At 38.3% G+C, this 72,089-nt stretch overlaps 2 protein-coding genes and 1 pseudogene across 5 annotated transcripts in view; 2 read left to right on the top strand and 1 right to left on the bottom strand.

Moving 5' to 3' along the window:
* The window catches only part of LOC110803714 (AUGMIN subunit 6), a 23,328-nt gene extending 10,311 nt beyond the window's left edge, over positions 1-13,017 (top strand). The window contains exons 4-14 of one of the 3 annotated variants that reach the window (XR_008932574.1): positions 3,269-3,419; positions 3,540-3,665; positions 3,791-3,947; positions 5,165-5,225; positions 5,309-5,609; positions 5,742-5,864; positions 9,143-9,304; positions 9,398-9,641; positions 9,732-10,208; positions 12,234-12,356; positions 12,683-13,017. Coding sequence is in view for 2 of the 3 variants with exons in the window: in XM_022009253.2 (XP_021864945.1) it covers positions 3,269-3,419; positions 3,540-3,665; positions 3,791-3,947; positions 5,165-5,225; positions 5,309-5,609; positions 5,742-5,864; positions 9,143-9,304; positions 9,398-9,641; positions 9,732-10,208; positions 12,234-12,274 (1,843 nt within the window). In the remaining variant the exon portion in view is untranslated. Of the gene's footprint in view, positions 1-3,268; positions 3,420-3,539; positions 3,666-3,790; positions 3,948-5,164; positions 5,226-5,308; positions 5,610-5,741; positions 5,865-9,142; positions 9,305-9,397; positions 9,642-9,731; positions 10,209-12,233 lie in introns of all 3 variants that reach the window. The other 2 variants (XM_022009253.2, XM_056843208.1) reach the window with 2 other exon arrangements.
* A 3,277-nt stretch (positions 13,018-16,294) lies between these two features.
* On the bottom strand, positions 16,295-25,383 carry LOC130460092 (uncharacterized). 2 transcript variants are annotated; one of them, XM_056827750.1, is made up of 2 exons: positions 25,041-25,383; positions 16,295-16,897 (listed from the first exon to the last, which is right to left on the bottom strand). In XM_056827750.1, exons 1-2 carry the CDS (start codon positions 25,092-25,094, stop codon positions 16,484-16,486), a joined length of 468 nt encoding a protein of 155 aa, XP_056683728.1. In that variant the 5' UTR covers positions 25,095-25,383; the 3' UTR covers positions 16,295-16,483. The 2 variants fall into 2 exon arrangements, with proteins under 2 accessions (XP_056683728.1, XP_056683729.1); XM_056827751.1 differs by lacking the exon at positions 16,295-16,897 and adding an exon at positions 20,957-21,734.
* A 15,152-nt stretch (positions 25,384-40,535) lies between these two features.
* Positions 40,536-40,635, top strand: LOC130460374 (uncharacterized; annotated as a pseudogene).
* Positions 40,636-72,089: the final 31,454 nt, after the last annotated feature.

Here is a 72,089-nt window from a genome sequence, read left to right as displayed (position 1 = left end):
TTTCACATAATGCGACTGAATCCCCGTCACTCCACTTAAAGGTGGTTCCCTTTTTAGCCATCTAACACAGTTACGAGCATAAATTTTAGGTTAGGTCGGTACTACATTGACCAATAATATTGTACATACTATATATTTTTTAAATAGAACAAAAATAATGATATTATAACAAATGGGGTTAACAAAAGCAAACATGACACTCACGTGGAATCTACTTATAAATTAACACAAGTATTAAACTAAAATCAACACAAATATTTTAATTAGAATAGCATGCTTTACTTTGATATCATGTTTTATGAGATGAAAGGAGATACAATAGCAGAGCTAGACTAATGCAACAAATATCTGAATTCATATATATATGGAAAAAAGAAAAGATCAGGTTGTTGCTTCCTATAAACCATGCAGCTGGACAAGCAGAGCAAACCAACCACACGAGATAAACATAATTAAGAGTACCTTTGAGTAAACACAAGATGTGATGCAACTCTCAGCTTCCTGTAAAACAGAAAAGATATTGTTTCTTAGCATTCTTACAAACATCACGAATGAATAATCTTTCTTTAAGATTGTAGCCGGAAATCAACAATTAAGTTATTGCTTGCTGAGTATTCAGTCGTATATATAAACAGGTAGTACAACTAGTAAAACTATTAGTATTCACAAAATCAAAACATTGATGACTACTAACATGTTGTAGATCTGAACATCATAAAACGCAATAATATTAGGGTAAAAGGTGCTAAATGATTGCTCACCCTAAAAACAATATTGAAGTAAGGATCTTTACATCATTTACTAGTCCATTAATTCTTTGAAATCATATCAATCTTTAAAAACTCCAGAAATTTCATACGGAGTTAAGATCATACGGAATTGCTGATTGCTGATTTCATACGCAATTGCTGATTTATCGTGGGTTAAGATCATAAACATAAAAAAATAAAAAATAAATTAATTAAATAGAGGATATACATACCTGAATGATGATGTTAGCCTGCTTGGAGAATCAGATGATCAGAGACTGGAGATGATGATGGAGTGAAGGAGATGAAGGACGACAAAAGGAGAAGCATGGACGGCGACGTGGGAGAATAATATATTTTTTTGACTGATTAAACGTGGAAGAATGGGTAATACCTACACCGCTACTTTTAAGGATAGATCGCTACTTTTTTTAACGTTTGTGAAAATCTATCCAACCACTACCTCCCCCGCTACCCGCTACTTAAACCGCTAATTTGCCAAACACCACTTTTTTTTCCCACTAGCGTTTTAAAAAACGCTACCCGCTACCCGCTACCTAAATCGCTACCGCCGAACAGGGCCATAGCTTATTAGTAAATAATACAATAAGTTTTTGCTTTTGTAATAGACATCAAATTACAAGTAAGAGCAGGAAGAAACAATACATTATCTAGGATCAAGTTATCACTCAGTTTTATACGACCTTCTTTAGTTGTATTTGTATCTTTTCCATTTGGCAAACCAACCGGAGAGGATGGTATTTCACGCAACTTAGTGAACAAATCAATATTTCCAGACATGTGATTTGAGGCACCAGTGTCAATGATCCATTGATCATCATAGAATTTCTTACCATGCAACTTTGGAGTAGTAGAGGATGAGGGCTTTTGTTGATTGAGAGCGGACATCAAAGCATTAAATTGGGCATCACTCATAGTAGGAACAAAACTCCTATCACCTTCAACAATATCCTGTGACACACCACCACTACTGCTACTCACATTTGCCGCAAAATACCAGTACGACCTCCACGTGATCCTCGAGCGCCAGACCTACCTCCACGGCCTCCTCGACCACTTGAGGTGTACCAATCTGGCCAACCTATAAGCTCAAAGCAATTTTCTTTCTCGTGGACTTTATTTCCACAATGAGTACAAACACGGTGGTGCGAATCACCCATAGCTTCTCTGCCAGCAACCCCTCCATAAGCTAAAGCATTAGTTGAAAAACCAACAACATTGGATTGTGTTTCTGTATAATTAGGTGCCTTTCGGTAGAAAGCACCTTGCCATGAGCATAATTTATGGAAGGCATAGGATCCATCAATAACAAACCATCAACAACCGTTTTATATTTTTTTGAATCAAAGACCAATTAGAAATTGGTGCAGTTTCTCATTCTCAAGAGTAGTTTGGTACTCATTCGCAGCGGAACATGTACACGTTAGAAGCTTCATTGCATTTGCTAATTCATCCCATGACCTGCACAATTCTCCATAATACACATCTACAGTTCTACCAAGTTGCTTGCACTCAACAATTTTGTGTTTTAATTCATGGATGCGAGGTCCATTACGGATGGAGTATCTATCACGTAGGTCATCCCACAGCACCTTGACGTGAAGTGGAAATGAAACAGTAGAACGGATGGACTCATCAAGAGTATTAAAGATTCAAGCAACTAACATCGAATTAACTATTCCCCATTGATCGAAATCAAGGGACTTAGCATCTGGTATGACAATTGTACCATCAATAAAGCCTAATTTGTTTTTAGCACGGAGATTGTTACGAAGAGATCGAACCCATTCATTGTAATTGTCTCTCTTCAACAAAATGGGAGTAATAACAGTACCTGTACCTTCTGAAGGGTGTAGGTAATATGGAGTGAAGGGCTCATATCTTCCAGGGGAAGGAGCAGCCTTCTCATCTCCATCTTTGGACATAGCAGCAACCAACAATTAAGATTACATACCAGAAGTAACTTTTGGTACAGTACGAAGAACCAAGCAAAATGACAAGAATTTGCCGATTGAAGAATCAAGATCACGCCTCAATTGTGTTCCAGGAACCAAAAAAACAAATCCAAATTTTGGAATGCTCTCAGATACCATGTTAAGCAATATGAAGTGAAGCCAAAGAAGTGAATAGGAGAAAAAACGATTTTCTGCTTTCATTCACCTTCAGCCATATAAATAGGGAAACTTTACATAACCTAAGTCAAACCGTGTAAAGACTAAAAACTCCTAAACTCAAAGCTAACATACAATTTCCATGAGCTAATGTGAACACAATATCAATAAGCTAATATACAATTTCCATAAGCTAATGTGAACACAATATCAATAAGCTACCAAAACTAACATTCTTAGAAACTTTATTTGCCAACAAGTTCAATGCAGTTATCTCAGTTTATGCTGCTTCAGGACTGTTTTCCAACTGGTACTCTCTTCTGGGGTTAACTCAGTCATGTGCTTCAGTTTGAAGTTTACTGATTTTATGTTTTTGTGTAACATCAGATTCGTTGAACTATTATGGCAACTTTCTTTGCATGCTTTACGTGAGGTTCATCGGCGAACTTTTCCAGCTGATGTTGCTTCTAATGCATTGCCCAGTTCCCTAACTGATGTGGCATTTTCACATGCAGCTGCACTACTCCCTGTAACAAAGGTATCTTTGTATTATATTTTCCTTCTTGTGATACTACACTTTAGTGCCTATGATGTCTGGCGGTGTTTGCAAATATATGATTTACTTCGGTGGTGGATATGCCGCCCCTCATTTTAATAGGCCAGGATTGCTCTTGAACGGCAGCGGTTCTTGAAAAATGCAGAAACTGCTGTCCAGAGGCAGGTGATGTGGTCAGGTTTGGCTCATGAGATGACAGCAGAGTATCGTGGTCTCTGTGCAGAAGAGGTATCGACTTTTACTATATTATATACTTGGAACTTGGAAGACCTTGTATTACTGTAAACTGTCGCTATCCAACTATCTGTTACTCTAAATTTGGGTTCTCATTTCTTTTCAATTATCTGGTTTAGGCATATTTGCAGCAAGAGCTTGAAAAGCTTCAGGATCTGAGAAACAAAGCCAAGATGGAAGCAGAAATATGGGATGAACGTGCAGCTGGATCAAGTCAAAGTTCTCATTTGGTCTCTAAGGCAACTCGTTTATGGGAATCTTTATTGTCTCGTAAGAGTAAGTGGAGCTACTGTAAATATAATTCGTTCGAAAATCTGAATCTGTTGCTTTAGTGCTCTTTTCCTTTGCTTAAATTGTATTGTTCTACTGCTTCTAGGTGAAAATATATTTTCTTTGAAAAAGAAATCTTTTGTTGCAATATCTGCATTTTTGAAAGTGAAGATTGTCTTTGCAGAAGGGAAGCAGTTTAATATGTTGTCGTGTCCAAGATTTTAAGCTATCTTTTAAACAATATAATGTGGTTGTTAGAGCTAAGCTCTCCAAACCTTTAGTGGGATATAGATAATAAATTTATTATTTCTACATGAACTTCTAAAACGGTGTTTGCGTACAGATATTTATAAGTAAATAAGAATTATGAAGTATGTTTTGTTTCTAAATTAAATTTCGTTCTTGAATTAATTGTTATCTTCCAAGCTCCATGTCCGTGCCATACCTTCGAAGTGGCTGGGATAAAAAGTAAGATGCAATACTTTTTGGAATGGGACCATGTTTTAGGGGATGCGTGGCTCTATGCAATTATATTTTTGTACGCCACTAACCACATGTTCGTGATGCATACATAGTACAGCTCACACAGTCACCGGGGATTCCATTTTGTCAGATATCTATGTATTACTGTAATTTTCTTTTCTTGGGATGTAAAGAAATAATAATATTCTATACTGATTTGTTAAACTTATTCACTTCACCAGGAAAGTTCAATTTAAGTTTATAAAATCTCCACACCCACCCGGAGCACAAACAAGGGTGGAGGAGGGAGGACGGACTAATAGACAACAGCTTTCTCTTTATCACCCGAAGCTTCCAATATCAGTTCTTGGTTTTAAGATCTGTAATATAATCTGAAATGACTATAACTTATTTGCATAGACAATCTCTGGAGGAAATCACTGATGGCTAATTTTTCGCTTTCCTAGTCATTGACATGCTATGTTTACAGCTATGGTTGAGTTGATTTTGCGTTCCAACTCGATATGCATTTTGGAATTGCTGACAACCATGAAATAATACTGGAACTAATACATTTCAACTTGATATGCAATTTTACCATGAATTGCATTCCAACTCGATATGCATTTGAATTTCACGACTTTGATGGTGGTGATTTTGTGCCAAATTATGATCTGTGTGTACTATTGCAATATTTTATGCTAAACTATGATCTGCTGTATCATGAACAGCTGACATTTATTCCATTGTAATGTGGTTAGGTCAGCATGAAGTTCTTGCATCAGGTCCTATAGAGGATCTTATTGCCCATCGAGAGCACAGGTATATGTGGTTCCTTGCAACCGTTATTGATAAAGATTTCTAATGTCTTTGTTAAAATTGCGCTGATTTTATTATTTATTTAGGTACCGCATCTCTGGTTCAGCTTTGCTTGCTGGTGTGGATCAAAGCTCACAGGTTTTGTTAGGGAAGCTTGGTGACCAAGCTTCAGCTCATCCAGATGAGATAGAGCAAATTGATGGGTCATCTACTAATCTGAACAGAGATATGCCAGGAACAAATGTTGATTCTTCTCATTCACAGACGATTGAAGAAAGCCGAGTTGACGACAGAATTAGTAGAGGTCAACCCACTGTTGATGTTGCTGAGATTCTTAGACGCTGGACGCATGCTTTACAACGAATCCATAAGCAATCACTTCATTTGGTATACTTTTCTACTTTAGTATTTCGTTACGTTATTCTTGTGATCTAAACATCATTTTTGGTTAATTTTTTCTTTGAACATTGGTTAGAACTATAATTGGGGATTTTTTTAAAACTATACCATATGTTGCAGGCAAAAGCCAATGATGGAGAGGGTCCAGAAATTCTACGAAGCACACAAGTCGGTGGAACTGGTCATGCTGAATGTTTGGCAGCGACTCTTGTTGAACATCGGCAGCACTTGGCCAGCATACAGGTAGTAAAATGGTTGCATACATGCATGGGCCTGTTAGTAACTTGGTACACCCTCCATCCCAAATGAGCTCCCCCCCTTTTATCTCTTCATTTTAAAAAAATATTTTTTATTTCCTTTCATGTTGAAGTCTCCATGACATCCACTATTTTCACTCTCAATTCCAATACCGTTTCTTAGTAATTTTTCTCCATCTCTTTGTTCTTTCTACTTTTGACATTTTCTTAATAATCCCTGGCACTTAGAAGTGGGAAGTTAAATATGGGACTTAGTAATTTTATCATGCTTAATTGATCTCTAGCATCATTTCACTTAATAGCACTTTGGCTGGTGAAGTAGCTGTAACCATCAAGTATTTTTGCAGTGTATATTATTATCACTTGACAGTGTTCTGATGGAGAATCTTCATTGGTTATAATAGAAGTTTCTATAACGCTGCTATTGTCAATCTTGTCACAGTTTAGAAGAAAAATTGCTGTTAGAAAAGACTAATTGACGTAACTGTATAATCTATGAACACCCCTTCATTCATTAAACATACAAACTTTCTAATGAACTGGTTGGTGGAGAAAAGCTACATATTGCTCTTAACTATACTTTTCCCTTGGGATTTTCTTAGAGTATTTGTTTAAACTTTCCTATGAGAATTACATTCATGATCCGTAATTCCGCATAACCTATAGTTATGATTTTAATTGGTTTGGAGATCGGGAATGACTTATTTAATGGCCATTGAGGAGAGTGTGCATGTCGCCTTGCTTTTAACGAGTGCACTCTACACAGAACAGAACCAAGGAGAAGCCCTTGCTTGAGCACTGGGTGTAGTGCAGTCTGTTTGGCTACCTCAACCAAGGCACAAAGGTGTACCACTTTTGACACATGCTGGATGCCAGTTCAAAAGAAAAACAGAACCTCTTTTTAGGTGTAACACACTTAATATCCTATTGGGGAGAGATGATCTTCAGAGTTGTTTTGAATCTCTCATATTGTAAAGACTAAGCCTGCCAGTTCAAAAATGAAGATCAAAGGCCTTGTTACCCTACAGAGCTCGTAGGGAGCTGAAAGGGTTTGTAAATTGGCTCTGAATATAAATCGGTTCTGATATTTCTTTTTTAAGCCAAGATCAAGAATAATAACTCCCCCCACCTCTTTCTAGTGTTGTGTTCAATTCCCTATATCTGGGGAAATCTATGGTTCTACCGATGTGGGTAACTGGGTATTAGATGTGAGAGGAACCAATATTTTTCTTTTGAAATACATTCTACTCCTGCACAGTAGCTTAAGGGTCAGGTGTTCATGTGGGAGTTGATTGAGAAGATGAGGTGACACCATGACAGAGATGATAATTTTATGATACTCTTTTCCATAGCTCTCTTTTCACGAGACTTACTTAGGAATTCCGGAATATCATGCTTTACAATAAGCTGTAACTCATCTCTTCTCAAGAGCTCGTCTAAGACAATAATCAGTATCGTCCACTAGGACAATAGTCACATAGTTTGGTAGTTGCATTTTGTCATTTGGTACTACTATGTTGTTTGTTCATTTCCGATGGAGCCAAAGATTCATTTGTTCTTTTGGTTGTGGGATGTAATGGTCTAAATCAAAATGGCTCTTAAAACCTCTTCGCTTCCTTTCCATGAAGTAGAAGATGGTCGTCCCGTTGTCGTCCCATTATCGCTTTTGGGTCAATTGGAAACAACCTCTCTGCGATTGCAGGGGTAAGGTTGCGTACGTCGGACCCCTCCTTATCCCGCTTTTTGCGGGAGCCTCTTTGAGGCAATGGGGTAATGATAATGATGATAATGATGTATTACTATGTTGTTTGGTACCAAATGAAAATGCAACCATGTTGACTTGTTAGTACCAAACTATGTTGTTGGGTACCAAATGATAAAGTGAAAATGCGACCATGTTTACTTGTGAGTACTAAACTATGTGATTATTGTCCTAGTGGACGCTACTGATTATTGTCTAAGACTTTCTCCTCTTCTCAAGCCGTTTAGAGCACTCTAACGTCTCGATTTTGAGAAAGCTCTTTTCAACTGTAATCATCTTCAGCACCAATTGAAGTGGAGGAGAGACCAGCGCTCAATAGTCTTGTGCCCATTTTCATTTTAAAGCCTTGAGAAACACCAACTATCAGTCCTAGAAATCCAATGTTGCATTGAACTTTCTTCAATTATTCACAGATTGATGGATAACTTTGTATTCTGAGAGCCATACATACCTTAATTTTTGCCTGCAAAGATCATCAATTAATTTCCTTACTGCATAAATCCCTTCTCCTCCATGCTTGGGTCAACTATTATTTCTAGAAGACTGCTCATCTCTACCAAAATATTCAGCTTTGTGTACAGTTTCCAAAATGCTTCTGTTTTTCCTATTTAAACTTCTACTTATGAAAAGACTTGTGTCATATTACTAAAAAGTTGCTGAACAACTAGCCTTGATAAACTTCATCTAGGAGAATTCAGAAAATAAACAATCATTGTTTACTAAAGATAAAGCTCTGCGGCTGACATTTCAGTTCAGGGGAATATCCAATTTGGCAAAAAAAATTAGAAAATAAAAGGTAGACTAGATTTGTTTGCATGTATGGAAGAGATGTCTTCATGCTTGCTCTCCTGCTTGCTCTCAGTTTCCATCTGCATAGGGTAAAAAACTAATATCCACGATAAGAAACTTTTTGGTCTGGGTTCAATACTTATTTTTACTTCAGTATTTTTGCAGTTATTTTTCTGGTGTCATCGCTGTTAAGTGCTTTTATAAAGCATGCCATCCCATTTTCTTAGCTGAAAACTTCACCTTCTTAATTTTGCATTTAAAAGAAGTGAACCAAATATTTTTCAATCTAAAATCATGATTCAAACCCATTTTCTCTTGTATTTGGTAGGGCCACTGCCTTGTATTCATAGTCATAAGAAACGCTTGACCAATTTGTTTCTGTTCACTTTGTTGGATATCTAGTTATAATACTTACTTCCTCCGTTCCACAAATATCGCACCACTTTGACTTTTACGCTATTCATGTTGTACCGTTGACCATCTTTTTTAATATATACGTGATGAAATATGTAATCATGTGTGATGTTATTAGATTCGTATCAATATATACTTTATAAATATCAATTTTCTACAACTTTTTCTTATGCATAATTCGAGAGATTAAGAATCACGGTTATGTGTTGTAAAGCGTAAAATCAACATGGTGTAATATTTAAGGAACGAGGGAAGTATAATAAAGTACGATATTTAAATGAATATACCATGATTGGCAGGTTCTAATAAATCAACTGAAGGAAGTAGCCCCTGCTATCCAAAATTCAATAGCAGAACTCACGGAAGAAGTGAACACCGTGTCCTCCAGCCTTCCTTCAATAAATAAACGTCCTGGCCAGTCTAATTTGCCTGTGCAAGCTCAAAGCAATGGAAAAGTAATGGTAACTTTTCGCATTATATATTGATGAAATCGAATCGAACATTCAGGCTTAGATGATTTGATGTTTGATATTTTGTACCTTTCCTTTTTCAAGATTGGTAGAAACGATGATACCACTGAAGTTACGTCCAAAATGTCCAATGTTAATCTTGGCAAGGTGGTTGCAAGCCCAACCTTAAAGCTTCCTCCATTGTTTAGTCTGACACCAAATTCAACAGGGAAAGGGGGAAATATACAAAAAAGTTATACTTCTCCTGTCAATCATGGAGATAATTTATCTGAAAGGAAGAGTATTGACAGTACGTTATTGAACAATGCAATGGATATTCTGCCACAAGGTTTGCAGTGAAGTTTTTGCACTGTCGCTTTTGTTGTTGATTTCTGCTATCTTATTATATGGTCTATTTCTGAATCATTCATTTCTGCAGACACGGAATCTTTATACGTCCAGAAGCTTAAGCGGTCAGTCCGAGAAGCAGCTTTGGCTACAAAATCATGTGATTATGAGTCATCACGTGATAGCCACTCAGAAGACGGTTCAGAACACTTCTTTGTTCCTCTTTCAACTTCAGGAGTTCCTTCTTTGGGTGTCGAACAGAGAGGATCTTCAGTTAGAAGTAACCGTTTGTTTTCGTGTGAATCTGAGTCCTTGTTTCTTGGAAATTCTATTCTTGAAAGTTGTGGAGGCAAAGCATTCGATGAAGTATCAGATGCTTTTCATGAATTCGACTCGCTATCTGAGTATGACCGAGTAAATGGGTTTCTGTCTGCTGCCTGTTCAAATTATGCAGCTTCCGAATCGCAAACATCTTTCTATGACCTTGATGAGGCCCCTGATCAAGTCTTCTCTCCACCTTTATTGATGGACACATCATTGCTAGCAGATGCATATGAAGATTTACTTGGTATGTAGTTTTGGTTTGAAGAAAGTTTGATTTGGACCTACATATCTCTGCCAATTATTTTTCTCATGTTCAAACATATTTCTTTGTTTTGATGTTTTATATCAGCATGCAAGCTTCTTAGTCCAGTGATCCGTATCAAATGTTCATATATCTCTGTAATTTCTGTAGTTAGTTTTGGTTGTGCATATCTCAAAAGAAAGGTGTATGTCTTCTGATGATTATGCCAGATGTACACTGTACATAAGCAGTAATCAATTCCTAGCTAAGTATGCTAAAATTTCACATTATTATGGCTAAGTTTAGTGTTGGGATTTTGACACTTAAGGAAGCAGTGTCTTTGTGTTATTAATAGAGTAATTTTGAGGCTCTAAAATTTCCGTCACCCACATTCTCGTTATGTATTCCCTGTTGGACCCCCTCTGTATTCTTTGCTCTCTATGGTCCTTTCCTCAAAGCTCAACTCCAGGTGGAGCAGATTGAATGGGAGAATATTTTTCTTCAGTATTGTCGTCCTCTATGGCTCATCTTCCAACTAAAGGGCCTTTTATTTCGGGAAGAACTTTTCCTGTATCGGTCTCTTCCTTTTGTTGATTAACATTGAAGTTAAAGCTGTTGATGCATGACTTTAATATTTCTTTAAAATTCAAAGAAGCGATGAGCCGGCGACTGATATGGGCTCATCTTGTGTTTATATAATAAATTATTACATGAGATATTACTGGTGTCCAGAAGTAATGAGCCTCTGATCTTAGGTAGATCAAGCCATTTATGTCAATTAGAAACTTAGGATGAAATCAAGAACAGTCCAAGGTTCTTATCTTCACTGTGGTACAAGGATGAAATAGTGTGATAATTCATGTTGCAATGATGTATACGGGATCATAGTTCGTTACCTAGTTTTGTGTAGTCCAATAGTGTACCACTTACATGTACCAATTTGCAAGTTTCTGATCCAGTTTGCTGGGGGTTCAGCAAATTACATATTTAAATGACACTGATGTTGCTGTGATTTTGGTCTATTTCTTGGCCCTTATACTAGGGTCGATTTTGGAGAACCATTCTCAAATTCTACCCATCCTTGGTTTCGGCTCTACATGGAGATGTAAATATTGAGTCAAAAGCTTTTAAAAAAATGATCACTTCTTTGAAGTTTACAAGTGTAGGAGAGACTTATGTGAATTTCTTACACTGGGGGTTCAGCAAATTACGTAATTAAATGACACTGATGTTGCTGTGATTTTGGTCTATGTCTTGGCCCTTATACTAGGGTTGATTTTGGAGAACCATTCTCAACTTCTACCCATCCTTGATTTCGAATCTCTTGGAGATGTAAATATTAAGTCAAAAGCTTTTTAAAAAGTGGTCACTTCTTTAAAGTTTACAAGTGTGGAGAGACTTATGTGAATTTCTTACTGACCTGTCTGGCAGCAGCACATGTGATTGGGCTGCTTGAGTTTACATGTTCATGTAAAGGTATGCTAGGTAGTAAAGTAGTCTGATAATCTCCAAAGAACACATGCATTTAGGTGTTGTGTGCACAAGCTAGAATTGTCCTCTTGCCGCATCGTCTGTTACGTAATGGTGACTCATAGTGTTATTATGTTTTTTCCCCCCATTTGAGAGAATGCCTTTTAAACTAAAAGTATGTTAACTCAAAAATGGGTTTAATCCATTAATGTATTTTTTAAAAAGAAATTCACACCGTTTAAGGCTCGTTTTGTTCTATTCATTGGTTACAAGCAGTTTTTGCGACAATGTGACAGTGACCGCGGTATCTGTGATTTTTTTTTAATGGGTGATGATATCTGGAGGCGGAATAAGTTCATCTCTCAACCTTTTTGACTGCTGACTGTCTGGAGACCTGGTTCTGAATGCTATATAATGCAGTCTTACAATTTTCTTTTAATCGTATCTCAGCAGTACCTTGCATTACCTTTTCTTTTCATCTTTTTGGTGGCATAAAAAGTTTCTTTTGTTTGTATTAGAAATGTTCTGACAAAATTGATATTATATTATTTACTGCAGCACCACTTTCAGAAACAGATGCTGCTTTGATGGATCATTGATTTGGTGTTTGGCTTTCTTTCTGTTTCTGCAATATGCTGTTGTTTCACCCCTACTTCTGAATGGTGCTGGGTTGAAGTACCGGTAATGATTATTTCTGCACATTATGCAAAATTATGGAAGAAATTAATACAGACGTGAGAATGTGAATTTTATTAGAGTACTAAATTCTTCCTGGAGTGCTAATGAGTTTGACCAGTCCGGATAATTAAATCGAAAGGGACAGCAGGGTCTGCCCATTAATTTTGTGACATAGAACGCTACATTGCCTCATGAGCCTGATGGTTATAACTGATGCAGCATAGTCAGATTCTTCTTGTAATTGTTGGTTAACACTGAGGATTGGTTAGAGATGACTTTCCCATCCTGCAGAAGGGTTACTCAGCTGTTGTCTGGTTGAAATTTTGCAGATGGATTAAAAAAGTGGGAGCTATAAAGGTATGTTTGTTTTGTGGTGTATTAGCATTTAGATTCAGATTTCAGAGGGTCTCCCGTCGCTTGGCAATTGTGGTAGAAACCTTCTGATGGTGTAGACACGTTCAAGTTTGATGATATAAGCGGGTATAGTTTCAGAACATTCTTCACTGTGGTTAGTTCTGTGGGTGTGGGTCACTAATTGTATCTATTTGATGCTTCTATCTCATTCTGTAACATAATGATATACTCGAATGGTTTTCATGTTTGGACATATTGTACAACTCATTTAATTATTCATCTAATTCTAGTGGAGTTCTACGTCCTGATAGACTTAGACTTATGCCAACCTTAATCCTCTTCATTTTGAACTAATTTGAACATACTTTTTTTTTTTTTTTGATGTGCCTTGAAATTTATTTCTCTGGTATGGTATTAGCGTATCTGGATATTTTAGAATTGAAAATAACATAAAAAGTTAGGGTTTTATTACTCCTATACTATGTTTAATATCACAAATACTATTAAAACAATGATTATTCAAACTTATCCATTGTTATTGTAAAGTACAAATAAATAAAATCAAAATGCCTTTGTGCATATGAAGGAATATGTCCTTAGACATTTCTGGCAATTATTAAATATAAATAGTAATTAATTAAAAAAATAAGAAGTTAATTATTTTAGTAATCATATTTGCTTGTTAGATAATAAATGTGATTAGTAAGACAATATTGATTGGCCCACAACTAAAATTAATCCTATAAGGTCACACATTGCGCAAATTTTTGGCTGTACCCCCATCCAAAATGAACATTTACTATTTCGGAAACGAACATTTATTTATTTATTTTGAAATGAAAATTTTACTATTTCGGTAATGAACATTTACTATTTTGGAAATTGACATTTATTTATTTATTTGGAAATGGACCTTTATCTACTCATTCGAATATGAACGTTTATCTAATTATTTTATGACAATCCTCATTTATTCAACCAATTTAGAAATGAACATTTATCTACTGATTGTGAAATGAGTATTTACTAATTTTAAAATGAACTTAGTTATTGCATTACTATGTTATTACTTTGGACATGTATTTACCTATATTGAGTAATTAAAACATGCCAAATAACACATTTTACCAAAAAAATTGAACATTTTAGGCATTGCCTATGTAAAATTGTACTTGAATTACAATATATTGGTAGAAATCATCCACTTATTTTTCTATATCTTCAATCTTCAATCTTGAATCTTGCTTTTGATGTAGTTTCGAGTTCTTATACTTTTGAATGTGTGCATGAAGTGTGATTTGAACACAATATTTGACTTTTGCGGTTTCTAACCAAACTGTTAATCCGTACTTCATATATAATTTTGGTTCGAACATTCTATGGTCACAAGTAGCATAACCTGGATTGTCTCCTTCACTTTCTTTACCGGAATAATAATTTGAGAAGGGGATTAATAAAGTTATTACAAGCAACAAAAAATAGTGCAATATAGTTTATATTATCCACAAGTGCTAGTGTTACCTGTTAAGTCGTGAGACTTGATGGGATGCCCTATGTAATTATTTAGTTTATAATAAATCTGTTCCACTAAGAAAAACCTTGTAATCCCTTATAATAACTAACCCATTATATTTGACTTTCACGGTTTCAATTTCCTCATTGTTATTGGTTGAAAATGAAAATAGTAAGTAATTTGATATGATGATCACAAGTAATTTAAAAGTGCACATTTACTGATTTGAAAATGATGAGCATGCAAAGAAAACAAAATGTTAAAAAGAAAGAACAAGGGTTTAAAAGATGCTCAGTAATAGAACAAGAAAGAACAAAGAATACAAATGGTATGAACAAATAAAACAAAAAGTATGAACAATTTCATTATGAACATTAACCAGATGATTATTATGAACAAACAAATAAACAAAAAAGAAAAAATAATTCAACAAAAAAGAACAAACAATATAAAAATGAACATAAAGTTCCAGAAGAAAGAACAAACAATACAACAATTATGAACAATTTTATGATGAATTTAAAAAAACAACATGAAAGAACAAACAGTACAACAAGAAAGAACAAACAATACAAAAAGAAAGAACCAACAATACATGCGCTTATAAAAACATAAAAGATCAATGAAAGACTTAATTTCATTATGAACATTAACCAGATGATTATTGTGAACAAACAAATAAACAAGAAAGAACAAATAATTCAACAAAAAAGAACAAACAATATACTTCCTCCGTATTTTTTTAAGAGATACACTTGGCCTGGCACGGGTCTTAAGAAGAATAATTGAATGAAATAAAATAATAAAGCAAGTGGGGTTGGATAGATATTTTAATAATTAAACATGCATGTGGGGACCATGTCATTTTGGTGGGTGGAGGGTGGGGTGGGTTTATGAAATTATTTGTTTAATAGGATGGTGGGTGATAGGGTAAATTAGATGTATTATTTAATTAGATGGTGGGGTTGATAAGTTACTAAAAATGGCAAGTGTATCTCTTAAATAAATACGGCCGGAAAAGGCAAGTGTATCCCTTAAATAAATACGGAGGGAGTAGAAAAGAACATAAAATTCAAAAAGAAATTAAAGAACAAACAATACAACAATTATGAACAATTTTTTGTTGAATTTAAAAAACAACAAGAAAGAACAAACAACATAACAAGAAATTAAGAACAAACAACACATGCGCGTCTTTTTTTGGGGGTATAGCCAGAGCTAGCTGTACCCGGGTACAACAGTTAGGAGTTACACACATTGAAACACTAGTTGAACAAAAGCAAACAAGCCCATTAATGGGCCTTGTACCGGTCGGCCCTAAAGGGAAAGGGATTGAGAATTAGTTCTCCTAAATAACCTAGTATTCTAATTTTATATATTGACATAATGTTAAGTGTTACGTACCACAAGTTAATAATTAACTTTGAACAAAAGAAAGCCCAAACCTTTCCTTGGAAATGCCGCTTAGACTACCACTAAAAGCAAGAGAAGTTTTTCTCTTCCGTTCTAGCAGACGTTGGTGTTCAACTAGTGTTCGAGGACTAATTAATTAGATGAGAAAAACTTGGGGCTCTCAGATCTTCGAAGCTTGCATACAAACGAGAGAACACGCTACAAAGGTTATTACACTTCCATCATAAATCCGGTTTTTGTTATGCATGTGACCCTATGATAGATGTTAGGAATTTTTTTCCTGAAATTCCGCTTTATCCATCTATATTATCTAACAGTCGTACCTCGAAAATTAGTGAAAAAATTACCAAAAATTTTCTGATTTTTTAAAACGAAATTCGTTAGATTTTAAATTATTTATTGGTTAATTAGATTAATAAAGATAATAATTTGTTAACAATTAAATATTTGATTTTTAATTTTTTAAATAAATCTACTGATCATATCCTAATTTTTATACAATAGCCAAAAGTTTTCGGTAATTTATTCACTTATTTTCGAGATTTTTTATATTAATTAATGAATTTAGTTAATTTTCATGTTTAATTAGATTAATAAGAAAATTTAAGGATAACAATTAAATTATCTGGTTTTATTTCAACCTGATAATTAAATTCAAAATTTTTGGAAACTAATTGTTATATTTCTGAATTTTTTAAGAAAAAGATAATTATTCCCTAAAATTCGTTAGATTTAATTTTAATAAATTATTATGAATTGAAATCTAACTTTTAACAAACCTAAAAGTCAGTTTAAGTTTGGTTGATTTTTTAAAATTTTATGTCATAATTTTCTGTTTATAAGAACATAATTAAATTCCTTTATCTTTAAACAAAAGTTGGATAAAGATTAGTTTAAATTTAGGTAGTTGTTGCACAAAATTAAAAGAATTACCCACCATGGCGGGGTGGCCAACTGATGGTGGAGCAATGGTGGAGGGTCGAGTTAGGGCGCAGAGGATGACTGTTAGGGGCGGCGGACGATTGAATTTCTGGCACGGTGCAACCTGTCTTCGTGCGGTGGCCAGCTGAAATTCTTTAGTTGTGGCTGCTATCAGCCTGGCTGCGTTGGTAGGTCCTTGTTGCCGGCTTCTACTAGTGGCTGCATGTCTGGGTTGACCACTGTGGCTGGGATTCTCAGCCGCAACTTCTGGTCGGCTGTAATGGTTACTACTGGCTGGTGTGAGGTTATTTTTTCCAAGTAGCCTTGAGCTTTTGTTTACTTGCTGCGTAACATTAAAACAAACAAAAAAAGGGGAAAAATTGGAAATTATTTCTCCGGCATAAATCAGTTTGAAGGAGTTGGAAATTATCTTAATTCAGTTCTTCTAAATTTAAAAATAATTTTGATAATTTGAAAATATATTTTTTTGGTAAATCATATTTTCTGTGTTGAACATAAATCCATAAATTTTCTTTAAATGCGAATTCTTGATTAGTGAGATTATTCTAGCCATATTTAAATAGTAATTGAATTAAAATAATAAAGTTTTAACGTCGAACTTAAATTGTTTAAGTTTTTATAATTATTTTGGAAAGTTGTTTGCTTATTATAGTTAATAAGTAAATAATTTTCGTTTATTTTATTATGATATTATAAATGCGTGGATGTTTAATGTAATATGAATTATATTATATTTTGCATGTTTATGAATAGTATGGCCTAATTAGGATAGAAAGTACGATATGCGAATCGTTGAATTTGAATGTAAATTAAATACGATCTACGTATCATTTGTATTTTTTGTAATATTAAATTCAATTATTCCTTACTTCAAATCATGTAATCAAGCATAAGGATCCAAGGAGTTTCAAGGATGGTGATCCATGGAGATTTAAGAAAAGATTCATGAAGATTAGTTTTCCTAAGTTTAGGGGCCATACTAGATCATTTTAATTATTGCTTTTATTAGCTTTAGCATTCATTATGTTTTAAATGCTTGCTTATAAGTTTACAGGTGGTTAATTATTTATGCGTGCACTTTAAATTAACCAACTTAGTAAACTTAGGTAACAAAATAATATTGTGTTTAATAGCTTTTCCATACAACACCTATAAAGCCTTAGATAATAAGTAATAGGTTCTGCCATAACAGGGTTTTGCTCATAATTCTGGGGATAGTAGGGTAGGTTATTGAAACTTACATGTTAATGTTTGGTTTAACTCAACAAAACTATCGAAAGACTAAGTTTTGGGTTTTGAATCTAAGAGATAGGAAAATACAAAGACTTCTAAACCTGTCTACCAAGAGTTATAATTAGTTATAGTTAGTAAAATGTTTACTTACCTCAACTACCATAAATTAAAGTACAAGGGCCAAAGTCTGTTTGATTATAGTGGGAGGGGATCTTGGTTATTTCTTTATTCAATGGGGACTTTTGATTTTGAATAAAGGGTAGTAGTTAATTAAATTTGTTTAATTGGTGCTTTTGATAAATATTTATTGAAACTAGCTTTACTATTGGTGTAGTTACCATGTCTGGTGCAAACAAGAACTCTACTTTTAACTTGTGCCCTCTAATTGAAAAACACAAACTAAATGCACACAACTTCCTACAATGGGAAATGGATGTTAGAATTGTTGTCAGAGCGGAAGGAAAAGAAAGTGTTCTTGATAATCCACTCCCTCCAGAACCCCTGCCAGAAAATGCTACTGCAGCTCAACGACGAGCTAGATAAACTATACATGATGACTCCCTGCAAGTAACATTCTTAACGCTTGCTTACATGGAACCAGAGTATCAAAAACGTTTTTGATGGTCTGGATGCCTACACGATAATCCATCAACCGATAACGTTGTTTCAGAAGAATACTAAATTAGAGAGGTTGCATGGTATGATGGTTCAGGCGGAGAGAACCTTACCTAGTGAACCTGAACATATGGATGTTTTAATGATTAAGAATGGTAAGCAAATCAAGAGTATCTATGTCATAGAAGTTAATTTAGCTACAACTACTTCTTGGGTATTTGATACCGCTTGTGGATCTCAAATTATTGGTAATGTGCAAGGACTAAAAAGAAGTAGAAGCTTGAGAAAAGATGAAGTGGATCTCCGAGTAGGCAATGGAGCAAGCGTTATTTTTTTAGATGTAGGAGATTATAGTTTACGCTTGCCTTCTGGTTTAGTATTAGAACTATATAATTGTTATTACATTCCAGTTATTAGCAAGAACATAATTTCGATTCGAATTTTGGATTCGGAAGGATTTTCATTTCAAATTATGAACAATTGTTATTCTGCATATTTGAATGGTATGTTCTATGTCTGTGCTAAATTAGCAAATGGTTTATATGTGCTAGACTTAGAAAACCATATCTATCACATAGACAACAAGAAACACAAACCAAATGACTTGAACCCTACTTACCTATGGCATTGTCGATTAGGCCACATAAGCTCAAAGCGCATAGATAAACTTCATAAGGATGAAATTCTCAAATCATTGATTTCGAATCATTTGTAGTATGAGTTTTGCTTAATGGGAAAAATGACAAAGTCTCCTTTCACAAGCTCAAGTGAAACGGCCAATGATCTTTTAGCCATCATACATACTGATGTGTGCAGACCTATGAGTACTTGGGTTAGGGGAGGGTACGAGTATTTCATTACTTTTACCGATGATGTGAGTAGATTTGGATATGTTTACCTCATGCAACATAAGTCGGAATCCTTTGAAACGTTTAAGGAATTTCAAAATGAAGTAAAAAAACAACTTGGGAAGAAAATTTAAGCATTGTGATCCGATCGCAGTGGTGAATATTTATCTTAAGAGTTTGATGATCATTTGAAATATTGTGGCATACTTTCGCAATTGACTCCACCAGAGACACCACGGTTGAATGGGGTTTCCGAAAGAAGGAATTGAACTATATTTGATATGGTTTGATCCATGATGAGTCTTGCTGACCTTCCTATCTTATTCTGGGGATTTGCGGTTGAAATAGCGGTATTCACACTCAACAAAGCACCGTCTAAAGCGGTAGAGAAGACACCATATGAGATGTGGACTGGAAAAGTTCCAAAATTGTCTTTTCTAAGGATATGGGGTTGTGAAGTTTATGTAAAACGTTTACTTTCTGATAAGCTTTCACCCAAGTCTGATAAATGTCTTTTTTTTGGGTTACCCAAAACAGACTAATGGATACTACTTCTACAACCAAAGTGAAAATAAAGTATTTGTTGCTCGTGATGGTGTCTTTTTGGAAAAAAGATTTCATTTCCAGAAAAACAAGTGGGAGTAATGTATATCTCGAACAAATTCAAGATGATCAACAAATGGATGAGGTTCACACCTCGTCAAAGGCGGCCTAACATGAAAATACTCAGGAGGCGGTGCATTCCATTCACGCGCTTCCTACCGTCCCACTTGGAGATAATCCATGTGAAGTCCCTCGACCTAATGAGGTAGAAACTTCTCATATTGTTCCCCAACGTAGGTGTAGTATGAACGTCATTCCGTCAAAGAGATATATTGATTTCCTTTTGACTGAAAGTTCTGAAATAGAGATTTTACAACATGAGGAACCTACTAGCTACACAAATTCTTTGACGAGGAAAGACTCCGAGAAATGGCTCGAAGCCATGAGATCCGAAATGGATTCGATGTTTGAAAATCAAGTATGGGACTTGGTTGTTTTGCCTGATGGCCGGGGTTAAACCCATTGGATGCAAATGGATTTTCAAAATGAAAAAGGACAAATATGGAAACATTGATGTATTTAAGGCAAGTCTAGTGGCAAAAGGTTTTAAAACAATTCATGGTATTGACTACTATGAAACCTTCTCACCAGTAGCCATGCTGAAATCCATTAGGATAATCCTTGCGATTGCTGCCTTTCATGACTATGAGATTTGGTAGATGGACGTCAAAACCGCTTTCTTGAATGGGTTCTTGAAAGAGGACGTGTACATGACACAACCATAAGGTTTTGAAGATTTAAACAGTCCAAGGAAGGTTTGCAAGCTCAAGAAGTCCATTTATGGGTTAAAGCAAGCATCCCGGATTTGGAACCTCAGATTTGATGAGGCAGTAAATTTTTTTGGATTTCTCAGAAAGGAAGAGGAATCTTGTGGATTTCTCAGAAGTTGAGTTGGAGTAGTATTTCTTTCTTGGTCTTGTATATGGATGAAATACTTTTTCATAGGAAATGATAAAACCATGCTCGAGTCAGTCAAAGAATGGCTTAAAGGTGTTTCTACATGAAATACCTAGGAGAAGCTGAGTAAATATTGGGAATAAGGATCCATAGAGATGGATCCAAAAGGTTGATTGGACTTAGCCAAGAGACTTATATTGATAGGTTCTTGAAAGGTTCAAGCTGGAAAATTCCAAAAGAGGTGTCATTCCCATGCAACTTGGCATATCACTTGGCAAGACTCAGTGTCCTTCGACTCTTGATAAGGTCAAGCGTATGAGTAATTTTCCTTATGACTCTGCAGTAGGATCCATTATGTATGCCATGTTATGCACTCGACCGGATGTTGCATATGATTTGAGTATGTACGTGCAACAGATACCAGTCAAACCCAGGAGAGGGGCATTGGATGCCAGCAAAGAATATTATTAAGTACTTGCGAAGGACTAAGTATAATTTCTTATAAAGAGTTCCTAAGAAATTGTCACATACATTCTTCTCAATGTGCATAACATCTAAATTATGTCTAAGAGGATTATGTTCCCAATAGTCTAATTCAAAAAGTTTACTTTTCTTTTTCCACAGAACCTAGCTTATCGACATCATCCAGATCATCATCATCATCATCATCATCATCATCAATTTCATCATCTTCTTGTCTCCCTCTTATTTTAGGAACACTTTTTGACTTTCCATAAACATACTTAACTTTTTCTTGTTGCTTCAAAACTTCTGTCCCGCTTACAGGAACCGGAGCAAGACCATATTCCTCTTCCCGATCAAATAAGTTTGCTTGAGAACGACAAGGATGATAAATTGGTAACCATTTTTGAGCTCCAGGGTATGCAATTTTACCACCAAAACTATACGCACAACCAGAATCAGCACAAGAAGGGCAAGCCTTATAACCTCTCATATTCCAACCTGACAACATAGCATATGCCGGAAAGTCATTTATAGTGGAGTGTAAGGTTGCTCGCGTTTTTAAAAAATTTCCGTTATGAGCATCAAAGGCATCTACACCTTCCCACAACAATTTCAACTCAAGGATTAGTGGTTGCAAATACACATCAATATCCATACAGGGACCAAACTTACCAGGGATGATCAAAGATAAGATGAATGACGTTGACTTCATACAAAGCCATGGTGGCAAATTATAAGGAATCAGGATCACTGGCCATGTACTGTAACTAGTATTCATCAAACGATATGGATTAAAAGCATCACTTGCTAGACCCAATCTAACACTACGAGGGTCTTTGGCGAATTCCTCATATCTTTGATCAATTTTTTTCCAAGCTTCGCCATCTATCGGGTGACTTATGATTTTTTCATCCTTGCTGTCGAAATGCCATCTCATGTCCTCTGCTGTTTTAGAAGACATGTAAATCCTTTTTAGTCTAGGGATGAGAGGAGAATTTCGCATTACTTTAACTGGAACGCCCTCTTACGTGTTTCTTTAAAATTCGCACTTATATCGCCCTCATTTTCTTTCACATTTTTCCACCTTGATGTCTGACAAATATGACACTCGCTTTTTTCTACAAATTCGCCCCAATATAGCATGCAATCATTTGGACATGCATGGATTTTCTCATAACCCAATCCCAAATCCATCATTATCTTCATGCCTTCATAATACGACGACGGAATCTCCTTAATATTAGGAAACGCGTCTAGTGAAGCTCAAGAAACTTATTAAATGACACAGCAGACCAATGAAACATACACTTGAGGTGAAACAAGTGCAATAGAAATGACAAATTTGAGAAAGTAGTACACCCCTCGTATAGACCCTCATCAGAAGCTTCCCTGAGTCGTTATACCTCACCTCTTCATCATTGGTTTTGGTTGATGGAAACTCATCATCTACCTCACAATCATTTAACTCTTCATTCATGTCACATGGATCTTCATCTTTAAAAATTGGCGCACTTAATGATGGGTCTAGGGATTGTTAGTGGGTTGCGGACTGTCAACCCTGAAGGTTGCTCTTAGTAACCCATTCATGTCATCTCGACCTACCACCTTTGCTTGATCATTAGGGATCTCTAAGGTATTACTCTCTTCACCTCTACGATGGAAAATCCATTGTCTATAGTTCTTATAAAAACCGCTAAATAAAATGTGCCCTCCTACCTCTTCTAAGGGATGCCATTTATTTAACTTGCATTTATTACATGGGCATCAAGTTTCTCCCTCTACAAGAGTCTCATTAGCAAGATCTAAAAACTTCATGTAACCATTATAATATCCGGTATTCCCTTTTCGTAAGTCAATCCAACTAGTATCCATGTCTATAAAACAAAACAAAACAAAAATGACCCTTATCGATTACAAATAATCTTTAAACTGGATCATATTGTTGGAAGTTAGTAAGCTCGCAATAAAAGGAAAGAATTCACAAGTTTTTTTTATTTTTGAAACGACACAATAAACTAGGGAAAGATTTTTGAACTTTGGGTTTGATCGATAACTGTAAAACTCGATAACTTAGTCAAATTTACAAAAATAACATGTCCGGGATTTTTTTTTCAATAAGGGGAAAACTATGAATGTATATTTAGTAGCAGAGAAATCATTGTAGTGACATATTGAACTATCCTTGTGTTATTACAGAGTAACAGTTAATCTCACAAACAGGGATTGACTACTATTTACAGTTTGAAGTAAAGAACATAAAGTAACTGCCATTGAAAATCTTCCCAACTGAGTGCAATACATAATGTTCGTGCAGTGTTACTAATTTTGTCTTCTGCAATAACGTAACTGAAAAATAAAAAGAAATAGCTCTGAACCTAGAAACGACACTGCAATACAAGAAACTGGCTAGAGTTGTGGGTTGAATGCTGATGTATTCAGGAAGTTGCATGCTAGAATACTTTTACATGAATATTTAGTTAAAAATCATACTTCGTATATGGGTAAGGGAAATCATCAATATAGATAATTGAATCAGCTAATATTGTCTTGAAATCAAAAACAAAAATTTGCACCAGATGCAATTGTTTTACTACCAAACTCGTAATCTATCTCTACTTCATGGCTTCACCCAGAAGCTCACAGTAACCAGAAAATTTTATTTACACAATACTTTAGTATAGCTATATAGAGAGTTTATCCCCAAGAACACAGGTTAACATAAGAAAAACAGAAGCAGCTATTCTCTCAAGAGTTCCTTTAGTTTTTTTCTTACAGTTCCAACACGAGTAGCCACTTGTTTTGCTAATACTGAAGTGGGATCTGTAAAGTGTATTTCAGTCCCAGTTGAAGCAGTTTCACTCTAATAATAGCTAATGGAAACTAGGTACCGCATATCAACCAATGCAATAATGAATGATGCAAAATTTGGTTGTACTATTAAGATACTTCACTTAAAGGCTTAAAGCAAACCTAATGTAACTGTTTCAAAATTGTACTGAAACTATTACAGAAATACTATACTTCGGTATATATCATCTAAAGTTTCAAATGAAGTCAAACCAAGTAAAAGAGAAAACAATGTAGTCTTTATACAACTCTTGTTGATAAAGTGAGAAATTACTCCCCCTGGTTTATATTTTTTAAAAGAAAAAAGGTGGTTTCATTTTGATTTTCACAATTTCTAATACACACTTTTGACTAATACTAGAATATCCTTTACTCCGTATCATCGACTAGTGAAATATTACACTTCTATATAAAAAAAGTTCAAAGTCTTTCTTTAAAAAAGAAAAAAAGAAACTATAAAGAATTTAAGATATTAGGAAATGACAATTAAAAACAAAAATATGTCTGTATGATTTGAACTCAACTTCTCCCATGTGAACATCAGAGCATAGAGCATCACGCATTCAATACAACCACTGAACTGCAGTTACATTATGTTGTTATAAGTGTGAGTTAATTACCTATAATTTAATTGTTTAACCATAATTAGTTTTCTAAATATCATTTTATCAGTTTTGATCTGCCCCTGCTCCCCCACTATTATTGCCTAATCACTTCATCTCATCTCTTTCCATCATATTACAACTTACATAACTAATGTTTGCAATTCAGACTGAAAACCCAAATTGCCAAAAAAAATCCATAAAAAAGCAAAAATTAATAATGTTTGCAATATAATTCTCACGTTTTACATCATTTAAAGGATTCTACATTTTCACATAACATCAAACTGAAAATATCAATGAGAATTGCAAGGATTGGATTCGATGGAGAAAAGAGAACATGTGCAATGAATACCTCGGAAAATTCAGCACCAAATTGAGTCGTATACACTTTGGGAAATTTCAGCATAAGAAGCAAAATTGAGTCGGTTTTTTTCCCACCGTGACTCGTTAGGATGATGAAAGGAAGAAGAAGAAACGAAATTCAGATCAATAAGAAAAAGAATAAGAAGAAAATAATTTGCAGATAAATAGAAAAATGTAGACAAACCTGATCGAATATCAATGGCGAAGACAGAAAGAGAGATTCGGATTTGCAGGGAGAAGTTGTTCTTTAATTTGGGAGTTTTAGATAATTAGGATTTTGGCTAGATAATGGAACGTTAGCTTAGTACATGGTTTTAGGTTTTAGCGCTCAAAATTTTATTTTTTTAATTAATGGGAAGCGCTTAATTCTCATTATCACCAAATATCAAGGGCGCAAATCTGTCATTCCACATAAAGGTAACATGTGCAAGGCACATGTATTAGCGACGCAAAACGGTGTCTTCAGAAGCTTCAACACCATAAGGCGTCCATAAAACACTGACGTTACGTTCTTCGACGCGTTTTGGCATCGACAAAATGCCGTCGTCAAGTTCTTAGACACGTTTTGGCGTCGACAAATCATAATTTTTTTTCCCGGCCCAACGCCACCCTCTCAGCGTCGAAGCCATGACGTCTACAAACATGTTGTTTTGTAGTAGTGTATCATCGAGCTTATCACTCCAGTCTTTCCTAGACTTTTCTACTACCTTCTCGAGAATAGCTTTGATCTCCCGGTTGGAGACCTCAATTTGCCCACTCGTTTGAGGGTGATAGGCTAGCCTAGTGCGGTGATAGACTTCATATTTGCGCAGAAGCGCATCCAAATGTCGCTCATGAAAGTGTGAACCTCCATCACCAATCAACGCTCTAGGAACTCCAAATCTAGGGAAGATGATTTTCTTGAACATGGAGATGACTATCTTAGCATCGTTAGTAGGCGAGGCAACGACTTTCACCCACTTAGACACATAATATACATCAACAAGGATATACAAATTACCCTTAGAGGATGGGAATGGTCCCATGTAGTCAATCCCCCAGACACCGAAGACCTCTACCTCAAGTATTCCATTTTGTGGCATCTCATGCCTCCTCGAGATTGTGCCGGTCCTCTAGCATGCATCACAAGCAATAATGAAAGCTTGCTCATCTTGGAACAAGGTAGGCCAGTAAAACCCACACTGTGACAATTTAGCATGAGTCTTGGAAGGTCCATGGTGGCCTCTATAAGGTGAAGAATGACACATATTGATTATACCATGAACTTCCCATTCGGGAACACACCGCTGTACAATCCTTCAGCAGTCTCACGGAACAAATGCGCATCATCCCAAAAGTAGAAACGAACATCATGTAGGAACTTCTTCTTTTGTTGATATGTCTTATCGGCCAGAAGAGTGTCCCCCCATGATGTAGTTCGCAAAGTCGGCGAACCATGGGGACTAACTTGTAACTGCAAGTAGGTGATCATCGGGAAATGAATCATCGATCGGTGTAGCAATTTTACCATCATCATATCTCAATCTAGACAGGTGGTCTGCGACCACATTCTCGGCCCCTTTCTTATCTCGGATCTCCAGATCAAACTCCTGTAGCAGTAGTATCCAACGAATTAGCCTAGGCGAGGCTTCCTTTTTAGAGAGTAGATACTTAAGGGTCGCATGGTCAATGTAGACTATCACCTTGGACCCAATCATATAGGTATGGAACTTGTCCAAGGCGTAGACGATGGCAAGAAGCTCTTTCTCAGTAGTAGCATAGTTAACTTGAGCTTCATCCAAGGTATTACTAGCATAGTAGATAGCATGCAAGACCTTGTCCTTTCTTTGACTCAAAACTGCCCCAACTGCGTAGTCACTTGCACCACACATAATCTCGAATGGAAGGTCCCACTCAGTAGATCGGATGATGGGAGCAGAGATCAATGCATGTTTAATCCTATCAAAAGCCTCAAGACAAGCATCAGTAAACACAAATGGGAATCCTTGAGGAGGAGCTGGGTCAGTGGTTTAACAATTTTAGAAAACTTCTTGATAAAATGGCTTATAAAACCCCGCATGACAAAGAAAAATTCTAATCCCTTTGACATTAACTGGAGGGGGAATTGTTTAATCACTTGGAATTGTTCCTTTATCCACCAAGAAACTTTCAGTTATTCTAACTCGATCCACCTGAATTCCCTTATCAGATATTAAAAGTCCCAAGACCACCCCTTCAGTAACCATGAAATGACACTTTTCCCAATTTAAGAGCAAGTTACATTCTTCACATCTTTTTAACACTTTAGTCAGGTTAGCAAAACAAGAATAAAAATAAGTACCATAGACACTAAAATCATCCATAAACACTTCCATGATAGACTCTATAAACTCTGAAAAGATGCTCATCATGCAACATTGAAATTTAACAGGTGCATTATACAGACCAAAGGGCATCCTACAATATGAAAAGTACCATAGGTACAGGTAAAGGTTGTCTTTTCCTGATCATCTAGATGTATGGAGATTTGGAAAATTCCAGAATAACCCCCTAGATAACAGAAAAACTTGTGACAGACTAGCCTTTCCAACATTTGATCAATAAAGGGAAGGGGAAAATGGTCCTTTTTAGTAGCAACATTTAGACGCCTATAGTCAATACACATGCTCCACCCTGCAACAACCCTAGTTGGGATCAGCTCATTCTTTTCATTTCTAACCACGGTTGTCCCCCCTTTCTTTGGGACTACCTGAACAGGACTCACGCACTTAGAATCAGACACATCATATACATCACCCACATCAAGAAATTTTATAACTTTAGCTTTCACAATATCTTGCATGATGGGGTTCAGACGATGTTGGGGTTGAATGCATGGATTTTGATTACCATCTAAATGTATCCTACGCATGCAAAAATTCGGGCTAATACCTTTTAGATCATCAATACTGCACCCAATGGCTTTTTGTGCTTTTTCAACACATTTAGAAGTTTAGATAATTGGTCTTCATCAAGTGCAGTACTAACTATCACAGGGAAAAGCTCCTCATCATCCAAATATGCATATTTCCGATTAGCAGGAAGAGGTTTAATTTCGGGTTTCTTTACCTCTTTCACAGACAAACAGGCCGAACTAATATCCTCACTTTGGTGCTCTTTTCTGGTTCAAGATCTCCACCATCAAGAGCTAATTCCAAAGCATCCACCTCAGCACTCCAAGAAGTGCTATCACTTGCAGAAGATTCACAATAAAGCACTGCCTCCAAAGGATCCCTTTCAAGGACTTGGGATATGTTATCTCGCGTAATAAGATCAACTACATCAATACGATATCATTGTTCTTCTAGCATGGGACTTTTTAAGGCACTATTCAGATTAAAAATAACCTTATCATCCCCCACAGACAAAGTCATTTTCCCACTTTTCACATCTATAATCGCCCCCGACGTATGAAGGAAGGGTCTACCTAAGATAATGGGGATTTGAGAATCCTCCTGCATGTCTACCACAATAAAATCCACAAGTATGTAAAATTTACTACTCTAACGGGGACATCCTCTAAAACACCCAAGGGGTATTTGTAATACCTCGTATTTTTCTATAATTATAAATATATTTTTTTATATTTATAAAGCATTTTGTCGTATTTATAAAGTATTTTTATAAATTAATTTCACGTAATGAGAATTAAATGCGCTTTCATTCTAATTAATTTAATTTTTAATTAATTTCAAAAACCGTATCTTATTAAATAAATTCGATGAATTTATTTAATCGGGAATTGTTGGGTCGTATTTCGAAAACGAAATTGATTTATTTAAAGCCCGGTTGTTTTTGAGCAAACCCAACAAAGTTTGCAAGGAGTAAACTTAAATGAGCCCGGTAATAAGCCCAACTCAAAACTACCCTAACCTAGCACACAAGGGAGAGAAAACCTATAAATACACCTCATGTCAAACCCTCACAACCAAAAATTCAGAAATCTCTCTCTCTCCTCTTTCCCTCTCCTTGCGGCACACTCCACGCCCACACCCCTTCTCTTCTTCGCCCTTGCTTGCGGCGCAAGGTAGCCAGCCCTCGCCCGTCTCTCTCGCCTTCCCGCAGCCGCAGCGTAGCACTACGTGCCTGCGTGCTGTGTGGTCGTGCTCGCTGCGCTGCCCACTCGTTCCTCACCTCGCGTCGCGTCGCAGCACAACAACAGAGCTGTGTGTGCGCGCGTTGTGCCTCGCCTGTGCCCAGCGCCCCGCTCGCCTTCCCCTGTCCCTTGCGCGCGCTCCCTTGTTGCGGTTAGTTGCGCTGTCGCTGCTGTTTCTTGTTGTACTTGTCGTGTGTGTTGGTCGACACACACACACACGATTAATAAATCGTTGTGTGTGTGTGTGTGTGTGTGTGTGTGTGTGTTGATCAATTGTTTAATCAAAAATTTATTTTCAAAAATATTAATTTTCAGTTTTAAATTGAATTAATTATTGTGATTATTTTAAATATTTGGGTTGTTTAAATTAATTAAAACAGTTATGAACATCGTATTGGGTTAGTATTGTGTTTTGATTGAATAGATTGGTTTTGATGATTGAATTTATAATTTTCAGATTTAATAAGTTAAGTGCTGATTTTTGAAGTCAAAACATGTTTTTGGAATAAACTATTGTTAGGGTTTTGGTTTCAAATTAATTAAGCGATTGATTCACATAATTTAATGACAATTTAAATTATGGGAATCAACTAAAATTTTCAGATTGTTTATAAGCTTTAAAAAGTTGGTTTTCATGGTTTTAAAGCTAAAAAATCAATGTTTTTATGTTAGGACTTGAGTTGACTATTTGAGACTATTAAATTAACGATTAATGATTAATTTCTAATTAAACTAAGAGTTTTAGAATCTTAAATAGTTGCTGGAAAATTAGTAAACATGGATAATAATTTAGTTCTCTTATTTTGTTTATAGGAGTTGATTTCTAGTGAGTCGTGATTCGCACAGTGGCCCCCGTACTTAGGTATTCCAGGTACGTACAAGACTAGGGTGACCACCCATCCCTTGAGACTTTGTGAAGTGTATTGAATGCGAATCAATTGAACTTATATGTTGTTGTGAATTCATGATTGATGATTGGGAATGAATATGTTATTATGAATTCATGTTTGATATTAAGAACGAGCATGTTATTATTATTATTGAATCTATGTGAACGAGCATGTTATGAATTGAATTATGCTTTATAGATTCTGTTGAACTATCATGTTATGGACTTTTATAATCGTTGAATTATGTCAAGCATGTTGTTCAAGTTGATTTGCATGTATGAGTATTGCGCATGCAAGTTGTTATTATTGTTATGCTATAGTACAGGATGTCTAGCATAATTATTGAGCCAGTCGAATATTGTCAGTGAGCAATATATATTCTACCAAAGGGGTAGAATATGTTAGAGAGTCTATGTGAATTGAATTAAGGAAAATTCGTGCTAAGGGCACACCCCGCTTGTTAATAGGCAATGTCGGGTTATCTCAAACAGTGTTTTTGAGAAGGAACAATGGGAGTAATTTCACTTGAGTCTATGTTTGATCACAAGTCCTAAAGAAGTAAAATAATGAAGAGTCATTGTGGAATTGTTCAATTGTTTAATTGTTTGTATGTTGTGTCTTCAGTAGAGTCTTGAGTCGCCTTGAACATAACATATTAATTAACGTAAAGTGTAACCCAAAGAGCTTCAAAACTCTTGGAACGTATATACCTTGAGTATGAACAATGGGGGTGTTATGTTATGATACATATGAATAAACATAAATCATGCGGAAAAACCATAATGCCAGGAAACATATTATTTACACATAATCATATAGCATAATTTAGATGCATACAATTTGTAGCGTGCCCTCCCTAGCTGCGCCCGAACCGAACAAGAACAAGTCTTTAGGACTCCAAGTGTCGTCCCTCCATAGATAGTCCACAGCACGTCCGGATCCGCCTTAAGCTTGACAAACTAGAATCGCCCTTAAGGTTCTTAGATTTTCGGCTATTTGGGTGCAAGTGTTTGGCTGATTTTTTGCTTAAAAATCTTACCTTGAATACTTCAATAATCTCGATATAAATATGTGACCCTAGGCACCTATTTATAGAGTTTATGGAAAGGAATTATAATCCTACTAGGATATGTATTTATTAATTAGAATCCTATTAGAACTCTAAATAATAAATTTAATCTTTTAGGATTAGGATTTAATCAATGCACGAATTCCAATAGGATTAGGATTCGTTACGAACACGAGTGTTGCACGACCACGAGGAACGCACGCACCCGCGCAGGCCTTGCGGCCGACACGAGCAGGCGCTGCCTCGCAGCCCACGAGCATAAGCCCGCGCGCGCCTATGGCCTTGCTGGGCCTGGCCTTGCGCTGGGCCTGGCGAGGCTGTGGCAGCTCCGTGTTTGGGCGCTTGGCTTGTTGGGCGCGGGCCTGGCTTCGTGCTGGGCCTTCGTCTAGCAAGCCTCGTCCAATGCTAATTCGTACGATGCGCTTCCGATTAAATTCCCGGTTCCGGAATTCATTTCCGATACGAACAATATTTAATATTTCCGATTCCAGAATTAATTTCCGTTTCGAACAAATATTTAATATTTCGTTTTCGGAATTATTTTCCGATTCCTGATAATATTTCCGATTCTGACAATATTTCCGTTTCCGGCAATATTTCCGATTCCGGCAATATTTCCATTTCCATTAATATTTTCCGATACGTTCCATGTTTCCGTTTCCGGCAACATCTACGACTTGGATAATATTCATATTTCCGATACGATCCATATTTCCGTTTCCGGCAATATCATCGTTTCCGGAGTATTCATTTCTTGCTTATGACGATCTCATCTCCCACTGAAACCAAGATCCGTCGATACCGAATATCCATAGATGGAGTATTTAATGCCATTTAATACTTGATCCGTTTACGTACTATTTGTGTGACCCTACGGGTTCAGTCAAGAGTAAGCTGTAGATTAATATAATTAATTCCACTTGAACTGAAGCGGCCTCTAGCTAGGCATTCAGCTCACTTGATCTCACTGAATTATTAACTTGTTAATTAATACTGAACCGCATTTATTAGACTTAATATTATATGCATACTTGGACCAAGGGCACTATTTCCTTCAGGGGGGAGTCTTGCCGGAAAACTTGTACTCCTAGAATGATACAAGACGTTGTTTCATTCTATTTTATGCCGTTGTGCATTGGAATTCCTGTCGGTATGGCCCGACTGTCGGTAGTTGCCCGACTTGTTTTGGTGTATGGTTGGCTCCCATCACCCTTTTCTTTCCTTTTGAGGATACTTTGCTTTACCCGTTCGAAGCTACTTTTTATTAATCTGTGAGTCAAGAGTCGTGTCAAGTGTCGAGTCTTGTCTCCATGTTTTTCTGTTTATTATATGGCTTTTGCATGTGGATTATCTAATTTGTCGAGTGAAGCATGTTAGGATAGAATGTTATTCTAGCTTGTTCGTACTCAGCTTTTGCTGACTTCGTGCTTCATGTCTTTTGGTCATGGCCTTTGCTTTAATGACCCTATGATGATCCATCAATTGCATTTGCGTTGTTGGGGAGTAGATTTATAATAAAGTAGGTTTGTAGAGATAACTTGCGGGAGAAGTTATCATGGGATTCGAGTTGAGAGTTTATTCTTCCGTACTTTATAAAATCTATTTTTATTTAGTCATGACTATTGTTTTTACTAATACTATTTATAGTTAATGGATCTTCAAATGGTTTAATACTTTGGATTTGGGCCTCAACGGTTCCAACTTGTTTTCATAACCATTAACTATTTATTTAATATGTTTTGAAAGTTAGTTAATTCCGCTGCGTAATTCTGGTAAATAGCCTTAGCCGTTATCACGATGGCGGTAATATCTTGGTAATTCCTGTGTTTTAAGTTGGAAATTTTTTTATAAAAAGCAAGGAATTAGTAGGGTGTTACAGTATTTAACATAACGGTCGGCCATTTGTAGCGTAATATTAGTGACTTTCAACTCACCCATGTTCAATTTAGTGTAGACAGACAAGGGAATAACAAACACACTAGCACCTAGATCACACAAAGATTTATCAATAAAAACGGTGCCAATGTTGCATGGGATGGAAAAGTCCCGGGGTCATTTAGTTTAGGTGGAGACTTATTTTGCAGTAAAGCGCTACATTCCTCAGTAAAAGCTACAGTCTCTACCTCACAAAAAACACGTTTCCTGGTCAAAATATCTTTCATAAACTTAGCATATGCAGGAACTTGTAAAATCAATTCAGTAAAAAGAACAGTTGCCTGCAAGTTTTTTTACCACATCCAAGAATTTGCCAAACTGTTTGTCTAGCTTACTCTTGAGTTGACGGTTTGGGAAGGGGAGTACAATAGGTGGTACTTGAATATATGTCCCGTTCTAGACCTCTTGTGTAACCTCTTTCTCACAGGCTACCTTTTCAGCATCTATCTTCTCCGTGACTACATTTTCATCTACTTTCTCAACTAGACCACTAGCAGACACCCTAGAATCAACATCAACAGGCATAGAAGGGACTTCATACCCATGCCCAGGTGATAGAATTTGCAGTCTCTCTATTTTCAAGCTGTGAAGAAAGTTGCCCTTAGGTATCTAGGCCAACTGATTATCAATGATCTTGCTGTGAGCAGCAAGAGCATCAATTTTTGCATCCTTTTCGCTAAGAGACTTCTGCATTTGGAGCATCATATTACGCATTTCCACTAACATATGATCAGACTGAGTGGCATGAGGCTGTGACTGTGGAGGTTGTGTCTGTTGTCTGGAGAACCTAAGTGGTCCACCAGACTGTTGATTATAGTTACTCTATGGTTGGTATTTTTGTTGTGGTGGTGGGGGATGTTGGACCTGGTGTGGGTTCTGAATATAAGTACTTCTATAAGACAGTAGGGGATTATTTTTATACCCCTCATTATAATAATTAGAGTACAAATTATTCTGCTTGTAGGCCTGAAATGCATTGCATTGCTCAATGGATCTTCTACACTCATGTGCATAATGGCCATACATCCCACAACTATCACAAACTTTTGTTGGAAATCCTAGTGAGAAAACAAAAGAAAATGAGTGGGAAAATGTGGGAATATGAAAAGTCCCACATGGGAAAAACACAAACCATATTCAATGTTTATATTTGGGGGTTTGAGGGAAACATTTGTTTAAGAAAGCATGTGAGTGGCATGGGTGGTCACAACACACACACGCGCGCGCGCGCCGGGCCGGGCTCGGGCGAGGGCCGTGGGCCGTGGGCCTTGGGCCTTGGTACTTGGTACTTGGTACTTGGTACTTGGTACTTGGTACTTGGTACTTGGTACTTGGTACTTGGTACTTGGTACTTGGTACTTGGTACTTGGTACTTGGTACTTGGTACTTGGTACTTGGTACTTGGTACTTGGCGAATGCGGTTCGCGGGCGTGGGGTGGGTTTTGTGGGCCGGGTTATTACGTCATTACTCCCCACTAGCCGTTTTATGACTGTTGCAGTTCCCCATTACTCCCGTAACTTCTCCACTAGCCGTTTTTTGCTGTTACAGCTTCCCAAAAGCCTCACTATAAATTCATCGTTCATTTCCACAAAAATATACAGAAACTTACAATCGATCTCTCTCTCAAATTCCTCTCTTTCTGGGCAAATATTCTGGTCTCCAATCGGGGATTGTGAGTGCACATGATTCTCGGTGTCGTGTAAACCCTGGAGGGCAACCGCAAGCGTTCTACTGCATCGGAGGTAGCGCGGAATTGTCTTTTAGAGCAGTGGTCCGGCCACGGCACGACAATTGTTTCAGTTCGTATTACGCAATATCCAGTTAAGTCGTTCCAATTACTTATTTAGCTAACAATCTAAAAGACAATTTTTCTGTTATGGCTATGAATATGTCGAAATTTCTTATTCCTGATATGTCGAAATTGGAACCTCTTGATGGGAAAAACTATAAACGTTGGGCTGTTAGGATGAGATTTTATTTGGAGCAAATTGATGTTGCGTATGTTATTTCTGATGTTGTGAAACCTGTTAATGATGATGAATTGCATGATTTTGAGGTTAAGTTTGCTAAGGATGATAAAACCTGTAAGGGAATGCTATTGCATCATATGTCGAATGTTTTGCTTAACATTTACATGGGCTATAATCATGCTAGGGATATTTGGGATGGTTTAGAGAAAAAGTATGGAACTGATGATGCCGGTACGAAACGTTATTGTGTTAGTAAATGGTTAGGTTTTCAAGTTGAAGATGATAAACATATTATTGATCAAATTCATGCATATGAGAATATCTGTATTGCTATGGCTGCCGAGGGTTTGAGTATATGTGATATAACTCTTGCTATTGTTTTAATTGAGAAACTGCCACCCTCATGGAAAGACTTTAGAAACCAGTTAATGCATAAGAAGAAAGACCTTACCCTAGAGGAACTCGTAGGTCACCTAAAAATTGAGGAGGAGAACCGTATTAAGGATAAGGGTCAATTTGTATTTTCTGGGTCTGCTAAAGCTAATCTGGTTGAACCTAGGGGCAATTTCTATTCTGATAAGTTTAAGGGGAAGGGCAGTCAGTTCAAGCCTCAAGGGAAAATTCAGAAGTATAAGTTTAAGGGTAACTGTTTTGAATGTGGGAAGGCTGGTCACAAGTCCAGGGATTGCAGGGTCAAGAAGAAGCCAGATCAGAATCAAGCTCACCTTGTTGAAGCAGTTGCTGATCCTAACAATTTTATTGCTGTTGTTTCAGAAGCTAATCTGGCAGGTGATGTTGCTGAGTGGATAGTTGATACAGGAGCAACCAGGCACATTTGCACCAACAAAGAAATGTTCACTTCCTACGAGAAGACTGATGGTGAAAATGTATTCATGGGTAACTCTGCTTCTGCAACTGTTCAAGGCAAAGGGAAGATCGTTCTCACTCTCACTTCTGGAAAAACACTCACTTTAACTAATGTTTTGCATGTCCCAGAAATGCGTAGGAATTTAATTTCCGGTAGTTTACTTATGAAAGCTGGTTTGAAGTTGTCCTTTGATTCTGATAGGCTAGTTATTACTCACAATGGGGAATTTGTGGGAAAGGGTTTTTGTAATGGGGGGTTGTTTACTCTTGATGTTTCCATTAAAATTATGAATAAGAAAGCTAGTACTCCTTCTGCTTATATTGCTGAGTCTATTGATTTATGGCATGCTAGATTGGGTCATGTTAATATTGCTTCAATTAAAAGACTCAAACAAATGAACATGATTCCAAGCTTTTCTAAAACTGATTTTGCAAAATGTGAAGTATGTGTTGAAGCAAAATTTGCAAAGAAACCCTTTAAATCAATAGATAGACAGACAGAAGTACTAGAACTTGTTCATAGTGACTTGGGGGATTTTAAAAACTATGAAAGCAGGGGCGGTAAAAGATACTACATTACTTTTGTTGATGACTGCTCTAGATTCACCATGGTTTATCTTCTCAGGTCTAAGGATGAGGCTGAGGAGATGTTCCTCAAGTACAAGGCTGAAGTTGAAAACCAGCTAGACAGGAAAATCAAGAGACTTAGGAGTGATAGGGGGGGTGAGTATGACCCTAACACTCTTAAGGAGTTTTGTGAACAGAATGGTATAGTTCACGAAACAACAGCTCCTTACACACCCGAACAAAACGGGATTGCTGAAAGGAAAAATAGAACTTTAAAAAATATGATGAATTCAATGCTTATTAGTTCTGGGCTTCCTGATAATATGTGGGGGGAAGCTATTCTTTCTGCTTGTCATGTTTTGAACAGGGTGCCTCACAAGAAGCTGGACAAGACCCCATATGAGCTATGGAAGGGTCGAGCACCAAGCCTGAAATACTTGAAAGTGTGGGGGTGCTTAGCAAAGGTTGCCTTACCTAGTTTCAAAAGAGACAAGATTGGTCCCAAAACGGTTGATTCTATCTTTATTGGCTATGCTTATCAAAGTTCTGCTTATCGTTTTTTAGTTAAAGGTGCTAACAACTCTTATGCAAGTGGTAACATTATTGAAGCAAGAGATGCTGAGTTTTTTGAAAACACTTTTCCTTTAAAGATCTCTTGCATTAGTAATGATGTACCATCCTCTAGCACCTCTAATGCTTTACCCATTGCTCCTTGTTCCACTACTAATAATGAGTCTGATTTAGAACCAAGGAGAAGCAAAAGGGCAAGAAAGGAAACAAGTTATGGTGATGATTTTGTTACTGCTTTCCTAACTGAACCTTTCTTGATTACTGATGATTTTGTGTATGTATTTATCCTAGAAGACGACCCTAGAACCTAAGAAGAGGCAATGAGGTCGGTTGATGCAGTTTTCTGGAAAGAGGCCATTGATAGCGAACTTCAGTCAATCCTAAGTAATAATACTTGGGAATTGGTTGATCTGCCTAGAGGTTGTAAACCCATCACCTGTAAGTGGATTTTTAGGAAAAAGTTGAAATCATGTGGGTCCATTGATAAATATAAGGCCAGGATTGTGGTAAGGGGTTTTACTCAAAAACATGGCATTGATTATTTTGATACATACTCTCCTGTAACTAAGATTGCAACCATTAGAACCTTAATTGCTCTTGCATGCATTCATGATCTTGTTGTGCATCAAATGGATGTGAAAACTGCATTTTTAAATGGTGATTTAGATGAAGAGATTTATATGGTTCAACCTGAAGGTTTTGTTGTTCCAGGTCAAGAAAACAAAGTTTGTAAACTGGTCAAGTCATTGTATGGGCTTAAGCAAGCGCCTAAGCAATGGCATGACAAGTTTGACAAGACGATGACTAGTAATGGCTATCATGTAAATGAAGGTGATTCTTGCGTTTATTATAAACATGATTCTTCTGGTTGTGTGATTATTTGTCTTTATGTGGATGACATGCTAATTTTTGGTACTGATTTGGATCGAGTGAATGAAACAAAAGAATTCTTGAGTTCAAAATTTGAAATGAAAGATATGGGTGAGGCAGATGTGATTTTGGGAGTGAAAATTATTAGAACTCCAAATGGCATTTGTCTCAGCCAAGCTCACTATGTTGAAAAGCTTCTTAAAAAGTTTGATTCATTTTATGTCGATCCAATCAAGACCCCTTATGATATAAGCATTCATTTAAAGAAAAACAAAGGTGATCCTGTTTGTCAATCTGAGTATGCTAAAATTATTGGTAGTGTTATGTTTCTCATGAACTATACTAGACCTGACATTGCCTATTCTGTAAGTAGATTAAGCAGGTACACCCATAACCCAAGCAATGAGCATTGGGGTGCGTTAAGGCGATTGCTTAGGTACCTAAGGGGTACCATGGATTGGGGATTGCACTACTCCAAATTTCCAGGAGCATTGGAGGGTTATTGTGATGCCAACTGGGTATCTGGAAATGATGAAGTCAACTCCACTAGTGGTTATGTCTTCACCCTAGGGGGTGGAGCTGTCTCTTGGAAATCCTGTAAGCAATCTTGTACTGCTATGTCTACTATGGAATCTGAGTTTATTGCTCTTGAATTGGCAGGTCATGAGGCAGAATGGTTGAGGAACGTGCTTGCAGATATTCCACTGTGGGGGAAGCCAGCTCCTTCAGTTGCACTTCATTGTGATTCGCAATCTGCTATTGCCGTGGCAAACAACCAAGCCTACAATGGAAAGAAAAGACACATTCGTTTGAGGCACAAGGCTGTCAAAGAATTGCTATCAAGTGGAGTGATATCACTGGACTATGTCAAGTCCGAAAAGAACATCGCGGATCCGTTAACGAAAGGCCTATGTAAGAAACTAGTTTTGGAAACGTCGGAGGGGATGGGCTTGAGGCCCATTGGATGAATTGTAAGGTAATGAACTCCTACTCACCACGAGTTCAAAGGGGAACATTATGTAATAATTCAGAAGCACAAATTTTATTTTCTGTCCATCCCTTAGATGTTTATGATGTGCTTGCTATTATTGAACGAGGTTGAGCATACGGCTCTTAATGAACCCATATCCATATTTTTGGTGGTGTGATGTAGCTCACACTTGATGGGATTCACCTACTTAGGTGTGGAAGTGAGGCCGCTTCCTATGAGAATTGCATGGGCTATTCTCTAGAGCACCTATGAGCATCCAGGTTATGGACGTATGGCCAGTATAATGCGTCACTTTTATTGGCGGAGATTCAGAATATCATACATGTTCAATTGTGTGCTTTGAGTAATGAGTTTCTAACCCCCTATTAAGTTCAATACGAAAGTCACTTGGTAGGAAAGAGATTCTAGCTTGAATGTCACTAAGTGTCAATTCAAGTCGCAAGACATTGACACCTATTCAATTGTTTGTTTTGCCCAGAAATTCAATTCTTTTACTTCTTTCTTTTTCTTCTCATCTTCGGACCTGTGGGGGATTGTTGGAAATCCTAGTGAGAAAACAAAAGAAAATGAGTGGGAAAATGTGGGAATATGAAAAGTCCCACATGGGAAAAACACAAACCATATTCAATGTTTATATTTGGGGGTTTGAGGGAAACATTTGTTTAAGAAAGCATGTGAGTGGCATGGGTGGTCACAACACACACACGCGCGCGCGCGCCGGGCCGGGCTCGGGCGAGGGCCGTGGGCCGTGGGCCGTGGGCCGTGGGCCGTGGGCCTTGGGCCTTGGGCCTTGGTACTTGGTACTTGGTACTTGGTACTTGGTACTTGGTACTTGGTACTTGGTACTTGGTACTTGGTACTTGGTACTTGGCGAATGCGGTTCGCGGGCGTGGGGTGGGTTTTGTGGGCCGGGTTATTACGTCATTACTCCCCACTAGCCGTTTTATGACTGTTGCAGTTCCCCATTACTCCCGTAACTTCTCCACTAGCCGTTTTTTGCTGTTACAGCTTCCCAAAAGCCTCACTATAAATTCATCGTTCATTTCCACAAAAATATACAGAAACTTACAATCGATCTCTCTCTCAAATTCCTCTCTTTCTGGGCAAATATTCTGGTCTCCAATCGGGGATTGTGAGTGCACATAATTCTCGGTGTCGTGTAAACCCTGGAGGGCAACCGCAAGCGTTCTACTGCATCGGAGGTAGCGCGGAATTGTCTTTTAGAGCAGTGGTCCGGCCACGGCACGACAATTGTTTCAGTTCGTATTACGCAATATCCAGTTAAGTCGTTCCAATTACTTATTTAGCTAACAACTTTCACAGCTTGGGAATTCATTGCAGCTACACTAAAAGGTTGGGTAGATTGAGAAGTTTCTTCTTGCATATTATTAAACTTGTAATGTAAAGCAGTCATTTGGGCAGTTAGTTGTTCAATGGAATTCAACTTATGCTTACCACCCTTGTTCGAAAGACCTCTAGGATTCCCATATTGGGCATTGTGAATATCCATCTCCTCGGTCACCTCCATAACTCTAGACACAGGAAGCTGCATGAACATCCCATTAGCAGCAGAATCCAAGATGAGCCTAAAATTATTAGCCATACCGTTGTAAAATTACTAAATCAAGAATCACGGTTGTAGACCATGGTGTGGACATTCTCTCTGCAGATCCTTGAACCTCTCCCAGACCTCAAATAAGCTTTTATCTGCCAACTGTGTGATGGAAATAATTTGACTCCTCAAACGGGTTGTCTTCTTAGGTGGGAAGTACTTCACATAGAAAGCAGAGCCAAAGATTCCTAGTCAGTGATTTTCATTGCCGCTCGGTTTAACCCATTTATCCATAGCTTTGCTTTTCCGCTCAGAGAAAATGGAAAGAGCATCTCCATCATCTTCCCTGGGGTTACATTCTTCGGCTTGATAGTAGGGCAATATTGGATGAAAGACTGAATATGGAGATTAGGGTCTTCACCCTTCTCCCCACCAAGCTGATGCCTTTCAATCATATTTATTAAAGCAGGCTCAATCTTGAAACTGTCAATAGCAATAGTAGGCATGATTGCCTTAGGTAGCACATATAGACTTGGCTTAGAGTAGTCTGTAAGCCTCGGTTATGTTGCTTCATCACCAATCTCTGAATTTGTATGAAAAAGATCACCAACAAGATGTTCAGATTCAGGGTCAGAATAATTTCCCAACTGTGTTATAAAGTTTCTTCGTCTACGATAGGTCCTTTCAGTACGTACGGTCCTAGGCATAGACAAAGAAACTACAAACAATTGTGAGATCCAATCTCAAGGAGCCTTGATATGTAACAATAATCTAGAACAAACAATTAATAACAGAAAATAAAATTGTTTCCCTGGCAACGACGCCAAAATTTGACAGGCTAAATCGCACTCCTATCAAAGATAAACCTAACGTTCACCAACTAAAAATATAGCAATGGAAGTAAGGATCGTATCCACAGGGAAACGATGCTTTTCTACTACTAATCGACAGGTCTAGACTATTAGTAACAGGGAAATTGGTTGATTTGCTAATTAAACTACGACGATAATTAAATAACGATATCAATATTAAGAGAATCTAGGGCAACGATTCACCACAAATGCAGACTAGGATTGGACGACGGACAATAAAAATCAATCAATAACCATAACTAGGAAAACATGCATCTACCGAATCTTATGAATACCTTAGCAAGAACACCTAGCAGGATCTCGCAATTTACTAGAAACAATTCCTATCTAATAGCCACAGATCATGAACATCTGATTCATACCTCTCGGCGCATAATCTAAGATTCATCAAACTCAATCAAAATAGTCCGGCCGAACAGAATTGACAAATAATTAAAACAAGCTATAGAAATTAAAATCAATAATCAAATCCAATCCAATCCCAATCATGCATTCATGGATCCCCAAAACCCTAGAAAACAAACTACTCACGCATATTTAAATTTAACAAAGCAAACACGATTAATGAAAGCATGATTAAATTCGAAGAATAAAATAAAGAACGAATTGAAATTAAATAATAAGGATAAAAAACTAATTAGTAACTAATTGAAGAACGAAGGTTGAAATCAAAAGATTAGAACTTTAATTGAATAAAAATAAGTGTTTGACAATATTTGAGAGCAAAATAAAACTAAGGAAAGATAAAAGTGCTGGAAAATAAGATTCTCTCAAACAAATAACTAAGGGCTATATTTATAGTCTTACCCAAATTAAAGAAAAAAACCAGAAATAAACTAAGTAAAGCGCGCCCCTGGTTGTCGTCACCCGACCGGGCACTAGGCCGCCCAATGGGATTGGGCCGCCCGATCGTGCGAACAACTCGTAACCCACCCGACGGGCATGCATCCGCTCGATCGGGCAGATTTATATCCTTTTGTGATGTTGAAATGTGGGCGCCCGATGGGCACCGGGCGACGGGCGCCCGATCGGGCGCGTGCTGAAAGGGGGAAATCCTCATTTTCATGCCTGGTTGGTCTCCCTTCGCCCACCGGTCGTAGGGAGACCGGCTTGATGCCTCATCCTTCGTTAATATCACCGAGTCTAACTCTTGGGCTCAAACATAAACATCTTATGCTCCCGAGAGTTGACAATGATCGTCCTGAACCTACTCGGGATCGCGTAGTGGCCCGTAATATCACGAAACGAGCCTAAAAAGGCCAATTTCTCTTCAAACAACCTGAAACTCAAGGCAAACTTCATAACACATATTAGTACTAAAAATGGCTCCTAACATCTCATTTAACACAGAAAAGTACTAAGGGACTTGGGTAAAATCACTATTGTACTATGCATATATCACTGAGGAAGGATCTCATTCTTAGACGTTTAGCGGGAAAGAGTATTCCATCGATTCATGCACCTATATATCTCATTGGCTGGAGTATAAATGATGGCCCGCTTCTTACACCAGAAGTTCCACTTGAATGCCTTACTCACCACCATCTGGCATTGGCCCCAGTTGCAAAGAGTAAACCACCCTTCAGCGGCACCCAGACACTTAGTAAGAGCCACAAGCTTGATAAATGTCGCGAAAAAGGGAGTGATGCCCTTAAGCTCCCACTTGGCTATGCAGCCAAAAACGCTGGCCCAAGAGTTGGGCGTCAACTGGGAAAGTTCTAACTCATAGCTGCCAAGCATCTCTATGACGAACAGATGAGGTGGAAACCTAAGCTCCAATTTTAGAGTAAACGCATACACAGAAAATTCACCTTCCACTAGCCACCTTGTGGTGCACTGTTTGTTTACCTGAATAAGGAATTCGAAGTCTTCTTCAACATGGAAGCTTTCCTTATAAACAACCCCATGTTGAGCAAGACAATCCCGATATCCTTGTAACGGGAAAATTTCAGATGGCAGAATTTGTGTTTCTTCTCTTCTTGAAGCAACGGTCGTCGTTTTTTCCTTCTTCTCTTAACCCTCAACTCCCTCGGCGTCTAATGGCGTTGACGACTCTCTTTCTTACTCTTCTGCAACATTAGACGCCTCCAATGTTCTCTCAGTTTCTTCCTGATGAGATAATTTGCATGTCATGCACGTCTTTATGGCCCAAGGGACCCACTTTAGTCGTCTCCTCGATCTATTCTTATCATGACGTCCTGCATATGGGAAGGTGAATGTATGGCTTACGACGTAAGGAAAGAAATCCCTCAAGAAAGAACAGCCAACCAACGATCATCGTCCTAAGAACCAGAAAGGCATGCTGCCACTTATGAAAAATAATAGAGTACGGGCTAAAAGTAATAAACAATAATTACCAAAAAAAAGAAGAAGAAGAAGTTACCTTTAAGATCAAAAGAAAAACGACACAAATCTGCTTGAAAACTACTGGTCGAAGAAATTGCTAACTTTCAAGAACAATTGAAGAACAAGGTATGATGGGAATATCTGGTGGTTGTTGATGGTGGTCTGAAATCACTTCCCTGGTGGTTAAAGGATGCCAGAAACTGCCTCATGAATTCTATCTAATATTACGAAAAAGTGAAAGTAGGAAAGTGAAATACCTAAGGGGTATTTATAGAAGGGTGAGGTAAATAGGAGAGCCACGTGTTGACCTTGTAGAGCATCCATATCCATTCTAATGATCAACAAGTGTAACTACAAACAGAGCTTTCCCGAAATACCCTTATTGAGGGGAAAATGAGTAACATAAAATACATGTCCAGCTAGGACCAATCAAACTGCGCCAAGTGGCTTGTACAAAAGGAATGTGTATAGTTAGATGTACTTCTTGCATACTAAAAAGGATTTAGTCTGCAACTAAAGACAAATAGGCACAAGCATAAAAGGCACGTGTAGGGGTTATTTTTTGAGGGTCTTGATTGTTTTAAGCTATGTTTCTCTCGTATTTTGTATACTTGTATATTCGAATTTTCGGAAAGTAAGTTATGGGAACTTGACACGTCCCATTTAGAACGCGCCAAGTGCCTAAACTTCGTCAATTCATCAAGTCCAACATTTAAATTTGACTTGAATTTCGCAATCTCACCCAGTAAAGGGGATCCAAATTCCAAGGTCGGGCTAAATGACTTATTCATTTGAACATTTTGAAAATCGGAATCCAAAATTATGCGAAATTATGCTAGGAAGTGCCCCTACGAGCTATCGAATACTGCGTTCCGACGGAGTTGCCACCAAACAAGTTTATGGGTCCGGTTTGGAAAGACCAAATGACTCGAGATAAGACTAGGACTTGAAACCCTTTTGAGACTCGGGTAAGGGAACGGGACACTTATTTTGGGAGTTTTGATAAGTTGGTTCAAATAAGATAAGGATCATTTTCGTGCATAATGCTAATCAAGACACTAAGTTTAAGTTGGTGAGCATGCATATTAGAACATTGAAATTGTTAATTTGTACGTGATCGCTTTGCTTTAAGTCCAATTTTGAGGGAACCTAATCCGGATGTCCAAAAATGTTAAGCATGATTTGAACTTTGTAGATTGTTGATTTAGCATGTTAGGTGATGAAAGCAATAACAAATAGAGCAAAGCATCGCAATATAAAATAGGGTGCAAGAATGTAAAGATTATACATCACCACCTAGAATGGACTAGGTGTAAACCAAATGATTAGTAAAGGTGCGGAATTGAAAGGTGCAATATTGAAATAAGCAATAAAGTATTGAAATTGCATAATCGGAATGGCATGTTGGAAATCCAAACGAGAAACACTTTCTCAAGTATGATTTGGTTGCTCATGGATTAAACTTTGAAAGAATCTAACTTTGAAATGAGTTTGCTCATTAAAAAGTATCATCGATTTTGTATTTGAACATTGAAATAAAGCTTGAATATTGAACTTAAACTTGAATATAGAACTTGAATATTAGGAGACTAAACTCTTAAATATTATAACTTTCATACTATAATGTCTCATCTTAAATAAGATCCAAGACTTGAAATTGATTCTAGTTTAAAGAGAAATTGATCTCTTTTGAACATCATTGAATATTGGATGTAGAAATTGTATATTGAACATGAAACTTTTGATGTTCATGTGTTCTAGTTTGGAAAAGGGTTTGCACTTTTCCAAACATCATTAAACTTGCATATAGTTAGAGTTTTTTGAAGATTTGAATGAGATTATCATAAGGAACACTTTCAAGAATGAAAGATTCAACTTATTAGTCATGTTTTGTTGAAAATAAAACTTAAAAATGGAAACTTGAAACATAGAGATGGAGTATGGAAGAGCATTTAAGGGGGATTCAAGTATAAAACCCCTTAAAGGTTACTCCTTTTGTACAAATCCTAGTTTACATGAGGTATGAACTCATTAAACATCCTTGGATTATTGAAAGAGCTTGAAAATTAAAGCATAGAAATTAGAAATATTATAACTTAAGGACTCGGATTACCTAGATTTTCTAGGTTGATGCTTCCAAGGTGTTTTCCCAATTGCTTAACTAATTAGAAATTGTTGCGTTTTAGAAAAGTTTGAATTTTGGAGAGGATTAGTATGTTGATGAGTAATTTTTGCATTACGATGTTAAGTGTTTCTGAATTTTTTTCTCCTCCCTTCCATTCATTAAAAATGGGGGATTTTATAGGAAATTGGCTGGAAAAGGCAAAAAGAGCATGCGCCCGATGCAGGTGGGGTGCACGCGTCTGGCGCGGCGCTAGCTGCTAGAGCAAGGACGATGATGTCATCCTTTTTTTGGTGCGTTGGCAGCTGTACATTGTACTTTGGAGGCTAGAGAAAATATGACTTTCTTGGAGAATAAGTCCTGGATTTTTACCACATGCATTCGTCGTTTTCGATTTTTTTGTACAGTTTAAACTCGGTTTTTACGGGTCGGAGCCCAAGATGCTCAGTTTTGTTGGTCGATTTGGATTACTTAACGGCATGAAAATTCTAACATCCTAAGTGGAGTCTCCAGATTGTAGGGGGCTATTTGTTAAGGGTCTTGATTGTTTTAAGCTATGTTTCTCTCGTATTTCGTATACTTGTATATTCGAATTTTTGGAATGTATGTTATGGGAACTTGACACGTCCCATTTAGAACGTGCCAAGTTCCTAAACTTGGTCAATTCATCAAGAAGTCCGACATTTGGATTTGACTTGATTTTCACAATCTCACCTCGTAAAGGGGAGCAAAATTCCAAGGTCGGGCTAAATGACTTAAAGATTTGAACATTTTAAAAATCGGAATCCCAAAAAATTATGCTAGAAAGTTCCCCTACGGCTATCGAATAAGCAATAAATTATTGAAATTGCATAATCGAAATGGCATGAATGATGTTGGAAATCAAAACAAGAAACACTTAATCAAGTATGATTTGGTTTCTCATGGATTCAAACTTGGAAAGAATGTGCTCATTAAAAAGTATTATCGATTTTGTATTTGAACACTGAAAAAAAGCTTGAATATTAAACTTGAGCTTGAATATAGAACTTGAATATTGAAATTAGGAGGCTAAACTCTTAAAGATTACAACTTTTATGCTAAAAAGTCTCATCTTTAATAAGCCGCATGACTTGAAATTGATTCTAGTCTATGGAGAAATTGACCATATAAACATCACTGAATATTGAATGTAGAAATTGTATATTGAACATGAAACTTTTTATGTTCATATGTTCTAGTTTGGAAAAGGGTTTGCACTTTTCCAAACATCATTGAACTTGCATAAAGTTAGAGTTTTTTGAATATTTGAATGATGATTTTCATAAGGAACACTTTCAAGAATGAAAGCATCAACTTATTAATCATGTTTTATTGAAAACAAAACTTTAAAATTGAAACTTGAAACTTGGAAATGAAGTATGGAAGACCATTTAAGGGGGATTCAAGTATGAAACCCCTTAAAGGTTACTCCATTTTGTACAAATCCTAGTTTACATGAGTTATAAACTCACTAAACATCCTTGGATTATTGAAAAAGCTTGAAGATTAAAGCATATAAATTAGAAATAATAGAATTTAGGGACTCGCATTATCTAGATTTCCTAGGTTGATGATTCCAAGATGTTTTCCCAATTGCTTAAGAATTTAGAAATTGTTTCTTTTTAGAAAAATTGAAATTTGGAGAGGATTAGTATGTTAGGGAGTGTTTATGCATTATGACGTTAAGTGTTTATGACTTTTTTCTCCTATCTTCCATTCATTAAAAAGGGGGATTTTATAGGAAATCGGCTGGAAAAGCCAAAAGAACCTGCGCCCGGCGCAGGTGGGGTGCACGCGCCTGGCGCGGCGCTAGCTGCCAGAGCAACGACGATGATGTTGAAGGAAATATGTCCTTCACCCAAGGTGCACTAGTCTAATACCAAGGTTCAGATTAATTACGAACAATTAATTCAGTGAGATCAAGTGATCGGAACAGCTGGCTGGAGCAATGCTTCCGATCAGTGAGTTCTAATCTATATTAGGACTCACAGCTTACTCTTTACTGAACCTATAAGGTCACACCATTGGCATGTAAAAGATCATCGGATTAAATGAATCGGAAATTCATTTAATAGCTTTTGGGGAATTAGTTCGGAAAAACATAAATATACGATAGGACGTTGGATCGGAATCGTATATCGTATCGCGTATATTCGTAAGGTAGGCGAACGAATAATCGTATCGTACGACCGTGATTCGTCAAGTACTATACGATAAACAATAGCCGTAAGGCATTGGTCGCGGATACGAGCAAGGAAAAGCTTTCGGCCCTTCGAGCTAAGCGCGCAAGCACGGAAGGACCAACAAGCGCATGGCCCATGGCCTGCGGCTTCGCGCACGGGACAGCAGCAGCGGCAGTGCATAAACAGCGAGGCCCAAGGCCCACGGCTGTGTGTTGCTGCGCGCGTGCTCGTGGGCTTGTGCGAGAGAGAGTTGACCGGCCTAAGGCCTTGTGCTTTGGCTGGTCATGTTATAACCTAAGGGTTATAACACCTCACCGTATTGTTATATTTTTCCAACACACATTCTATGTAATTTCAGTTTAACCTAAATCAAAAGAGAAACCCTAATCTCTTTTGAACCTCCGTTCAAACTGTTCTTCTCTAAAAGCTAAAATATCTTGAGTAACTTCTAAGCCATCAATCTCAAGACGGATCTGAACGTGTCGGTGAACCAAGTAGAGGAATGACATATGGAGTTCTTGTTCGTGTTTGTGGTACGTTGAATCTAGAGAAAACACGCTACAAACGTAAGTCTGCTTGATCTGTACTTTATACATGGTTCCTGGCTTTGGGAATTATTTAGCTGCGTTAATATGTTTTTAACGGCATTCCTTTACAGTGGTATCATGAGCAACATGTATTTTAAGTACATTTTGGCATGTTATTATGTTTGTGTCGTTGTCGAATTTTTCTGATTTTTTCATGAATTTTTGGAATTTTTTCCGGATTATTGGACAGATCGTAGAATATGTTACGAGTTCGTAAAATGTAGGAAATTCGAATTTTTTGACCCTATTCTGATTGAAAACGGCGTTTTAAGATCATCTAATGTGAACAGAATCGCAAAAAAAGCCCCCTAAGTTTGAGTTTTTGGGCGTTTTAGTTAATGAATGAATTAAATTAACAATTTTGGAAAGTTTTTCAATTAATTACTCGATCTAAACTACTCGGAATTAATTGAAATTTTTCCCTACTGTTCTGGGGTATATTTTAAAATTATGGTAAAGTTTTCGGCCATAAGTTTTAAGTATAAACCCTAATTTGATTTTCCCCTAACTTAATGATTTTTAGATGTAAATTGATTTTATTAATTATTTAGATCTGGAAATTTGTTTAGTTAGAAAGGGGAATGTAATTTCATGTTAAATGGCAGATATAAAAAATTTATGGATTAAAATTTTGATTAGATTCGTTAATTTCAATCGATCACCTAAACCAAATTTGATAAAAATCTGAAATTTAAATGTTTAGAACGATTTAAAGTTTTGGATTGAATTATCAAACTTATTCAAAATTTTGTTGATATTGATCGTTCGTTAAATTTGAATAATTTGTTAGCCTAGATTTGTTATATTTCATTAATTAGATTGTTTGAAATTTAATAAAATCGATCAAACATTATTTTTCGTAAGTAAAACGAATAGTTTTGTTAAAATTATGAAAAATGATTTTTCGTGCAATTTTGTTTCGAACATTAAAAAAGTTGATTTTTTTTTAATAAAAGTCGGACAACAAACCACTTGCACGAAGCAAGGGCTGCTCCCTCGTTTGCGAAACGAATAGGCAAGGCACGCACACGAAGGCAGACCCAAGGGGCGCTGGCCTTGTGCGATGTGCCTACGGGCTGCGAGCAAAGGCGTGTAGCATGCACAGAGCTGGGCGAAGCCTATGGGCGAGCTCGAGGCACGCAACACGCATCGGGCAGCGCTGCGCCAACGAGGGAGCTAGCGTGCCAGCGTGCGCTAGCCCGAAGCGTTGCGACAGCACAACAAGCAGCAAGCAACAAGCGACGAGGCAGCATAGGCAGTGGGCGCGGGCATTGGTCCTGTGCGCTGTTGCGGTGCTCGTGCCTGCGCGATGGGCTTGGGCCCTCGTGTGGGTGCGAGGCTACAAGGCACTTCGCGTCGTTGGGCTGGGCACTCGTCTAGCCCACAATGCATCCAAATGTTCATATTTGCTTCGTTTGAGCTTTGGACTTAATTTTGCACGAAAAGGCCTAACGGTGGACTTTAAGTATTTTATTTTATTTGACTTGGGCCTGGCCGTGAGTTTAAATATTTAAAATTAAAATGTTGGTTTAAGTGGGAGCCATTTAATGAAATTAAATGAAATAATTAATTTTAATTATTTTCGTAGGTCACCATTATTTTAATTAAATTAAATTTTGATTAGAATAATTCTAAGGATTAATAATTCGGAATTGATTAATCTTTTAGGACGCGTTTTACGTGAACGTGGTTTTTAAATAAATCATGTAAATACTTGCATATTTATTTGGGCCATTCGTTTTAGGACACGAATGGATTATTTTATGTATTGCAGTTATTCAAGGTGACTTGTATGGCCAATCTAGGATAGTTAAATACGGTCTGCGTACCGTTTTATCTTTGAATGTAAAGTTTTAAATATGGTCTACGTACCATTGAAGTTTTGATGTAATTATTTATTATTTCAAGTTCTTCTAGGATATTTAGAACTTTAAGTTAGCTTTTGAATGAAGTCCAAGACGATGCCAAGCTAACAAGGTGAAGGAGATTGGATCCTTCAAGACAAAGTTTTGGGTCATACTAGTTCACCAAAGTTAAATTTATGCACTTATATATTATGAATGAATGTATATTATGCATGAATGTTGTTTGTATGTCCGATTATCACTAAATAATCAAACCGACATAGAAACAAGTAGGTCCAAAGTAATACTGAGTTTATAATTGCCTTCCGAATCAAGCACTTACAAAAATCTAAGGATCTAAGGTAATAGGTTTACGCCAAAGCGAGGTGCTATTTTAGTTGACTTAGATGGTAAGGTATCCCAAAGGAACACATTGATTGTGGTTGTAACTCAAACAACAATGGCATATGTTGTGGCAAAGGAATAAATTATGGAATTAATTTATTAACCAAGAGTAATTTGGAGATTACTAGCAATAGGTTTTGCTTGCCTAGAATCTTAAAAGACCTTAGACATGCCAAAGCTGCTTAAGAATTTAGGATTTTTAGGGTCTTGGAATCGTTTGCATGAATGAAATGTTTAATAGCTTTAATGATTGCATGATTGATTTTATTTCAAAGTTATTGAAGATTATGAATGGTTATTTATTTCGAATTCTTTTCAAATGTAGAATGTCTAAAACAATAATCAAAGCATCAGAAATTCTGGATGTCAAGTTAAACTTGACTAACTTTCTTGAATGGGAAAGGAAACTTATCAAAGTTTTAAAAGTTAACGACATGAACTATGTCGCCGAGCAACCTTTTCCTAGCAATTATGCGAGGGGTATGACTTCAGAAAGGTACAGAAATTGGGCACTTCACAAGTACCTTGTCTCGGAATTTATCCTAAAATCTATCCCTGAAAATAGGAGAGGGAGGTTCATTACCTATGAGCCTCATGTACTCCTAAGTCATCTAAGGGATAGATGTCGTGTGAGGTATCAACCCAATGGCCAATGGCCAAACTGTTGGCAACGGGGTTGATGAATTGGCTAATTCAATGAGCAATCTCAAACTCATTACCCCACATAGATCGTGCCTGGAGGTCGAGCTTCTAGAGGCACAAAAGCGCATTTACAAGGCTAATATGGACAGAAACACACCAATTCTGTCTCATGTGAATATGATGACTGGATTATTCTTCACAATTGAGAAACTTGGTGGTTCTATCAAAGAGCCAATCGCTATAGCACTTGTGCTAAACTCTCTTGATAGGGATTATGAGGGGTTTAAGATGGACTATCTCTTTAATTAGAAAGAGAACACATTCAGTGAACTTGTGGAATTGCTCGAGAAATTCGAGAGAATCCTAAAGCTCAAGTAAGACCCTTTGAATGTGAAGTGCACTAAATTCAAGAAAGTGTGCAAGGGGAAGAAAAGCAAGGCTGCATCTTCATCCACTCCCGGAGGGCAACTGGCGCCTTCTAAGAGCAAGATGAGGAAGAACACTTCTCCTTCTACATCGCAATGCTTCAATTGTAATGAAATTGGTCATTACAAAAGAGATTGCCCAAATTAAAGGAAAGAAAGAAGGACGGAAACGTTACTTCTCCTTCAGGTATGTATGTCATACATTGTAATCTTGCAAATTCTACTTCTTGGGTATTACATACTGGTTGTGGCTCACACTTATGTTCCAATTCGCAGGGACTAAGGAGAAGTAGAAAGCTTGATAAAGGCGAGATGGATCTACGCGTGGGAAATGGAGCACAGATTTCTGCATTAGCCGTAGGATCTTATTTTATATCTTTGCCAAGTGGTTTTTGTTTTGGAACTAGAAAATTGTTACTATGTTCCAAGTATCACCATAAACATTATTTCCGTTTCAAGTTTGGATTCTAAAGGTTTTAGTTTTCAATTTAAAGACAATAGTTGTTCTTTTTCTTTGAATGAAATGTTTTATGGTTCAGCACAACAAGAAAATGGTCTATATGTGCTAGATACAAGCAAACAAATTTATAACATAAATGCCAAAAAGGCTAAAACTGGTGATTCCGATCTCAAATATTTGTGGTATTTTCGATTAGGCCATATAAAAACAAAGAGCATGGAAAGACTTCAAAGGAAGGGCATTCTAGAATCATTCGACTTAGAGAAGATTGATCAATGTGAATCTTGTTTACTTGGCAAAATGACAAAGAGACCTTTCTCAAAAGTGGGAGAAAGAGCAAGAGAACTACTAGGGCTAATACATACGGACGTATGTGGGCCTATGAGTACGAAAGCTAGAGGTTATTTCAGCTATTTCATAACGTTTACGGACGATTTCAGTAGATATGGCTATATTTACTTAATTAAACACAAGTCTGAATCGTTTGAGAAATTCCGAGAATTTCAAAATAAAGTAGAGAATCAACATGGCAAGAAAATCAAATCTCTAAGATCAGATCGAGGAGGTGAATATCTTAGCCACGAGTTTGATGACCATTTAAAAGAATGCGGTATTCTTTCTGAATTGACTGCTCCGGGGACACCTCAATGGAATGGAGTGTCGGAACGGAGAAACAAGACCTTACTCGATATGGTCAGGTCAATGATGGGTCAAGACGAACTTCCATTACAATTTTGGGGACATGCATTGCAAACAAAAGTACTCACACTGAATCGTGCTCCGTCAAAATCTATTGAAAAGACTTCATACGAATAATGGACTGGGAAACTTCCAAAGCTGTCTTTTCTAAAGATTTGGGGTTGCGAAGCATATGTCAAGCGATTAATTTCGGACAAGCTCGAACCAAAATCTGACAAATGTTTCTTCGTTGGATATCCAAAAGAAACTAAGGGGTATTGCTTCTACAAGAAGTCAGAGAACAAGGTATTTGTTGCTCGTGACAGTGTCTTTTTGGAAAGAAATCACATTTCCAAAATGACAAGTGGGAGAATAATAGACCTCGAAGAGATTCGAGATGAACAACGAACCAAGAACTCTTTAGAAGCAGTTCAAGGTGAAGAACCTCCAAGGCCTTCAGAAGAGCCAGTGGGAGTAGTTCCTCAAGACGTTGTTGCCCCTCGTAGGTCACATAGAACTAAGGTTCAGCCGGATATATGGACAGGCGTCCTCTTGGCTGAAAACTTAGAAGTTCTCATATTAGATAGTGATGAACCTATGACCTACAAGCAAGCTATGACGAGCCCAAGCCCCACTAAATGGTTAGAGGCCATGAAATCTGAGATAGACTCCATGTCTGAAAATCAAGTCTGGGATTTGGTTAATTTGCCGGATGGGTTTACACCTATCGGATGCAAATGGGTCTTCAAATTGAAGAAAGACAAGAATGGAATTATATACATATACAAGGCTAGATTGGTAGCAAAACGTTACAGGCAAGTTCACGGCGTTGACTACGATGAAACCTTTTCTCCAGTCGCTATGCTTAAGTCTATTCGGATAGTCCTTGCGATTGCCGCGTTTCATGACTATGAAATATGGCAAATGGATGTCAAAACTTCCTTCTTGAATGGTGTTCTTGAAGAGACTGTGTTTATGACACAGCCGGAGGGTTTTGTCGATCAAAAGAATCAAGGAAAGGTATGCAAGCTTAAGAAATCCATCTATGGATTAAAGCAGGCATCAAGGAGTTAGAATATACGATTTGATGAAGCAGTCAATGAATTTGGCTTCATCAAGAATCAGGACGAATCTTGTGTATACAAGAAAGTCAGTGGGAGTAAAATTGCATTCCTAGTCTTGTATGTAAACGACATACTACTTATTGGAAACGACATTCCCATGCTGGAGCCTGTAAAGACTTGGCTTGGAAAGTGTTTCTCAATGAAAGACTTAGGAGAGGCACAGTACATATTGGGCATCATGATCTATAGGGATAGATCTAAGAGGATGATTGGACTAAGCCAGAGCACTTACATTGACAAAGTGCTAGCTAGGTTCAGTATGATGGAAGCCAAGAGATGTAACACCCTAATAATTCCTTGCTTTATAAAACATTTTCCAACTTAAAACGAAGTGTGAGGGGGTCGAAAAAGCACGAGGCTAATGCGTGACCTCGTCCCTCGTGGGCGTTGTGAGGGGGTCGAAAAAGCACGAGGCTAATGCGTGACTTCATCCCTCGTGGGTGTGACGCTTCTTTTTGTCAAATCAAGTGTAATTGGATTTCCTGTGAGTTTACACCCAATGGACTAGTAATATAGGAGTCGCCATTCAGTTTTTAACGACAATGAGAAAAACTGACAAAACCCGGTTATCGTGACATAAAGGGAGTGCAATTATGTTTGACCACGACGGCCGTAGGTTCCCTTGTGATCCCTGGTGGTGGGGATCGCCCAACGTACACCCGCAGGGTAGAGATTGAGGGTTCGGGGGACTGTAACTACCGAGAGGAGTACTCGCTCTTCGATAACTCCAGAGGCAGGATATCCTTACTAGCTCAGCATAAATAATTGAAGGGACATGCGTTAACTATTAAACTAATCTGAGTTGATTTTAACAATATGCAACATATAGTACTAGATCGAACGCGATTATATGATTTAGATTGTTTTAAGGGACCTAGCATGATAATCCAATTTCCCAAAAATATCATATTTATTAAGCGTGATCAAACAATCAGATTTAGTTAGTTTAACAGTTCATAAAAGGGCGAGGAAAGCAATTAAACCATGGAAAAGGGACACATTACGACGCACCCTTGAGAGGTGCGTCACGGTTCTCAGAAAACTAACCACTTTGACTTTGCTATTTCTCCTTTTATTTAACGAATCTCAAATTATGGGACGGGATACGTTCTGTTCGATTTATGGATCGATTGCGACAGAACGCGTGATCAGTTTTGCAGCGTGAGGCTTAGGCTTAGGGGTTTAGAGTTAATACTCAGAATAATAATTGTGTGTTGTTGTTCTTTTTCACGTCGAACTTAAGGCCCTATTTATAGAAAAGAGTTCGTGGAAAGATAGAATTGCAGAACTCTAATCCAAGAGGAATTAGGAAAAAACACGTACCAGGTATTTTCAGCGCCCAGGCCTGGGCGCCAAAGATTTCGGCGCCCAGAGCCAGGCGTTGAAAATAGGATCTGGGCTGTTTTTCTTAGGTAGATTCGGATTCCTAGAATCCGGAGTATTTGAGATTTAATTGAGTCTTTTAGTGCGTATTAACCTTGTGACGGGATGCATCTGGGCCCGTTACGAACTCTAGGCTCCTTAGGATTTTAATTAATACATAACTCTTACTTTCGAATCATATTAGGAATAGGATTCTCTCGCAATTTCTATCTCATTTAGGATTTATGTTGGAGTGCAACACCTAATTCTGACAGGTTTCTATCTTTTATGACTTGCCACTTTTCACAACTACCCATTACGGCAGTTACTATTTTTAGCATGTTTCCATAAATAGCAGGTTTCTATAAATAGCAGGTTTCAGGTGAAATGAAAAGGGGAATTGAGATTCGTTATTTTATAAGAGATGCGTTGTCAAGTGGAGATTTACGTTTTCATCATCGAACCTTTCCTTTCGGGAATGGGGACAAAAGTAGGTGTCTACAGTTAGCCCCACTTTGACTGAGTCTTGGAGTAAGACGATGGTCAAAATATTAGACGGAGTGCGTCGCACAAGCCATGGTGACCTGTTTTGGCGAGGGTCTCACGAGCCCCCGAGTGATAACATTTGACTTAAGGGTCATCACTTGAAGTGTCGACATATCCCTCACGTGTCATTGGGATTTGTCAACGGATAGTATAGAAACTTCCTCACTTTGTAATTGGAAGGATCTAAAGAAGTGTAGAAACTCCCTCACTTTGTCATTGGGAGTAGCTACAGATGTTTTCGAAATCAAAGCTATAAAGTGTAATTGGGCCTGGCCAGCCCAACCACGAGGTAAAAAATGTTTTTAAAGATTCTCATTTTCAGGGTTAGCTAAACGAGAAAACCCCCTTGTTTTTATGGGACGTAAAATGAAGGAAAATCCAGCACATCGTTCTTTTTTTTTGGAAAAAACGGAAAACCAATCTTTTAAATTTTGGAAAAAAGGGAAACTACTCACATCGCTTTTTGGAAAAAACGGAAAACCAAAAGCTACTCACATCGTTCTTTTTTGGAAAAACGGAAAAAGCTACTCACATCGTTCTTTTTTTTTGGAAAAACGGAAAAACCAAAAGCTACTCACATCGTTCTTTTTTGGAAAAACGGAAAACCAAAAGCTACTCACATCGTTTTTGGGAAAAACGGAAAACCAAAAAAAGTTATCGCTGCAGCGACTAAGGACCTGTGCGGTTAGTGGGGCAGACCCCGCCGGCTAAAGATGGCGAGCCTGTCCGCTAAGGGTGGACACCCCGTCCGATAGAAGTGGAAGAATCTGTTTTTGAAATTGAAAATAAGGACCTAAGCGGTTTGTGACGTAGACCCCTCCGGCTGAAGATGGCGAACCTGTCCGCTAAGGGTGGACACCCCGTCCGATAGAAGTGGACGAATCTATTTTGAAATTTGTTTGTGCTTTTTGAAAATAAGGACCTACGTGGTTTGTGACGTAGACCCTGCCGGCTGAAGATGGCGAGCCTGTTTCATTTTTGTTTTTGAAGATTCTATTTTTCGAAAACTGAGGACCTGCGCGGCTAGTGACGCAGACCCCGCCCGCTGAAGGTGGGCGAGCCCTGTCCGCTAAGGGTGGACGCCCCGCTCGCTGGAGGTGAGCGAACCTGAATTCGTCTTTTTGATTTGGGATTCGCGTGCCGCGGCCTTGCCTGATTGAGGTGGACAAGTCCCTATTTCATTCTTTTCTTGTGATTTCTCTTGAGAATTTCTTTTGTTCATTCTTGTAGGAGCGAATTCTTTCGAGGGATGCTCGGACTTAGTTGTAACCTGAATGTGGGTTGACAACGGGTTTAGACGGACCTTTGTCTTGTGACCGTCTTCTTTTGTGGTTTTGAGCTAGTCCTTACAGCTCGATTTTTGCACTACTGGGGTCCTTGATTAGGGGACTATGTATAAGTATCAACGGCGACCTTTGTCTTGAGGTTGTAATCCATTTTTTGAGATTATCCAAACACGGGATTTCGTGCAGCGTAGTATGGGAATATTGTTTTTAACTTTGCATAATATATATTTTCCTTCGAGCCCCCAAGCACTCTTGCTTGACGGTCATTTCTTGTCAAAGAGGTTCCTTGGGGATACGCATTCTGTAATGTCCTTGATCGTGTTTGGGATTGTGCTCGTAAGTGCGAGCGATCTTTGTAGTGGTGTGCTAATCTTAACAAAGCCGTGAGGTGCGACTTTCAGTAAAGGAATCGGCAATTTTCAAGTCGAATAAATATGGCAGGGCCCTATTGAAGTCAGAGCTGTTTTTTGGGTCTGGAATCATTTTCGGCGCCCATGCCTGGGCGTTAATGATTTCGGCGCCCAGCGCTGGGCGCTAAAAATAATTTCTGGCGAGGTTTCTTGAGGACACAGCCGGCCTCTTGTTCGTCCGTTTTCCTTTTTCTTTTTTTTTTCTTTTAAACGCATTCGTAAATGTTCGTTACTTAGAAAAGATGATATGTGTGTGCGAACGAGCGTTCATAGAATGGCCGTGGTGTGCGGTCCATTAATCAGTTTGCTTGAATTGTTTCATTTTTTTTTTGAGCAACGACTGATTTTGAATAGTTTGCTTAGAAGCTTGATAGGGTTCAGGCCCATTCATGAAGTGGGCTCAAACATCGTGCCCTTTCGATTGTTCAAACATTTGCTTCGAGATTTTTTTATTTTGCTATGGTTGTTTCGTAGCTTGGAGCCCCCAAGTATGCATGTTGGGATGCTTTCCTTTTGGCGTACGATTTTTGTAGGTTCTTTCGAGAAAGATGCCTTGGGGTTCCGCTCGTGTAGGTGCGAGCTATCCCTTCCGTGGTAGGTAATATTTTGCTACCTTTAATCCTTAATGTAGAAGTCATGTGGCTTACATTTTGAATTTGGGCGATAAGTAGTCTTTGCCTCTTTTACACATGCTCTTGGTCGTGGCCGCATTAGTGTGATATGCCTTACTCTTTTTTAGACTTGTACCGTGGGACGGTTGAACTTATGGTGCGACATAGGCTTGTGTGGCCTAACAACGTGTCTTAGAACATTCCTCCAGGTGTTGGGATATCATTATTATATTTTGCATTGGAGTACTTCATCACGCCTCGTTCAGGTGCTTGAACAAGTGTAGCACCTTCTGCGTGGGTTTGCACGGCTTATTACTTCGTTCGATGCAAGGATTCATAGGTGTTTCTTTCTTATATTTATATCTGGGCAAAACTTGACTAGCAGAAAGATTCAGCGCCCAGGCTGGGGCGTTAAAGATATCGGCGCCCAGCTCTGGGCGTTGAAAATATTTCTGGGTATATTTTGACAGTTCTTATCCTTGATTTTTTTACCTTCGCTTTTGCTTTGGAACGAGGTAGACTGTGTAGCGGGCGCTTATAGGGCGAGCGTTATGTGCAGTAGTTTGATCGGAGTTTTGGTGACTCGCGATTTTCAGTTACCCTTGTTAGTGGGGTGACTTTATATATTCTAAGTAGTGCTTAGAATTTGGGAGGGGTTGTAGCCATTCTAAGGTTCGTTTTACACGATTAAAGCTTAGGATTGTGCCCCTATGATGTATGTATAGCATTAGCGTCGGGAATTTGCGATAAAATCGTCATTTCGAGCATTCTTAGAGTGTTTTTCTCAAGCCCCCAATTGTAGCTACGGGATTGGCTTGGTGCTACAATGCTTGGCATAAGTTTTTATGCATTCATGGTGACACGGATCATGAATAGTTTGAACCAGACTCGTTTAGTGCGAGGTATGTTCGAGTAGTGATCTGCTACTTCTCTTGTAAATGTCGTATTATGCGACATCGCCATGGTCAAGGCAGTCACATGTTGAAGTGTGCTTTGACCAAAAGCTAGGTGCCTTTCTTTACCCATAATCATATTTAGAAATCTTTTTGACTCACTTGTAACGTCGAGATAAACGCATACTTAGATTAAACCAACGACACTTTATTATGTTCGAAGAAGTCTTTGAAAATTATTTGAAATCCGAGTCCTACTGTGTACAATCCGAGGTGTCCTAAGTAAGTTGACTTATAGAAGGGTTCGTACAGGATTACATGAGTGAATCAAAATACTGTTACGATTTTTGGAATGCTGTCTAAGGATTTGCTAGAGGCCAGGGTGCAGGTGTCAAGATATTACTTGTGCCTGTTTGGCATATGCTTTAGGCTTTTAGGGCCATCTTTTCCAAAATTGCGGGAATATAAACCGTTTTCAAATAGACTTAGATTTACTTGGTGTATGTCTGCACAAAAGGTCAAGGTATACTTAGTTCTTTCCCTAGCTCTTTCATTTGAATTTTTAGCCCCCAGTTGTTGTTATGTCTCCCCATTAATGATGCTTTCAGATTTCTATTTTAGATGCCCGTGTCATATGTCTGAGTAGGGTGAGCCTTGGTTAGGTGCCAAGTCCTATTGACAATGTCTGATTTTTTTTCAAAGGGGATTAGCAAGCATTCGAATTACCATGAACGGGTGCCCTGAGTTCGAAGGAACGATGGGGTGATGCCGTAGAACAATCCTCTTTATTGCAAGCTTACTGCCTTTACTACTTGTCGGCGACTATGACTGTGTCTAGGGGTGAAAGAAGGTCTTTAAGCGAACGACTATGTCTAGTGGTGAAATAAGGTCTTTAAGTGAGTTTCGCTTTAGGGAGGGTCAAGTATTTTAGAGGTCATGGACGCTTGCGCTAGCCCCCATTCAATTGAGGCAAAGCGATCTTTTTGAGTCTTGGCTAAGTGCCTAGGAGTGTGAGTGCTCCTTCTGGCAAGGGTACGTGCCCTTATTATTTTTCGATGCGTGCTCATTAATTTTGGCATCTTGATGACTTGGATTCTTCCTTTGACTTAAATTTTTCTTTCGACTTGGGTTGCAAGTAATTATATTTCAATAAGGGACTTCTATTTTTATTCTTGTTTTTCTATAGGCTTTAATATTTTTGCAAATTGGTTGGACCGAATCACGGATTGCCTACGTATCCGCCTTAAATAGATTTAATTTGGAATCAGGTCTTGCGTAGTTCTTAGCCTAGAAAATGGTTTCTTAGAATGCCGATTTTAAACAAGTACGTTATGAGGTGGAAACGTATTATTTAAAACGGTAGAATAAGTGAAGTTTATTATTATTTTAATCTGCTGCCTTGCCGTAAGCCAAAAATTTGTCTTATATATTTTTTTTTGAGTACATGTATTTTTTGGTGGTACGTATATCTGAATACGTGTTGTACCCCTCCAAGTGTTCGTTATTTTTTCGTGTATGTGCAGATAAAATGACGAGCACTTCTGGACAAAATTTGGCGAGCAGAGAGATTCAGCGCCCAGGCTGGGGCGCTAAAGATTTTGGCGCCCAGCTGTGGGCGCTGAAAATTATTTCTGGACGGATCTTTTTTGGTGCGCTAAATGCTTCTTTTTCTTTTTAGACTAACTTTAGAGGCGCTTTGCAAAGTTTGCTTTTTTATTATTTATTATCTTTTTGTACTTTTCATTTGTCTTCTTTTTTTTACTCGTGACTCAGGACGGTTTGAAAGATGGGTTGAATGAGATAGGATAATTTGTATAAGTATTGGTCAAGCATGAGGATTATATCTGCTAGGACTCACAATTTGCGGCCTCAAGCTAGTGTCACGAGTTTACATCAATCAAGGCCAATGAGTAGTATGGGGACGGCTCAAGGGTATATCAACAGGATGTATCCACACACAAGTTATATGGTCATTATGCTAATGGTGGTGTAAGAACAGGTTTTGGGCTTTGGAAATAATGGTATGACGCACGTGTCAATGGCCGTGCGCGGTTTGCGGTTGACAACAAGTTCAAGAACAAGAGTCGAGGTAATGGTTTCTTGGGTTATGGCAATGAGAACATGGATGGGTTAAATGAGCTGAATAGGGGCCCCAGAGCGAAAGCGTCTAAGAACTTAAAGATTGGAAAGGGTAGACATCGTAGAATCTTATGATTTGGATTGGTTGACTCAATTCTTTTCCTCCGTTTACTTGGGTAAATTTCGCGCTTTGGGAGGTACGGGCTAAGTATTTCATGGCTCGCCCTTTTCGCTCTCCCTTTTCTTTTTCTCTTTTTTCTTTTTGCTTGGGATTTCTCCCCAACATAAATCCTTCAAAAAATTTTATTTGGGCTAAGAGGTAGATGGTTGTGGTCTTAGAGTCACGAGGCGAGACTGAGTGAGCCTCGTTTGGTAGGCCTATAGTGGACCTTTAATTTTAGCGGGCCTAGGGTGGACCTTTAATTTTAGCAGGCCTAGGGTGGACCTTTAAATTGTCTTACTTTGCAAGCGTATTTAGTCGTTTCTTAGAATGTGCAAATAGCGTAGATTCAAAATGTTATTTTTACCTTATTAAAATTTAACGAAAGAATTACATCGAAGATAATTTTTTGCTTCTTTTCAGATTCCGGTTTCCGGGATTTAAATGGAAGTTGTGATTTAGACTCGAACTTTCATTAATCTTTCTGATTATAACCCGTGTATGAATACAAGGAGGTGGCCTAGACTCAAAATGATGACGTGGCGTAAGCCTATAATACTTGACCAAGCGACTCTCAGACTTAGGCTAATTGGACCATAACTTTCGTTGGTTGACACTTTAGATTTTAACTCTTGGGTGTTCATTTGTCGTGCGCCATTTTGCTTAATGTTGGCAAGGTAGTTAATTGGGGAGATCAAATTTCCATTTTTACAAGGCTAGAATCATTAGTGCGGCTTCTCTCTTAGTGTGTATTGCTTTACCCCAATGGTAGCCTTATGGTATGCCGATTTGGGTATTTTCATGGTTGGTCATGTTGCATTCATGGAAAATCTTTTAGTCCGTACTTAGGAGTATTTCAAGGAGCGAGTGGCTCGAGAGGACTATGATGGTCGTGACCCAATGTGATCATAAGCCTTGAGGCCATTAATTTTTCTTGCCAATGGTATTGACACCTTGGGTTCAATTTGGGGGTTGTGCGACTATGGGGGAATGATTTTCAGAATGTGACTGTTTCCATTTTGCAAATACTATAATATATTATTTTTATTGGTGGGAGAGAGTATTGAGACCTTAGATTCTTAGCAAGGGATGACAATTACATATGGGTGCTTATTGATTTAAATGTTAGGAAGGGAGACTCAATATGGTTTAACCTTTTAACTTGCAGAACGACACCAAGCATTAGGACCGATTCTATGGATAAGACAACTAAGACTTTAGGATTCAGATTGTACTTTGGCATAGCCTAGTCTAGACTCGGATTTACTTTTTATTCGAACATTATTTTTTAAAAACTTCATTTGAACATTATTTTTGAATACTTTGCCCATGTGACATTCATAATTATTAGCATGTTCGGTTTTGATGCCGAGCATTGTCGTCGTAGGAGGCCTAACAACGACGCAAAGAGTTATTCTTTTCTATGAGTCGCTTTTAGAACCGAGTGCTTTTCTTACGCCCTCGCAGTAATTTTTTACGAACGGTTTTTTTGCTACGTGTTTTCTTTTTCGCGGGCACCGAGGCTGCTGCGCCTGACCAGAAGGCCAAGCAGCAACTTCAGCGCATAGCTTAGGGCGTGAGAAATTCTGGCGCCCAGCCAGGGGCGTTGAAAATGCGTCCCTGGCTGGTTCTCGGTTTCTGTTTGCGTCTACTTTTGTTTATGCGACTTCGATTTTGCGTGCTTGCCTTATAACGTCCTTTACGCGTTGTGCAGCGTTTGTGGGATTCGTTACAGGCCATCCCGAGCGTCGCTTATTTCTGTAGCGATCGTTCGGGTTTGCGGAACACGTATTTCAGTATAACTCTTTGGCAAATTGGTTTATGAATGCTTGGGCAATTTTTAAGGTCGTTGGTTTTTCTAGGATAGTTTGTCACACACAATCATATATTTCGCTACACATAACTAACATTCCATCATGAGGCAATAATAATATGTCATGTAGTTTATGATAGGCTTCTATGGGTAGTTATTTGCGCCTGGCTTGGTACCGCTTCTATCGCAGATCCACCACATGCCCCGGTTGGGGTAGTGCTTTCAACAGACGAATTTTGTCCCAAAAGGCCAACCCGCAAGTGCAAGCCAAGGGGGCATGCAGGCGAGAGGGACCTAGTGGGCGAGCGATTGGGTTTGGGATGGGTGTACTACTAGCGAAAGTGCCGAGTGGACAAAATTTGAAGCGTATGCACCCCCCGGTTGGCGATGGGTATCCTTAGTCCCAACTCCCGAGATGAAACACCAAGGGAGCCAAGATTCGTTATGCGGTTCTGCCCGTTCACATTAATATGCTGATTTTCTGGTCGTCCCAACTTGATGGGGAAATAAACGCGAGGTAGGATCGTTTCACCCTTCGGCTATTTTGATTACCTACAAGCACGAGTATTTCCTTCACTATCCCCAGTGGAGTCGCCACTATGAGGGGGTCGAAAAAGCACGAGGCTAATGCGTGACTTCGTCCCTCGTGGGTGTGACGCTTCTTTTTGTCAAATCAAGTGTAATTGGATTTCCTGTGAGTTTACACCCAATTGACTAGTAATATAGGAGTCGCCATTCAGTTTTTAACGACAATGAGAAAAACTGACAAAACCCGGTTATCGTGACATAAAGGGAGTGCAATTATGTTTGACCACGACGGCCGTAGGTTCCCTTGTGATCCCTGGTGGTGGGGATCGCTCAACGTACACCCGCAGGGTAGAGATTGAGGGTTCGGGGGACTGTAACTACCGAGAGGAGTACTCGCTCTTCGATAACTCTAGAGGCAGGATATCCTTACTAGCTCAGCATAAATAATTGAAGGGACATGCGTTAATTATTAAACTAATCTGAGTTGATTTTAACAATATGCAACATATAGTACTAGATCGAACGCGATTATCTGATTTAGATTGTTTTAAGGGACCTAACATGATAATCCAATTTCCCAAAAATATCATATTTATTAAGCGTGATCGAACAATCAGATTTAGTTAGTTTAACAGTTCATAAAAGGGCGAGGAAAGCAATTAAACCATGGAAAAGGGACACATTACGACGCACCCTTGAGAGGTGCATCACGGTTCTCAGAAACCTAACCACTTTGACTTTTCTATATCTCCTTTTATTTAAAGAATCTCAAATTATGGGACGGGATACGTTCTGTTCGATTTATGGATCGATTGCGACAGAACGCGTGATCAGTTTTGCAGCGTGAGGCTTAGGCTTAGGGGTTTAGAGTCAATACTCAGAATAATAATTGTGTGTTGTTGTTCTTTTTCACGTCGAACTTAAGGCCCTATTTATAGAAAAGAGTTTGTGGAAAGATAGAATTGCAGAACTCTAATCCACGAGGAATTAGAAAAAAACACGAACCAGGTATTTTCAGCGCCCAGGCCTGGGCGCCGAAGATTTCGGCGCCCAGAGCCAGGCGTTGAAAATAGGATCTGGGCTGTTTTTCTTAGTCAGATTCGGATTCCTAGAATCCGGAGTATTTGAGATTTAATTGAGTCTTTTAGTGCGTATTAACCTTGTGACGGGATGCATCTGGGCCCGTTACGAACTCTAGGCTCGTTAGGATTTTAATTAATACGTAACTCTTACTTTCGAATCATATTAGGAATAGGATTCTCTCGCAATTTCTATCTCATTTAGGATTTATGTTGGAGTGCAACACCTAATTCTGACAGGTTTCTATCTTTTATGACTTGCCACTTTTAACAACTACCCATTACGGCAGTTACTATTTTTAGCAGGTTTCCATAATTAGCAGGTTTCTAAAAATAGCAGGTTTCGGGTGAAATGAAAAGGGGAATTGAGATTCGTTATTTTATAAGAGATGCGTTGTCAAGTGGAGATTTACGTTTTCATCATCGAACCTTCCCTTTCGGGAATGGGGACAAAAGTAGGTGTCTACAGGCGTGACGTTGTCAGATCAAGTGTAATTGGATTTCCTGTGAGTTTACACCCAATCGACTAGTAATATAGGAGTCGCCATTCAGTTTTTAACGACAATGAGAAAACTGACAAAATGGGGTTATCGTGACATAAAGGGAGTGCCATTATGTTTGACCACGACGGCCATAGGTTCCCTTGTGATCCCTGGTGTGGGGATCGCTCAACGTACACCCGCAGGGCAGAGATTGAAAGTTCGGGGGACTGTAACTACCGAGAGGAGTGCTCAGCGATAATACTCCAGAGGAAGGTTATCCTTACTAGCTCAACATAAATAATTGAAGGGACATGCGTTAAACTATTAAACTATTCTGAATTGATTTTAGCAATATGCAACACATAATACTAAATCGATCGTGATTATCTTATTTAGATTGATTTAAGGTACCTAGCATGATAATTCAATTGTCCAGGGTATTATCTTATTAGGCGTGATAGATCAATCAAATTAATAGTTTAACAATTTTATAAAAGGGTGATGAAAGCGATTAAATCATATAAGGGACACATTACAACGCACCCTTGAGAGGTGCGTTGTGGTTCTCAGAAAATTAACCACTTGGCTTTGCTATTTCTCCTTTTATTTAGCGAATCTCGGGTTTCCAAGCAATGTTCCGGTATTTAGGCTTAATTCATCAAGCTAAAAGGGGCAGGATGCGTTCTGTTCGACTTTTGGGTCGATTGCGACAGAACGCCGGATCAATTTCGCAGCGTGAGGCTTAGGCTTAAGGCTAGAGTCAATACTAAGATTATGGAATTGTGTGTTATTTTCACGTCGGTTTTAAGCTGTATTTATAGGAAAAGAGTGTGTGGAAAGATAGATTTTAAGATACGAATCCAAAAAGAATCCGGAGATAAAACGGCCCCAGGCACTTTTAGCGCCCAGGGCTGGGCGCCGAAGATTTCGGCGTCCAGATCCAGGCGTTGAAAATGGGATCTGGGCCGAGTTTTTGTCACATTTGGACTCTTAGAACACGGAGCTTTTTGGGAGATTTATCCGAGTCTTTTAGTGCGTATTAACTTATGACGGAATGCGTCTGGGCCCGTTACGAACTCTAGGTTCGTTAGGAATTTAATTAATACATAACTCTTATTTTTGAATTATACCAAGAATAGAATTCCTTTGTAAATTCTATCTCTTTTAGGATTTATGTTGGAGTGCAATACCTAATTCTGACAGGTTTCTATCTTTTATGATTTTGCCACTTTTAACAACTACTTTTTACGGCAGTTACCATTCTTAGCAGGTTTCTATAATTAGTAGTTTTGGCTGAAATGAAAGGGTGATTGAGATTCGTTATTTTATAGGAGATGCGTTGCAAAGTGGAGATTTATGTTCTCATCATCGAACCTTCCCTTTCGGGAATGGGGACAAAAGTAGGCGTCTACAGTTAGCCCCCACTTTGACTGAGTCTCGAGATGAGACGATGGTCAAAGTACTAGACGGAGTGCGTCATACAAGCCATGGTGTATGTGACCTGTTTTGCGAGGGTCTCACGAGCCCCCGAGTGATAACATTTGACTTAAGGGTCATCACTTGAAGTGTTAACACATTCCTCACGCGTCATTAGAATTTGTTAACTGATAGTATAGAAACTCCCTCACTTTGTCATTGGAAGTATCTAAAGATGTTTTCGAAATCAAAGCTATAAAGTGTAACTAGGCCTGGCCAAGCCCAATCATGAGGTAAAACGTTTTAAAGATTCTCATTCTCAGGGTTAGCTAAACGAGAAAACCCCCTTGTTTTTATAGGACGTAAAACGAAGGAAAATCCAGCACATCGCTCTTTTTTGGAAAAGCGGAAAACCAATCCATCCTTTGATTTTTGGAAAAGGGAAACCATCCTTTGATTTTTGGAAAAGGGAAACCATCCTTTGATTTTTGGAAAAGGAAAACCATCCTTTGATTTTTGAAAAAGGATAAACCAGGAAAATTTATCGCTGCAGCGACTAAGGACCTGCGCGGTTAGTGACGCAGACCCCGCCCGCTGAAGGTGGGCGAGCCTGTCCGCTGAGGGTGGACACCCCGTCCGATAAAAGTGGACGAATCTGTTTTGATGTTTCGAAAATAAGGACCTACGCGGTTTGTGACGTAGACCCCGCCCGCTGAAGGTGGGCGAGCCTGTTTTTGTTTTGAAGATTTTATTTTCTTTTCATTTTCGAAAACTGAGGACCTGCGCGGTTAGTGACGCAGACCCCGCCCGCTGAAGGTGGGCGAGCCCTGTCCGCTAAGGGTGGACGCCCCGCCCGATGGAGGTGAGCGAACCTGAATTCGTCTTTTCGATTTGGGACTCGCGTGGTTCGTGGCGCGATCTTGCCCGATCGAGGTGGGCCAGTCCCTATTTCATTTGTTCTTGGGATTTCTTTTGAGAATTTCTTTTTATTCATTCTTGTAAGAGCGTATTCTTTCGAGGGATGCTCGGATTTAGCTGCAGCCTGAATGTGGGTTGGCAACGTGTCTAAACGGACCATCGTTTCGTGGTCGTCTGCCTTTCGTGGTTTTGAACAAGTCTTTACGGCTCATAGGATGTATGTCACCGTTTAGAACTGGCCTAGTTATGCCATTACTTGGGTCCTTGTGAAATGACCGGTGGGACCATATGTGAATGTTAATGGAGACCTTTTGCTTTGAGGTCGAGTTCATTTTTGAATTTGTCCAAGCACGGGACGTAGCTTGGAAACGTTGTTTCAACTTGCATCCCTTTTTTTGAAACGCATATTTTCTTTCTTTCGAGCCCCCATGCATTTGTAGTTGGTGGTTGTTCTTTGCCAAGAGAAGTACGTATTTTATAACGTCCTTAATCGTGTTTGGGATCGTTCTCGTAAGTGCGAGCGATCTTTGTAGTGGTATGCTACTTTGATGAAGTCGTGGAGTGCGACTTCATTTTCCGGGCGACAAAGTTTGCTTCATTTTCAATAATTAATACATCGAGCTTACTTTGGCCCGGATTGATCTTTTTGACAAATAAACGCTTTTTAATTTGAGAAACCAACGACTTGATTTTTTTTTTTGTGTTTCGAAGAATGACCTTGATTATTATTTTTTTCTATATTGCCTTGAAAAATGTACACATATTTTTTCTTGAGATGAGTCTAAGTTTCGACAAGCTTTAACATTTGTTTTCACTATTCGGGCTCTAAAGGTGCTTTGGGCTTGATCTTGATTACAACAGGGCCTCGTGTCTACTAACACGGTTTTAAGTCCTTTCCTGCTCCGCGTTTTGAAGGATCCGGGCCTTGGGCTACATTTCCGGCGTCCCTGACCAGGCGTTAAAATTTTCGGCGCCCAGCCTTGGGCGCTGGAAATTCTATTTTGGCAGTTTTTCTTAGTTCCGGATTTCTTAACGCGTTTCCGAATGGGATTAGGATGTCACTTGATGCTTTCGTGTATATATAGGGGTTAAGTACGTCTTTCTTTTTCACCACTCTCAATCTTCCTCTCTTTTGCAATTGCTTAGCTTTTATTCTTCCCTACTCTTGCCATGTCGATTCCTCCCTTCTCCCTCCAACGAGTTGTTAGGCGCTGGCTAAGAGCCATTAATCCCACAGACAAGGCTTTGTTGAAAGGATACCACTTAGAGGCATTCTTAGGCTTACAACAAATTAATATTGATTATAATTTTCTGTATGCGGCCCTAAACTTTTGGGATTCTGATCACCATGTTTTTGTCTTTCGGGGCAATGAAGTATGCCCTTTGCCTGATGAATTTGCCGCGATCCTTGGTTATCCTACCAATGCTACTCCTGCTACCCCTGGCACTGTTGAAGAGGGTAAAACAACTATAGGGGATTTCCTAGGACTAGATGCTAACATGCTCGCTGAGATCGTTGTGGGTGATAAGGTTAATTTGGCAAAGCTTGTAAAACATCACTTTAGACCTAGTAAAAATATGACCCAACAGAAAATGAATATTCGAGCACTTGTATTCTGCTTGTTGAACCACTATTTACTGTCGAATAACAATGGCGAGTTCGGTGACATAAGGTTGATCCCCTTGATCAGCCAGATGGAGTGTTGCTATTCCATTATGCCGTTGGTTGTTGCCGAGACCTTACTGAGTGCGGATGAGTTAAAAAAGGATGCCAAGTACGAAATTTTTAAGGGGAGCCCCCTATTGCTGCAGGTAATTGATCGTTTATTCGCGCAAAGTAATACACATATTTTTTCTTTTTCTTTTCTTTTTTCGTTTGCCTCGACAGTCCCCTGCCTGGAGCTGATTTTCAGCGCCCAGAGCTGGGCGTCGGAATTTCTGGCGCCTGGTCCTGGGCGTTGAAAGTGCGTCCCAGGCAGGACTTTCGTTTATTATTATTTTTCTGATCGTACCCGTTTTTTTGCAGATTTGGCTCATGGAACGACTTAGGCTTTTACAAGCTCCTGCCGATCCTAGACATTATATCCCTATAGCCTTGGGTAACCGAAAGTATTTGCACCAAGGTCAGGACGAGGCCGAGTGGGCCTCCTATTTCACTCATGGCATATGCTCTATTAAGTTGGTGATACCGTGGTGGGGTTTGACTGATATGACGGAGGGTTCCGAGGTGTTAGTTTATGTTTCTTTGTTGGGGCTATCTCGGCCCGTTTACATCTTTCCTTACCGAGTCATGCGAAAATACGGCTTAAGACAGACTTTCCCGTTTTCCGATACGGTACAACCTAAAGTAGCGGTCTTTTCACAAGCACAAGTTCAAGCGTGGGCTAAGTATTATGGTGGCCTCCCGCGTTGGACCGTGGCTACATATGGCTTTGTGGGTCTTTCCGAAAACTACAAGTTGTGGGTGAGTTCCGATGATAAGGCAGTGAGAACTATGGCTCGAAATGAAGAGCCGGCTAAGCTTTTGATACCTCGAGGTAGGGCCAAGTATGAGAGTCGTGATCCTGCTAATTCTCGCGACCATGGTATTAAGACTGTAAAAGCTCGTCCTGATCGAAAGCGAAAGGAAGTTCCTCCCCGTTCCAGTTCTAGGCCTAAAAAGGTGCCTAACATGAAGGGGCCTGTCGTTCACAAAAGAAATGCAAGCTCTCGCGGAGATCGTCGCCGGAATAATGTATGGGTTAGGAAAGTTCAACCCCTAGTAGAACCAGTGGCTAATCCAATTGATGTTGATAATCCTTCCCCTACCATTGTTTGTGCCCTTGAGGCTGAGCGGGCTATAGCTGTTCAAACTGAAAATGTTTCTGAGGCCTTGGCATCCTTGGAAGTTAGTGTCAAGGAGCCTGTTCTTATGGAGATTGATATAGGGGCAGCGCAGAAGCCTGTGGGGGTGGACCCTGCGAACATTGCACTCTACAAAACTTTATTTGATGATCCGGAAGAACTCGAGTAGTGTAGTTCTTGTTAGGGTGTAGGTGCCCTTTATTTATTTCAGTTGTGCTTGTTTTTCATTCCTTAGCACTTTTTGTTTTCCTTCTTATTATTTTTAAATATTAATAAAGGCGTAATTTTATTTTTCTTGTTTTCGTTTTGCTTCTCCCCTTTTTTTTATTTGCTCATTTCCAACACTTATGCACATTATATTTTTTATTTGATTGGGCCGAATCCATAAATAGGATTGCCTACGTATCCTTGTTAAATAACTTTAACTTAGAATCAGGTCGCGCGTAGTTCTAGCTAGAATAAATTCTAGGATGCCGAATTCGATAAGTATGTTCTGAGATGGAAACAAATTATTTGAAGCGGTAGAATAAGTGAAGTTTATTATTATTTTAATCTGCTGCTTTGCCGTAAGCCATGTATTTTGCACAAAAATCTTTTCATGTGTTTTTTTGGTACGTATATCTGAATTTTTGGTACGTATATCTGAATACGTGCTGTACCCCCCCCAAATGTTCGTTATTTTTCCGTGTATGTGCGGATAAAATGACGAGTAATTCTGGGCAAAATTTGGCAAGCAGAGAGAGATTCAGCGCCCAGGCTGGGGCGTTAAAGATTTCGGCGCCCGACTATAGGCGCTGAAAATGATTTCTGGGCAGATTTCTTGGCGCGTTGCTTCTTTTCCTTCACATGTTCTTGCGTTTATTTCTTTTTCTTTGTTTCATTTTACTTTTTATTCGTCAGAAATCAATTTTGACGCTATTTCGGAAGCATTTTGGACTGTTAGCGTTTAGACGCATTTTCGTCCGGATTAATTTTTTCTATTCGTGACTCGAAACGGCTTTGAAAATGGAGTTAGGGTGCGGAAGATATGAAGATCTTTGCGTAGGCTTTTTGGGTGCGTTGTTGTTAATGATGAGAATGATAGGATTATGTTTTATGAATTTTTTTGAGCAACATTTGCATTGTTAGGATTTGATTTCTTTGGTTTCTTTGGGTTGCACGGGTTTGACCCTTATGTCTTGGAAATATGAAGGGGATGGCTTGTATGGTTTATTTTGTGGATTTTCGGGAATTGGTTTCGATGTCACGATTCAAGACCGAGTGGGTCTTGTTATTGGGCCTAAAGTGGGCCGCTTCCTTACATTTTTTGATTTTTATATTTGCAAGTATGATTAGTGCTTATTTAGTGTTAGAATAATATTTTAGGAGAAATTTTACGCCTTTAGTAATTTGGAAAGTAAGGAAAACACACTGAAATAAATTAATCAATATTCTAAGGGTTCCTAGGACCATATCTAGAGCTTTATTCTTTCTATCATCTAAAGAACTACTAGGCGTTTTGCTAAA

Source organism: Spinacia oleracea, chromosome 4 (genome assembly GCF_020520425.1).
Source record: "Spinacia oleracea cultivar Varoflay chromosome 4, BTI_SOV_V1, whole genome shotgun sequence".
In the NCBI taxonomy this organism is placed as follows: Eukaryota; Viridiplantae; Streptophyta; class Magnoliopsida; order Caryophyllales; family Amaranthaceae; genus Spinacia; species Spinacia oleracea.
Note: the sequence above shows the minus strand (reverse complement) of the source record. Positions and strands in the feature narration are given on the sequence as shown.

Excerpts from the sequence above, each read along its gene's own strand:
- LOC130460092 (XM_056827750.1), bottom strand. The coding sequence starts at position 25,094 with ATGCTGAAATTTCCCAAAGTGTATACGACTCAATTTGGTGCTGAATTT. Across the intron at positions 16,898-25,040 it reads TTGGTGCTGAATTTTCCGAG|CAAGTAAACAAAAGCTCAAG; the intron begins GTATTCATTGCA and ends AATGTTACGCAG.